Below are 60,948 nucleotides of genomic sequence, written 5' to 3'. Positions count from 1 at the left end.
GAGTTGTTCTTCAAGTTCTGGTAACCCATAGTTGGGTTATTCTTTGGCCTTGTGATCTACTGACAGCCGGTAGGTAAACACTGTTCCTCCACTACAGAAACGCCTTTGTGCTCATGAGGGAAGGAAGAACGCACAGCTAGGAGTGTTACAGAAATCACTGATTTCATGAGCAGGGCATCTCCTCCCTCTTAACAAACAAGGGCCTTTCCTTGCCACCTTTGGGGGCGGGGGGTGAGGGCAAACGTCCAATATCCTCACCTTGCCTACCTGACAGCACATAACTCCACTATGTGTCATTTCATTATTTGCGAGCAAATTACTAGAGGAGGTTGTGTAGAAAGAAGTGACAGAGCAATGGTCAGCTTTTCAGTCATTTTTCCAACTACGACACCATCTCCCCAGACAATAACCTGGGTCCACCTGCTTCGGCTCAAGCAAAAACTAGTGAAGTCATGGGCCCCTTGGAATATATCTAAAATAGACCTACCAGCTTTTCCCAAAATGAAGACCCCCCAAATCTTCATCTGCTCTATTCTTGCCTTTAGGCTCATGATTAGTCAACAATTTGTTCTGCTTTATATCTTAATGCTTTTCAGCCACTAGGTTCCAGATGCTACCATGATGCCAACCTGACTTCCCTGGGCAGATGACCCCACCAAGGTGTCCTGGAGCTCTGATTGCCCAGAGTCCTGCTCCACTAGGGAAAGAGAGAGACAGGCTGGGGGTGTGGATCGACCTGTTCAGTGAGGAAGCAATTACAGAAGCCAGACCTTCCACCGTCTGCACCCCACAATGATCCTGCGTCTATACTCCCAGAGGGATAAATAGGAAAGCTTACAAGGGAGGGGATTGGATATGGAGTTCTGGTGGTGAAAATTGTGTGGAAATGTACCCCTCTTATCCTATAGTCTTGTCAATATCTCCATGTCACACGTGTACCAACTACTGTATTTAACTGTCAGATATAAACATTAATTTCCCCAATAAAAAACAAAACTGAGTGCTATATACTTGACCATTATATAATATTAGAAATCAATATTTCTCCATTAAAAATTTGGTGGCTAGGGAGACAGTACAGTGGTAGTACACAGGACATGCACACACAAGAAATCCTCAGTACCCCAAAGCCAGAGCTGAGTGGTACCCTGATTAAAGGGAAAAAAATTTTTTTTCTTTAAATGTAGTGTCAAAATAATTGGAATGAGGGAAATAAACATAAAAGGAAGAATTATTAGAGCTAAAGGTTTATTGTTTACTAGGTAGGTAGGTAGAAAGATTAAAAAAAAAAAAAGAAATTACAGGAAGTCAGGTTGTAGCACAGCAGGGTAACTGCAGGTGGTGCAAAGCACAAGGACCAGTGTAAGGATCCTGATTCAAGCCCCCACTCCTGACCTTCAGGGGAGTCGCTTCACAGGAGATGAAGCAGGTCTGCAGGTGTCTATCTTTCTCTCCCCCTCTCTGTCCCCTCCTCTCTCCATTTCTCTCTGTCCTAACAACGACAACATCAATAACAACAATAAAACAACAAGGGGGAGCCGGGTGGTGCACCTGGTTGAATGCACATGTTACAATGCACAAGGACCCAGGTTCAAGCCCCCAGCCCCCACCTGGAGGGGGAAAGTTTCACAAGTGGTGAAGCAGGGCTGCAGGTGTCTGTCTCTCATCCTTTCCAGCCCTCCCTTCCCTCTCAATTTCGGACTGTCTCTATCCAATAAAGATAATAAAAATAAATTTAAAAAATAAATAAAACAACAAGGGCAACAAAGGGGAATAAATAAATAAAAATTAAAAAAGAAATTACAGTTATATTAGAACTAAAAGCAACTCTCAAAATTCACTGGAATTCAACATACTAGTAGGTGGTCTGGATGATTGTAAGACATCAACTAATATGTCTTCACAAATAGGTCTGATCTAGTAAAGAATTACACTTAAGGGGTTAGGCAGTGGTGCACCTGGTTAAGCGCACACATCACAGTGTGCAAGGACCCAGGTTCAAGTCCCTGGTCCCCACCTGCAGAGGTGAAGCAGGGCTGCAGGTGTCTGTCTCTCTCCCTATCTCCCCCTCCTCTCCTAATTTCTGTCTCTATCCAGTAATAAATACATAAATATTCTTTTAAAAAATAATTACACTTAATCCCCAAAGTCAAACATTTGTGACAAGCTATTATGGTATTATGAAAAAAACTCCATGAAAATATCTTGTTTACCTTTAATAAATGCTTAAAAAAATATTTCACTCATCTTACAGATGTGTTGCTTATGTACTTCCAGTATAGACAATCCCAGCTGGAATCTTTGTATTATAAACATGTATTTCTTTTTTTTTTATCTTTCTTTCTTTTCTTTTCCTTTTTTTTATTTTTTAAATTTATTTCTTTATTGGGGAATTAATGTTTTACATTCAACAGTAAATACAATAGTTTGTACATGCATAACATTCCCCAGATTCCCATTTAACAATACAACCCCCACTAGGTAATTTATCATGGACCTGTACTCTCCCCACCCACCTACCCACCCCAGAGTCTTTTGCTTTGGTGTAATACTCCAATTCCATTTCAGGTTCGACTTGTGTTTTCGTTTCTCTGATCTTGTTTTTCAACTTCTGCCTGAGAGTGAGATCATCCCATATTCATCCTTCTGTTTCTGACTTATTTCACTCAACATGAATTTTTCAAGGTCCATCCAAGATTGGCTGAAAACGGTGAAGGCACCATTTTTTATAGCTGGGTAGTATTCCACTGTGTATATAGACCATAACTTGCTCAGCCACTCATCTGTTGTTGGACACCTGGGTTGCTTCCAGGTTTTGGCTATTACAAATTGTGCTGCCAAGAACATATGTGTCACAGATCTTTTTGGATGGGTGTGTTGTGTTCCTTAGGATATATCCCCAGGAGAGGAATTGCAGGGTCATAGGGCAGGTCCATTTCTAGCCTTCTGAGAGTTCTCCAGACTGCTCTCCACAGAGGTTGGACCCATTGACATTCCCACCAGCAGTGCAGGAGGGTTCCTTTGACCCCACACCCTCTCCAGCATTTGCTGCTGTTACCTTTTCTGATGTATGACATTCTCACAGGAGTGAAGTGGTATCTCACTGTTGTCTTGATTTGCATTTCTCTGACAATCAGAGACTTGGAGAATTTTTTCATGTGTTTCTCAGCCTTTTGGATCTCTTCTGTGGTGAATATTCTGTCCAAGTCCTCCCCCCATTTTTGGATGGGGTTATTTGTTGTCTTGTTGTTGAGTCTGGCAAGCTCTTTATATATGTTGGTTATTAAACTCTTGTCTGATGTATGGCATGTAAGGATCTTCTCCCATTCTGTGAGGGGTCTCTTGGTTTGGGTAGTGGTTTCTTTTGCTGTGAAGAAGCTTTTTAATTTGATGTAGTCCCATAAGTTTATACTTGCTTTAGTCTTCTTTGTTATTGGATTCGTTTCATTGAAAATGTCTTTAAAATGTATGCGGAAAAGAGTTCTGCCAATATTTTCCTCTAAGTATTTGATAGTTTGTGGTCTAACATCCAAGTCCTTGATCCACTTGGAATTTACTTTTGTATTTGGTGAAATACAGTGACTCAGTTTATTTCTTTTCTTAATATTTAATTTCTTTGTTTGTTTCGCCTCCAGGGTTAATACTGGGGCTCCAAGCCTGCACTAGGAATCCACTGCTCCTGAATGCCTTTTTTTTTTTCTTTTAATTGGGTAGGACAGAGAGAAATTGAGAGAGGAGGAGAAGATAGAGAGGGAAGGAAAAAGACACCTGCTTCAATGTTGGTGAGGCAACTTCCCCCCCCACCCCACCCCCACCACAGGTGGGAAGCAGGGGGCCTCAAACCGGGATACTTTTGTCGATTCTCACACTTTGTACTGTGTGAGCTTAACTCAGTGTGCTACTGCCTGAGCACCCCCCACCCTTTAAAAAAAAATTGTTATTGGATAGAGACAGATTGAGAGCAAGAGAGACAGAAAGACACCTGGAGCCCTGCTTCACCACCATGATGTTACCCCCCTGCAGGTGGGGGGACCAGGGCTTGAACCCAAGGCCCTTGCCAACTGTAGTGTATGTGCTTAACAGGTGCGACCCCTTATCTACTTACTTACTTATTGAATACAGAGAGAAATCAAGGGGGAAGGAGGATATAGAAAAACACCTGCAGTACTACTTCACCGCTCTTGAAGCTTTCCCCATGCAGGTGGGGAGTGGGAACTTGAACCTGGAGCCTTGTGCACTCTACAGGGCACACCACTGCCCGGCTCCTGAAACCCAAATCCTGCCACATACTAACCACAACACTGGGCAAATAGCTTAGCATTCCTCTCCCTTAGTTTGTAAACTCTGTAAAATTAACACAACAGTCACCCTTAGCTTGTAGAACTGTAACAAAGATGCTATTAAACATAAGTCAAAGGAAATAATACCTAGGGACATAGGAAGTATATATAAGTTTTGGTTATTGTGATTTTTATTAAGAATATAAAAAATAAGGGAGACGGGCGGAAGTGCAGCGGGTTAAGTGCAGGTGGCACAAAGCACAAGGACTGGCTTAAGGATCCTGGTTCGAACCCCTGGCTCCCCACCTTCACAGGCGGTCTGCAGGTGTCTGTCTTTCTCTCCCCCTCTCTGTCTTCCCCTCCTTTCTCCATTTCTCTCTGTCCTATCCAACGACATCAATAATAACAACAACAATAAGACAAGGATAACAAAAGGGAACAAATCAATCAATAATTTTTTAAAAAAAAAACAATATATATATATTTTAAATATATATATATAGGTTTTTATTCCCATTTTATCTGTTCACATTTGTCTTTGAGTAAGATCTTCCCAGGCTTCCTTAGGTTCCTGTCTCTGAATAAGGAAACTTCATGATCTCAAAGATTATGCCTGGTTTCTAAACTATAAATATAAATATATATATATATATATATATAGTTACATACATATGTATCTATTTGTTCTACATGTAATGTGTTACATCCTTTTTTTTTTCCCTCCAGCGTTATTGCTGAGGCTCAGTGCCTGCACCATGAATCCACTGCTCCTGGAGGCCTCTTTTTCCCCTTTTTGTTGTCCTTGTTGTTGTAGCCTTGTTGTGGTTATTATTGTTGTTGTTGATGTCATTTGTTGTTGGATAGGACAAAGAGAAACCGAGAGAGGAAGGGAAGCCAGAGAGGGGGAGAGAAAGACAGACACCTGCAGACCTGCTTCACCACCTGTGAAGTGACTCCCCTGCAGGTGGGGGGGACCTCAAGCGCTTCGCTCCACGTGTGCTTAACGGGCTGCGCTACCACCCGACCCCCGTGTTACATCCTTACTTGCAGGCCAGACAATAACAACTTTAAGAACAAAAGAATACTTCTTTCTTCTCTGATCACTTCTTCTAGCGTTTGCCCTTCTTCCATAGCCAGTCAACAGCGTCAGGTTGAGCCTGATGTAAAGTTTCGAGACCTCCTTTGAATCTGGAGAGGTGGCAGTCGTTGACTATGTGGGTCATAGTCTGTCTGTAGCCGCAGGGGCAGTTCGGGTGGTCTCTGGCTCCCCAGCGATGGAACATAGCGGCGCACCGGCCATGGCCTGTTCCATAGCGATTGAGGAGGGCCCAGTCATAACGTGCCAGGTCAAAGCCAGGTTGACGCTCGCAGGGGTCTGTGATGAGGTGTTTGTTCTTGACCTCAGCTGACTGCCAACTCTGTTTCCAAGAGTCTGGAACAGAGAAGTTCAGTGTAGGCGTAGGGGACCAGATTGGGTGATGAGACATCAAGCGTTGGACAGGGTGGGCGAAGATATCCGCGTATATTGGCAGGTCCGGTCGAGTGTAGACGTGGGAAATGAACTTAGATGATGCCGCATCCCGACGAATATCTGGCGGGGCGATGTTGCTAAGAACTGGCAGCCATGGAACCGGGGTGGAACGGATGGTTCCAGAAATTATCCTCATGGAGGAATATAATTTGGAATCAACCAAGTGGACATGGGGGCTATGGAACCATCCTGGGGCACAGTATTCTGCAGTGGAATAGCATAATGCCAGAGAGGATGATCGTAGTATGGAAGCGCTCACACCACATTAGGAGCTGGACAGTCTTGCAATGATGTTATTCCTCGCGCCCACCTTTGCTGCAGTTTTTATGAGATGTTTGTGAAATGACAGAGTGCGATCGAGAGTAACGCCAAGATAGACTGGCTGGGCTTCATGCCGGATTCTTGTATCGCCAAGCTGCACATTAGGCTCACGTGAGGCCGAGGCATGGTGTAGATGGAAAACAGATGATACCGTTTTTGCAGTGCTAGGGATTAGTTGCCATTTTTTACAGTAATCAGATATCAGAGACATGTCTTTCTGAGTGTTTCCTCTAGGATGTTGAACTTGGATGCCTGAGTTGCACAGCAGATGTCATCGGCGTAGATGAACTTCCTTGAAGAAGTTTCTGGGAGGTCACTGATATAAATATTAAATAGCGTAGGAGCCAGAACAGAGCCCTGTTCTCTGAACACGATACTGATTTTCATTCCACTCTAATGCATGTATTGACTAGCTGCCAAGCACTCTTGTAGTTAGGAATTGTGGATCAAAACAAGCAAGAACTCTGGGGAGGAAGCACAGGGAAGGAAGGGGCTGCAGAGGCTTTGGTTCCCGGGGTATGGCGGGAAAGGGCCTCGGCTGGGGGTGAGAGTGGTCTACAGACATCTAATTCGAGGAGATGAGAAATTGTACCCATGTGTCAACAACTGAACTGCAAACCAGTAACTCATCAATTGGGAGCTTCTGCCTTCACCATTACAGGTTTATTTGAGCAATAGTTAACATGCATCTAAATAATATACCTCTGACTCTGTCCCTATCTGTAAATCTGAAGCTTTCCATTTTTTGATATCTAGTTAGTTGTAAATATGTTTATATGTATTAGTAAGGCTAAACCAGCTTCTCTCTTAAGCTCACATCCTCCTTGTACAGCCTCCCTGCTTTTTTTTTTTAAGATTTTATTTATTGATTGATCAGAAAGATATGAGAGAGGGAAAGAACCAGACAGCACTCTGGTGCTGCCGGGGATCAAACTCAAGACCTCATGCTTGAAAGTCCAATGCTTTATCCATTGTGCCACCTCCCGGGCCACCCTGCTCCTCTTTTCATTCAAACATTCAACAGAGTAATTATTATTTATTTGCTATTTTAACTTCCTCATCTCCCATACCCTTCAGCTCACTGAAATCTGGACTCTGTCCTCACCTTCTGCCAAAAATGTGCTTCATATGCTGCTTATAACCTCCTAACTATCATGCCCAATTAAGAAATTTCAGTCAGTATCTTGTCTGAATCAACTTCCTTAATACTTAGTTCCTTTAAGATATCTTGAAATTTCTTTTTTAAAAAATGGATTTTATTTATTAATGAGAAAGCTAGGAGGAGAGAGAAAGAACCAGACATCACTCTGGCACATGTGCTGCTGGGGATCAAACTCGGGACCTCATGCTTGACAATCCAAAGTTTTATCACTGTGCCACCTCCCGGACCACTTGAAATTTCTTTATTCAGTCTTTTGTAAGCTTTTCAATCTACTTCCAAAATCAATTTGAGAATTCAGATTTGTCACATTCAAAACAAATAACCACATTTATTCACTTAGTAGTTATAATTGTAGTCAAACAAAAATCCCTGTTTTCATGGAGTTTACTTTTGTGGTCAGGGTGTGGAACTGTTCATTCCTCTGAATTCACAAAGCAGGGGTTCTTTGTACCTCATTACACATAGCCAGGGTTACAGAAAAATAAAATTCTAAGATTTTAAGGTAGTATTAATTTAAACACACCTGGAACCACCAGCCTCAGGCATTAAAGTCTTCTGATAATCATTATGCTGTGTCTACATTCTTGATACTGGAATTCCTCAAGAGTTGCCCCTCCCTCTATAACTTACCAGAGCACTGATCAGCTCTGCCTTATCATGACGATATCAAGACCTGGAACGTCAGAGCCTTGTCTCCTTAATCCCTTTCCACACATTTTTCTTTAATTGGTTTTATTCAGACTCACGGGCCTAAATACTACACATTAGTTTGACAAAAACTATTTTTTTTCCAGTCTAGACATTTCACTTGAGTTTTATGTGGCACATCCGTATTTGGACATAAGCGTAGGGGCCCTGAAAGAGATACATGCAAGTCGGAATATTTTCCTCTAAGTAGATCCTTCCTTGCTCAAGTGAGCAGGATTCAGACACTTCAACCAAATTAAACCTTCTATTTTCCCCTCTCCTTAGCCTCCCATATCACATACCTTATGAGATTATTTGGAGGAGTGGGTGCTAGGATGAGTTCTTGATACATGTTAACTACTATTACAACAGGCTCTCCTGCCATTTCTGCCTTGCTTCGTGCCTCTTCGTTCCTGCAATAGATGTTTAGCCACGGATTTATTTAAAAAGTTATCTTTTTTTTTTTTTATGAACTGACATTATTTCCTACCCATGGTATTGTGACCAATTAACACTTATTTCACACTAGGGTTGACGTCACACGTAGAAAGCTTCATGTTTTCTCTCTGTTTGATGATTCTAAGTGCAATTCTGCTGATCTGTTGTTGCTCACCAGAAATGCAGGTTTTGCACCATCTTGTTTAAAGGAAAAAGAAGAGTACGGATAACTCCCTAGTTTCTAGCTTGTATGACTAGAGAAGTCAAGCAATACTATAGGACATTTACATCTTTTTAAACAAACACAATCGCAGGGGCTGGGTGGTGGCGCACCTGGTTGAGCACACGTTTTAATGCATAAGGACCCGGGTTCGAGCCCCTGGTTCCCACCCCCACGCAGGGGAAAAGCTTTGCTAGTGGTGAAGCGGTGCTGCAGGTGTCTCTCTGTCTCTCTCCCTCTTTATCTCCCTCTCTCCTCTGGCTTTCTGGCTGTCCCTCTATCCAATAAATAGATAATTTAAAAACACAATCTTAAATGTTGTATTTTCTCTCAAATTTCTTGTAGCCTCTCACTCTTCTAGTCTGAGCCTGCAATCAAATTCACTTCACCTGATACCGCAATAAAGTCACTTGACTCAAGCTTGCTGTTGCCTCCTAATTGTTGCTTTCCGCCTTAGCTCCACATCAGTGCCCCATCCCAGCCTTTCCCCTAAAAGGGTCAATCGGAAGTGGCCCGCTGACTCCCTCCTCCGAGTTTCCCGTCACCAAGGCAACGGGGAGGAAGGGGCGGGGCTTCCCCCTTTTTTTTTTTCATCCGGCCCGTGAGCGTGCGCTGCCTCCGCCGGTGTCAGCGTAACAACGGCCTCTGTGCTACGCTGTGTCTCTCAGCTCCGGGGTTGGCTCCGGAGCCGGACCTGGGTGCGGATTCCGGGCGGATGTCCACGTCAACCTAACCCGACACCGCCTTCCCTCTGCAGCCGTCCCCCGCGGTTTGGGCGGCGAGTGCTTCCTGGCCCCCATGCTTTCCCACAATGCCCCGCGACAGGCCCCGCCCCGGCTCGCCCGGGCGCGCGCTCCTGCCTCCTAGCGCGGCGCGCGCTCCTGCCTCCTAGCGCGGCGCGCGCTCCTGCCTCCTAGCGCGGGCGCGCGCTCCTGCCTCCTAGCGCGGGCGCGCGCTCGCGGGTCCCGAGCGGGGCGGCCCGGCAGCCAGAGCGCGCGCTCGTGCTCCATCTCGCACGCGCAGCTTCCACCCGGGCCGGGCGGGCTCTGCTACCGGGATCCGAGTATGGGGGTGTAGCTACAGCCGCCGGAGGCAACCCCGAGACGCCGAGGTGGGCACGGGCCGGAGCACTGGGGTCGGGGCTCTGCCGCAACCCGGCAGCGAGCGATCTGGGGCCTCCGGGAAGAAAGGAGGCGAGACAGACTTGTGCATCCGAAAACGTCCCTCCTCTCGACTCCTGCGGTGGGTGTTGAGCTCTTCGCCCAGTTCTCCCTCCTAGTTGCCTCCTCTGCCCCCCGATTCTTGCTCCGGCTTCTGACTTTGAACCTCAGTTACCCAGGCACTTTTGATCCACCACCCTCCCTTCCCCGATTCTCGACCTCATGGCTTTGGAAGCCAGCAGCCAGCAGCCTTGTTCACTTCCCCACCCTGTTGGCATCCTCCCCGGGGCCCCAGGGCGCATCCCCTTCTGGAAGGAAGGATGCGGCGGGGCGGCAGCGGCCGGGGCTTTACCTGCGGCTCCCACCTGGCGGGCAGCTGAGCCCCGAGCGCGGCCGGGCACACCCACCTGCACTGGAGACTTCCCGTAGGGGAGAAACTCCACTCGGTCTGAACCGGGTTGGAGAATATATTCTTGAAAAAGACGATCCTTCTGTCTCCCGGTCATTGTTTTCTACTGTGGGTATTTGTTTATCTCCATTAGAGAGAGAGAAAGAGAGAGGGAGAGAGATGAAAAAGGGAATAGCAGTGAGCCAAAGGTCATCTACAGGTCAGGAGGAAGAGCTTTAAAGATGAAATGAAAAAAAGGAGAAATTGAAGATGCTAGGAAGGTTAGTTTGGTTTTGTTTTTAACTCCCCCCCCCCAAGCATTAAATTTTTCAAAGCTTTACTAAATCGCTTTTTACAGTAGTCAGATGACTGGAGATTATTTTTGCCCTCCACAGGTGAGCATGGCTTAATCACCGGTTCCCTTTTTCGATTCTTTTTTTCCCCTATATTTATATCAAAAATAAACTTTGCAAAACATCTACAGTTAACTTGCAGTCACTGCTCTGCTATTTCTATAAAATAGGCTCCACTGAGATGTAATACAAGCACCTGCTGTGAAAACGAAGGTGGGGTGGAGAGACATGACCTACTATGTAAAAGTTGTCTAACATATCCATTGCCACTTTTGAAAGAGTTCTATGAAAAATACAGATCACTTGGAAAGGTCTTGTGCTTCCACCTGTAGTAATTCTCCCAAAGGATATTTCTTGCGAATGAAGTCTGGCTGGCTATAATGAAAATTAGATAAATTAGTAACAAACTATAGAAATGATCCCTGAAAGTATAGTCTTTAGATAAAGGGAGGGTTGAAGAAGTAGTCAGAAAGGAAGGAGTGTTACAAAAAGGCAATACTTAAGCTGAGTAGACAAAGAAAGGAAAAGTCTGGTTAGGAACAATCGAGTGTGCTCTTTTTCCTTTTAGCTGCTCTCTTGAGTGATTTCACAAACAAACAGAAAGAAAGAATGGAGCTTGGAGCACTCGGATAAGCCATTGAATGGAACTTGTCCTGCTGATCACGTAATTTGATAATGTTATTGCTGGGTTTTGTCGAACATTTTTATCACCTGATTTCCTCTCTTTAGGTAAACATTTTGGGAGACCTGTTTCTTGATGTTTGATTTTCCACTGGAGTAATGCCAACAGAAGTCTCAGACTTTCATATTATATCAACTGGAACCTGCAGCATATCTGAGTGTTCATGTAAATCAGAACTTTTATAAAGAAAAAGAAAAGAATGGGAGTCTGGCTAAATAAAGATGACAATGTCAGAGACTTGAAAAGGATCATTCTTTGCTTCCTAATAGTGTTTATGACTGTTTTAGTGGGCACAGATCAGGATTTTTACAGCTTACTTGGCGTTTCCAAAACTGCAAGCAGTAGAGAAATAAGACAAGCTTTCAAAAAATTGGCATTGAAATTACATCCTGATAAAAATCCGGTAGGTGGACATTTCTTTGTAACTTAATATTTGATTATGTCTCCAGTAATGTGGCATTTCTCAAAGCTAAATTAACTCATGTTTTTATTATTTTAAGATTAATTTTTAATTTGGAGTTGGGGGAGAGAACCAGTGTCATTGTGGCATTATATGGTGCTGGGAATTGAACTCAGGACCACATACTTTAAAAAAAGTCCAATGCTTTATCCACTATGCCTCCTCCCAGGCATCAGAAAGATGTGACTATGGCACTTTTTTAGATAAAATATTTTAAATAAGTTTATTGTGAGTGCAGAGAGGTGAGCAACCTAATCCACTCTGGAGAGACAGCTTACCCGGAAAGAATGTACACTTTATGCAGCAGGCTCTCAGTTCAAGCCCTGGCACCACATCGGAGCACCAGGGCCGGGGGATCTAGGTATCTCTTAAAAAAAAAAACAAACAAACACTCAGTGGTCTTGCACATGCCAAGGCCTGAGTTCATTTTCAGACACTGCATTAAAAAAATACATGTGAAATTACAGTATTTTAATAAGATGACATGTATTTAAATCAGTTAAAATAAATGTCCAAATAGGATAATAATAGATTATAATTAGAGATTGTATCTAGCTAAAAATATTAGTAATGGCTAATAATAGCATCCTTCAACTTTATTTTCACACACAAATTCAAGACCAAGATTATGTCTTTTTTTTTTAACAGTAACAGGGTAGATCTATTATTTTTTTAAAGATTATTTATGAATGAGAAAGATAGGAAGAGAGAGAAAAACCCAGACATCACTCTGGTACATATGCTGTCAGGGATTGAACTTGAGAGTCCAGTGCCTTATCTACTGCACCATCTCCCAGACCACTAAACCACATCTTGAGAGCAACCCAATCCAGTTAATTCCAACATAAATATTTGATTATGTCTCCAGTAATGTAATCTTTCAAATATAAATCAGTTTAAGTTCCTATTTTTATAATTTATTTTTTTCCTAGTAAAGTTTGAAAAAGAAAGATAAGTTATATTTTTTCTTTTTAAAAATATTTTTATTTATTATTGAGTAGAGACATAGAAATTGAGAAGGGAGGGGGGCTTCAGAGGGAGGGAGACAGACAGACATCTGCAGCCCAGCTTCACTACTCTGTGAAGCTTTCCCCTTGCAGGTGGGGACCAGGGCTTGAACCTGGATCCTCATCACTGTACTGTGTGCTCTCCAGGTGTGCCACCACTGGCCCCTATGCTTATACTTTCTAGATAAAACTTTATCTTTTTATATTTATTTATTTTCCCATTTGTTGCCCTTGTAGTTATTATTGTTGTTATGGATGTCGTCGTTGGATAGGACAGAGAGAAATGGAGAGAGGAGGGAAGACAGAGAGGAGAGAGAAAGATGGACACCTGCAGACCTGCTTCACCGCGACTCCCGTGCAGTTGGGGAGCTGGGGGCCGGAACCGGGATCCTTAAAGCCGGTCCTTGCGCTTTGCGCCTCTGGTGCTTAACCTGCTGCGCCACCGCCCGATTCGATTCCCAAGATAAAACTTTTTAAAGTAGAGTTATTTTGAGTGCAAAAAACTGAGCAATAAAATCATTTCTCTAAACCCTTGTTAGTTGACAATCTCCTGAAATACACATTCTGCTGTATTTAGGGTTTCTACTTTTTCGATTTCTCTATTTCAAATAGTTTTGTTTTGTTTTTGCCTCTGGCTCGGTGCATTGCCTGCACTACACATCCACTGCTCCTAGAGGCCATTTTTTTCCTTTTTGTTGCCCTTGTTGTTTATCGTTGTAGTTATTGTTGTTATTGCTGTCGTTGGATAGGACAGAGAGAAATGGAGAGAGGAGGGGAAGATGGAGAGGAGGAGAGAAAGATAGACACCTGCAGACCTGCTTCACCGCTCATGAAGCGACACTCCCCCACCCCCCCCACCACCCCCACCACCCCCACCACCACCACCCCCCCACCCCTGCAGTGGGGAGCTTGGGGCTCGAACCGGAATTCTTAAGCAGGTCCCTGTGCTTTCTGCCATGTGCGTTTAACCCGCTGCGCTACCGCCGGGCCTCCCAAAGTAATAGTTTTTTTTTTTTTTAAGTTTCCAATGAGATTTGGTAGACCTTTACATTGAAGTATTTAGATGAAAGCTTTCTTAGAAAACCAATTCTCTGAAACAACAAGTGAGAAGTTTTAAAGCCAGTTTTGAGTTATCTGTTTTATGGACTGAGTTGCATGAGTCTTTTAAACTAATGTGATGGGGTTGTCTTTAATAACAAATTAAAAAAACTATAGTTTCATTTTAGAGGTTAAAATAATATTTACTAAATTGAGGATTTGGGGCTAGCAAAATAAATCACTCGCATCTTGTGCTGTTTTGCTGTGTTTCAACCCACATTTTGCCCTGGCCTCCACCACCTGGAATTCAGTGTCAGTGCTGTGGACTCTCTCTTTCTCTCCTCTCTGATTCTATCCAAACAAAATAAATAACAGTAACAATAATAACATTAAAAAATTAGCCAAAATAAAGGGTTTCTATGACCTAACTTTTTCAGAAGATATAACATTTGATTACATCTGCCAGCCTTTTGAAAAGGCCTTAATACCTATTTTCATTGTCTGATATCTTTGAGGGTGTGGTGTGTTTTTTTTTTCTTTCAAATACTTTATTTCAACCTATTTGTATCGTACTGCTTCCTTATTTTGATGTCTGTTCTAGAAATCTCAAGGATTAAATAAATCCACATAGAGGTTCCAAAGAGACTTGATTGTATAGCTGAACCAATCACTCTAATATTTTTTAATAGAATAACCCAAATGCACATAGTGAATTTTTGAAAATAAATAGAGCCTATGAAGTACTCAAAGATGAAGACCTACGTAAAAAGTATGATAAATATGGAGAAAAAGGACTCGCAGAAAATCAAGGAGGAAGCCAGTATGAAAGCTGGAACTACTATCGCTATGATTTTGGTAAGAATGTGATACACCCTATGTAATCCTTGTTTCTGTTTGAGTAGCTTTAGAAAATTCATTTTGCCACTTTATTGCTTTAGTTGATATGTCACCCTGACTGTTTTAGAACAACACAGGAGTCTAATTCAAAAGCAAAGTCAAGTGCTTAGGTACTTAGCTATATTAAGATGTTTGAATCATAATCTTGTTAAATATTTTTTAAATAAGGTTTGCTATTTTATCTAACACATTTGCATTAAACATTAAATTCTGAAGTCTGTTATCTTTAGAACATCATATTTCCCAGGAAAGGCTAAATTTTAAGTTGAATACTGCTCACTCAAGTGATGGACTCTTCCTTGTATGGGGAATCCTCATTAATAATGGTTCAAGGTGCTGACAGGATAAGGTGTTAAAATTCAAGGGAGCTGGAAAGGAAACACAGTTATCAAGGCAAGAGAGAGCATTCTGTCACTAATTAGCCTCCAGGACAGGCAAGATTTGAAGTGGGCATTTGTATTAAACTAAATAAAATATTTTAAATTCATGTCAAAGATATTTGTTTCTTAAGACTAATTTTGTTTTCAAATGATATTTGTGAGTGTATTCATGATAGCTCTGTTTTTTTATTTCTTTATTGGGGAATTAAATGATAGCTTTTTAATCAGTTATCTGCCTTCTGTATTTCTCAAGCTTGGTATGGTCTGCCCCAATGCTGTTTTATTGCAATACACAGGTCTGTTTACTTACGTAGTGTCTGTATTCTTCCACACTTCAGGATGTAATAGTTATGACAAGCCATGTGTCCCACAAAGCCTAAAATGTTTAATTTTTTAAAAAATATTTACTTATTAATGAAGGGGCTAGAAGAGGGAGAGAGAACCAGACATCACTCTGGGCGGCCGGGGATGGAACTCAGGACCTCATGCTTGAGAGTCCAGTGCTTAATCCACTTGGCCACCTCCTGGGCGACTTTTTTTTTTAAAAAACAAAACAGAGCACTGATCAGCTCTGGCTGACGATGGTACAAGAGATTGAACTTGGGACTTTGGAATGAGAATCTATTTGCATAGCCATTATGCTAAGTCCACCCCTATTGTTCCAATTATATAGTAATGAGGATGTTTCTTATATTGGTTTTAATTTCTCTAGTAAATACTAAGTGAGCTGCTCACTATTATTTAGCAGTAATATAATATTAACTTGATATCTTGTACTAGTTCTGGCATTTGACTAAAGTTGCATAGAATGTCACCACTTGAAATTGAGTGGAGGGCATATGGGAGCCTGTACATTTTTTTTTTTAAAGAATTTTATTTATTTATTTATGAGAAAGAAAGGAGGAGAGAAAGAACCAGCCATCATGCTGGTACATGTGCTTCCGGGGATCAAACTCGGGACCTCATGCTTAAGAGTCTAGTGCCTTAGCCACTGCACCACCTCCCGGACCACGAGCCTGTACATTTTTAAAATCTCCTGTAAGCCTGTAATTATTCTATAATTAAAAATATGTATGCAATTGAAATTTCCCATAGAAATAAAATCGTGTGACTGTTAGGAACCACCATACATAAGATATAGTTCATATGAAGAAACTAATATTCATTTTATCGCTTCTTAAATGTGCATATGGTTCCAGGCTTTTCTTGCCATGTCTTGCATATTCTTAAACATTCAGATTTAGAGTAGCAGCCTTATTGTTGATGATTCAAACAGTAGTGTAGGTAATTTCTGTAGTAATTTGTCTTTAATTACATAATTTTATGTGATTTTTTAAAATTAGGTATTTATGATGATGATCCTGAAATCATAACATTGGATAGAAGAGAATTTGGTAAGTGGGGGGGGGGGCACATGATTTTCTAATCCTAATAAGTCCCACATTCTTACTTAAACTTCTTGGGGATGAATGTATTTAAAATTGTTCCAGAGGTTTTAGTAGGATAATCTGTTATGTACTGCATATTAAACATTGATCTTAACAGATTTTAGAACAGTTGACTATTAAAAAATCGTATTTCTTTAGCAAAATATAGAAAGAAGTAAAAAAAAAAAAAAAAAAAAGCCATTAGCTTAGGGCTTAGATGCAGGAGAACTTGTTGCAAACTCTACAATACCTTATGGTGTCAGAGCCTTGAAGTTTCAGAGTTGTAGGTAAGTATATGGTCATTTCAGAAACAGATTTCATTTGACCTGTGACCTATGTGGAAACAAATCATATTATCATTAATTCTCCAGCATTTTGAATACATTTTAGAAAACTGAAAGTGTCGAGTCGGCCTCTTCCCAACTTTGTATACACCAAAGGAGGCCTGTTACTCCTTTTCTGTTTCAAACAAGTAGATTTACCTGATAGAAATTTTTTTATCATTTTTATGTGGTGGAGGGGGAGAATACTACTTTACAATGCAGCTGTTGACGCTTGGGTACAATCTAATCTCTCCATGAAAGTTTTCTTCGGGGCACACTACACAGAGCCTAGGTCTTTGTACGTCATCGTGCAGTGTAGGACCTAAATATCCTCCTCTTCACCCCTTACCTCTCCCACCTTCCCAAGTTCTTTCCACTAGTACACTACACTACACCCCATCCAGTCCGAATTTTGCTTTGTGTTTTTTTTTTTAAGATTTTTAATATTTATTTATTCCCTTTTGTTGCCCTTGTTGTTTTATTGTTGTAGTTATTGTTGTTGTTGGATAGGACAGAGAGAAGTGGAGAGAGGAGGGGAAGACAGAGGGGGGAGAGAAAGACAGACACCTGCAGACCTGCTTCACCGCCTGTGAAGTGACCCCCCTGCAGGTGGGGAGCCGGGGGCTCCAACTGGGATCCAACTGGGTCATTGCGCTTTGCGCCATGTGCACTTAACCCGCTGCGCTACCTGCTTTGTGTTTTCTTTCTCTGTCCTTATTTCTTAGGTTTCACCTATAAGTGAGCTCATTCAGTTTTGTTCCCTATTTTGTGCCTTATCGCACTTAGTATGATGCTTCAAGTTCTAAGATGAGGCAAAGGAGATAACCTCGTCTTTTTTAACATCTGAGTAGTATTCCATTATGAAGATCGATTACAAATCTGAAATAAGATTTTACTTTGCTTTATTACAATCTCATTTACTTAGAAAAATATAAAATAGCACACTAGCTGAAAAAAAATTGCAGAGAAGCATTTTGTTATTCATGAGCATGATAAAAGTAGTATATTCGCTTCATTGAATTTTACTTGGACAAGTAAAGTGGACAAGAATATACTTTCCCTACAAAGAAAATGGAATAAAGCTTGAATCATTTGGATTGTTAGCAGATAGGGCTCATGCCCATTTCACAAACAGGCAGAATTCAAACTTTACTGCATATTTATATGAAATCATAACTTCTTCCCTGCACGGTTATGACTCTCTTATCAACTAGTCTGTCACTGAGTGTGTTGTACAAGGGCCAGTGGGACAGAGAACTTCAGAGTTAGAGATGTAATTGGAGAAACGGAACAAAACCTACTAGCTTACTAATCCATAGGTTCACCCAGAGTCGCTTTATTGGTAACACGTGGTTTAAAACTTTAGGTGTGGGAGTCAGCGGTAGCGCTGCGGGTTAAGCACAGGTGGCGCAAAGTGTAAGGACCTGCGTAAGGATTCCTGTTCAAGTCCCCAGCTCCCCGTCTGCAGGGAGTCGCTTCACAGCTGGTGAAGCAGGTTTGCTGGTGTCTGTCTTTCTCTCCCCCTCTCTGTCTTCCCCTCCTCTCTCCATTTCTCTCTGTCCTATCTAACAATGACATAAAAATAACAATAATAATAAACACAACAATGATAAAACAAGGGCAACAAAAGGGAACAAATATTTTTTAAAAAATTTAGGTGTGTTACTATGCAGAAAAAAACATTTAATAAAAGACTAGTAGCCTATATAAAATTTGAAATAATGGTTAGAAGTAAATTATAGTCACAAGAGACTTTTTTCATAAATAATTAATGAATAGGTTCAGTGTGTAATTGCCAACATACCCAGTAAACTCAAGGACCGGTCCTCATTACTAAGCTAAGATGAACTGATCCTGAAGTTTTTGTGGGGAAAAAAAAATTAGGGACGGTGACTCACATAGTTAGTAGTATCATTCCAGGTGTATTTAAACACTGTACTTACTGGGTTGTGGGTCTCTACTACCAACTGATCCTGTTGGTTTGGCTTACTGTATAACTCATCTCTCAGTAGCTTCATCCAGGGATTACAAGATTCGAAAGCTGACTTTTGAAAGACTCACCATAGTTTCTTTTCATAGAAAAAGTGACCCAAAAAAGACAGTCTGAGAAATATACAGCCATTTTCTCTGATATCATTTTAAAACTTTTAAGCTACACTATGCATAATTATTTCATTTTTATATACTTTTAGATGCTGCTGTTAATTCTGGAGAACTGTGGTTTGTGAACTTTTATTCTCCAGGATGTTCACACTGCCATGATTTAGCTCCCACGGTATGTATTTTTACATCCTGGTTACTTGTGTTATTTATAATCTGGTATTGGAGGGTGTTTTTCTTTTAATTCTATGGGATTTTTCTATTAGTAGCAATGAAGCCAGCAGAAATAAATACCACATGCTTTTAGAGATGTGGTTTTAAAAAAGGTCTTTATTTGATTTTTTAAAAAAATGTCTCCATAAAGAAAATATATCTTGAAGACAACAAGGAAAGAACTGTTATCATGTAAGAGTAAGTCTACTTACATTTTCTTATATTTCTTCCAGTGGAGAGACTTTGCTAAAGAAGTGGATGGATTACTTCGTATCGGAGCTGTTAACTGTGGAGATGATAGGATGCTTTGCCGGATGAAAGGAGTCAACAGTTACCCCAGCCTCTTCATGTTTAGGTCTGGAATGGTAAGGATGAGAATCCGTTTTTGCTTGTTGTTGTTTTGTTTGTTTTAATTTTGTGGAACTTCATAATAAGGGAAATTTTTAGGGAAAACACAATGTGATTTTACAGGATTTTTTTTTTAAATTCCTATTTTAGATGCCATCCAACTGGGCTCTAATCATAATACACATTTTGATATTTATTATAAGCAATTTTAGTTGTCACTAGTTTGTCTTTGCCCTATTTCACAATTAAATGTTTACGAATTTCAGTCTGTCATAAAAAGTACATAACTCAGTATATGCATATATTGCTATATGGTTTGTAAAGTCCATAACTCAGTATATGCATATATTGCTATATGGTTTGTAAAGTCCATAACTCACTATATGCATATATTGCTATATGGTTTGTAAAGTCCATAACTCACTATGTGCATATATTGCTATATGGTTTATAAAGTACATAACTCACTATGTGCATATATATATTGCTATATGGTTTGTAAAGTACATAGCTCACTATATGCCTATATTGCTATATGGTTTATAAACTCCATAACTCACTATATGTATATATTGCTATATGGTTTGTAAAGTCCATAACTCACTATATGCATATATTGCTATATGGTTTATAAAGTACCTAACTCACTATATGCATATATTGCTATATGGTTTGTAAAGTCCATAACTCACTATATGCATATATTGCTATATGGTTTATAAAGTCCATAACTCACTATGTACATATATTGCTATATGGTTTATAAAGTCCATAACTCACTATATGCATATATTGCTATATGGTTTATAAAGTCCATAACTCACTATATGCATATATTGCTATATGGTTTATAAAGTCCATAACTCACTATATGCATATATTGCTATATGGTTTATAAAGTCCATAACTCACTATGTGCATATATTGCTATATGGTTTGTAAAGTCCATAACTCACTATGTGCATATATTGCTATATGGTTTATAAAGTCCATAACTCACTATGTGCATATATTGCTATATGGTTTATAAAGTCTTTTACAGGTATTGACCCATTGCATAAAATTCTGATCTCCCTTTTCCAGTTTTAAGTGATAACAAAAACTCAGACTTATAAGCCAGAGCTGAGCAGTGCTGTGGTCAAAAAAAAAAAAAAAAAAAAAAAATCATGGTGGTCCGGGAGGTGGCACAGTGATAAAGCTTTGGACTCTCACATGAGGTCCCGAGTTCAATCCCTGACAGCACATGTGCCAGAGTGATGTCTGGTTCTTTCTCTTTCCTCCTATCTTTCTCATAAATAAATAAAATCTTTAAAAAAAAAATGAGGGTCAGGTGGTAGTGCAGTGGGTTAAGCGCACATGGTGCGAAGCACAAGGACCGGCATAAGGATCCGGGTTCTAGTCCCCGGCTCCCCACCTGCAGGGGAGTCGCTTCACAGGCGGTGAAGCAGGTCTGCAGGTGTCTGTCTTTGTCTCCCCCTCTCTGTCTTGCCCTCCTTTCTCCATTTCTCTCTGTCCTATCCAACGACAACGATATCAATAACAACAATAATAACCACAACAGTGATTTTTTTAAAAAGGGCAATAAAGGGGAAAAAAATAGCCTCCAGGAGCAGTGGATTCGTGGTGCAGGCACCGAGTCCCAGCAATAACCCTGGAAGAAAAAAAAATCCTATCTTCCAGGTGCCAGGTGATAGAGCACACACATTATAGTGCACAAGGACCTAGGTTCAAACCCTGTGTTCCCACCTGTAGGAAAGAAACTTCATGAGCAGTGAATCAGTGCTACAGGTGTCTTTCTCTCACCCACCTCCTGCCTCCCCTTTCCCTCTCCATTTCTATCTCTAGCCAAAGTAAATAAATATATCTCTCACACACACACACACACACACACACACACTTTCCATGGAATCTGTACAATCAAGATTCTCAGCATATTAGGAAATACACTGTACTATTAAACAGATATTACAATAAAGTTAAGTGCACAAATGGTACAGAATTAAAAGTATTGGCATTATTCATGAGTTTTGAAAAGTAAGACATTTCTCTTTTTTCAAAATAGGCTGCAGTTAAATATCATGGTGACAGATCCAAGGAAAGTCTAGTGAGCTTTGCCATGCAACATGTTAGAAGCACAGTGACAGAATTATGGACAGGTAATCTTAATTCTTTTTATTGGCTCAGTTTTCAAGGATACTTTGAAATCGATGGCCATTAGTGGCACTGTTAATATTTTGTTCATAATGTTGAAATTTTGATGTATTCTGTGCTTCTTAGAAGGAAATTGTATCAGTTGTTTTTACATACACTAAAATGTAAATGTACAAATGAATTGTATTTGCTTAAAAAGTTAAATAATTGAGTTAACTGACATGGATATGAGATGTGGGGTTTGGTGAAAGGCAGCTCTCATGGCCAGGGAAGTGTAGAGCAGTGACACATACCAGCTTCACACACTAAGCTCCAAACCCCATAGCTAAACAATGCTGTGATCTTTAAACTTTAAAAAACTTAAAAAAAAAAAAAACTTAAAAAAAGTACAACTAAATGTTTAGTAAACAAGTATTTTATTGCTTTCATAAATAAATATACTTCTGATATTCTTACTGATGCCTAGTTAGTTTAAGGTTCATTTGCCTTGTTTTTGTGTCACTGGGGCTATCATTTTCAAGGAACAAGTAATCATAAATTTGCTTTGCTTTCTCTCTCTTTTTTTTTTTTTAAAGGAAATTTTGTTAACTCCATAGAAACTGCCTTTGCTGCTGGGATTGGCTGGCTGATCACTTTTTGTTTCAGTGGAGAAGGTAATTTTATGTTTTTGTTGTGATGATGACATGGAATTTTTAGGTGACAGTCAACTTGAGGTAGAGTTGACATGTAACAGCATATGATGACTTGATGATTTAATACCTATGTGTTGCAAAATGATTACCACTAGACCAATAGCTGTCACCATCTTCTCACATAAATTACCTTTTATTACCAAATAATAAATTTTTTGAATTATGGACTTTGAAAAAAAATTTAGTGGTTTAATATTGATTTACAAAATTATAAGATAACGAGTACAATTCTACACCTTTCCTCCCACCTCCATTGGAAACTGCATTATTTCTCCCAAGATCACAGATATGGGTTGACTCATATCTATAATTAAATATCTATTGATATATATTTGTGTGGACTTTGCTTTATAATTTTTAAAATTTTTTTATTATCTTTATTTATTTATTGGATAGAGATAGTCAGAAATGGAGAGAAAGATAGAGAGATACCTGCAGTCCTGCTTCACCACTCGTGAAGCTTTCCCCATGCAGGTGGGGACCAGGGGCTCAAACCAGGGTCCTTGGGCACTATAACGTGCACTCAGCCAGGTGCGCCACCACCCAGCCCCAAAGAATAGACACCTGCAGACCTGCTTCACCGCCTGTGAAGCGACTCCCCTGCAGGTGGGGAGCCAGGGGCTCGAACCGAGATCCTTATGCCGGCCCTTGCGCTTTGCGCCACATGCGCTTAACCTGCTGCACTACCACCCAGCTCCCTGCTTTATAATTTTACATTACAAAAATGTATACGTTTACTTCATGGAATATATATGGGAAGAGGACAGATGAAAATGTCCATTTCCTTTTTATTCTTTTTTTTTTCCTGTTTGTTTAGAGAGAGAGAGAGAGAGAGAACTAGAGCATCACTGACACGTGATGCCAGGAGTTGAATTTGGAATTCATGCTCTTGGGTCCAGTGCTCTGACCACTGCACTACCTCCAGGGCCATGAGAATATCTACATCCAGGGATTTTCTCTCAGCAAATTAAATTGAAAGTTCAACATACTATATGCCAAACCACACACTGTACTATATAAATCCTATTCAGACAATGGTTAGTTAAAAATTACTACGTTACCCTAATTCCTTCATAAATTTCCATATATTTAATCCCGAGTAAATTTTTCCCCCCTCTAGTACTTCTCAGTATTTATACTACTTCCTTGAAACATTAGCAGAAATCATCCTTAAACTCAGTTTGTTTTCAAGGGATTTTGATTCATTTTGGCCTGATACACAGATTTTATCTATTGTATATTGAAAAAAAATTTTTAAACTGGCATTAGTATGTACCTAGTAACTAAAGGTCAGTCTCAATATTTATAATTGAGTCTAATTACTTACAATACTTTTTAAGTCTAATTACTTACAGTGCTTTACAATCAGCAGGGTAGTTAGGGAGGGCTGGACAGTGGTATACCAGGTTAAGGACAGTTTCCTAAAAGTACAAGGAACCACACAAGGGTCCCAGTTTGAGCCCCTGGCTCCCCACCTGCAGGGGTGTCACTTCACAAGCGGTGAAGCAGATCTGCAGGTGTCTCTTATCTCCCCCTCCCCACTCAGTTTGTCTCTGTCCTATCCAATAGAGAGAGAGAAAGAAAGAAAGAAAGAAAGAAAGAAAGAAAGAAAGAAAGAAAGAAAGGAAGGAAGGAAGGAAGGAAGGAAGGAAGAAAGAAAGAGGCAGGGAGGTAGGAAAGAAGGAAGGAGAGAGAGAGAAAAATATATATATATATATATCCTTATAAAGTTCCAGTCGCCTAGTAAGGATTTTTTTGTTTGCTTTTTCCCTTCCTAGACTGTTTGACTTCACAGACACGTCTCAGGCTGAGTGGCATGTTGGTAAGCATCAATTATTTTATAAATGTGTTGCCATTTGGAAGTTTTTTCCAACTATTCTTGGGTCATTTCTTGACCACTTATTTATAGCCTGTCTTGTTCTGTGATAGGTATATTACTAGTTTGTTTCTAATTAGAACGTTAACCATGTGCCGCACTATGCCACCTCTAAGGATGCTGTAATTATGAACTCCACTTGCACCAGTGAGTTGTATTGATGTGTTTTTGTCATTTCCAACCCTTATGTTTTGCTATTTATTTCGCCATCAGTATGGAGAATCTAACCTATTTGTTGTTAATACTTCAGCACTACTGAAGCTCCTTTTGCGACTTGGGAGTTAATATTGTGAAGTTTGGGGGCCAAGTGGTGGCTCACTTCATGGAGTACACACACCACTATGTGCAAGGACTCGGGTTCAAGCCCTCAGTCCCCACCAGCAGGGGAGACAAGCTTCACTAGTATTGGAGCAGTGCTACGGGTGTCACTCCCTTTCTGTTTCTCTCCTTTCTTGCTCCCTCTCTATCTCTTTTGTCTCTCACCCTCTATAAAATGAAGAGAGGAAAGAATTGACTATCCTATGACTGCCAAAAATGTTTTGTATAAATCTTAGATAGAATGTTTATATTAGATCATATTTATCCTGTTATTCAGCTATGCATCACTTATTTCTTAGTCCTTTTTAAGTTTCAGATTTATAATAGATTATTTTTGCTAAGTAAAGCTAAATCTCTTTGTTCGTTAACATGATTTTTTTTTTCCATTTTAGGATGGGCTAGTTAATGTAGGATGGATGGACTGTACTATCCAGGACAGCCTTTGTAAAAATCTGGATGTTACAAAAAGTATTACTGCCTATTTCCCTCCTGGTGCCACTTTAAATAACAAAGAGAAAAACGATATTTTGGTATGAATTATTTTCATTTCTTCACCAAATATCCTTTTGTGAAAAGGGAGAAGAAAATTGGTTTTTATCAGCTGACTTTTTATTTAGCTAGAATAAATATTTAGTGTATTATATTCTGTGAATAATACACTTCAGTTTGTAAAATCTGCTATAAGTATTTTTGGAGATAAACCCTTACATTTTCATCTCTGAAGTATGAAATGCATTCTTAGGTCAAATTCATTTATGAGTTTCATGCGTGGGTATTAACTAGAGCATTGCTCAGCTCTGGCTTTTGGTGGTCTTAGAGATTGAATCTTAGACCTAAGAGCCTCAGATAAGAGAATCTCTCGGGGGTCAGGCAGTAGCAGGTGGCACCCCTGGCTCCCCACCTGCAGGGGAGTCACTTTACAAGCGGTGAAGCAGGTCTGCAGGTGTCTTTCTCTCCCCTTCTCTGTCTTCCTCTCTTCTCTCTGTTTCTCTCTGTCCTATCCAACAGTGACAACATCAATAACAACAACAGTAATAACTACAACAAAACAATAAACAACAAGGGCAACAAAAGGGGGGGGAAGCAGATTTTTTAAAAAGTGAGAGAGAATCTCTCACACATACCCCTTTTCTGTGGCCCAAGCCTGTATATTTTCTAATGTTCAGATATACATCTTATAGGTTTAGCTGGAGCCTGGTATCTCTGATTTTGAGGCACCCTGTCAAATTCTGACACAAACTCAGTTTAGAGACCTAATGGTGTGTTTCACTTCCCAAACTTTATGAATGAGATGACCCAAGATTCAAGCCATTGTCAAGAATGTGCAATAAATAATATGGGTAAATCCCAGGGGGCCTTGAAAGGAATTATAAGAACCTTATAAAAAACAAACTTCCTTTGGCTTCCTAAAAGCATCACTGCAGACATAATTTAGCCAGCCTCTTGATGTTTGTTTTCTTCTTTTTCATGATTATGAGCAGCGTTGCAATAAGCAATCCTGTTTTCATTTATTTATTTTTATGCAAAACGATAAATTGCAGATGATGTAACATTTGAATTTTTTTAATGTTTATTTGTTCTCTTTTGTTACCCTTGTTTTATTGTTGTTGGATAGGACAGAGAAATGGAGAGAGGAGGGCAAGACAGAGGGGGAGAGAAAGAGAGACACCTGCAGACCTGCTTCACCACTTGTGAAGCGATTCCCCTGCAGGTGGGCAGCCAGGGGGCTCGAACCGCTCCTTGCACTTTGTGCTATCTGCACTTAACCCACTGCGCTACCGCCGAACTTCCAACACTTGAATTTTATATCTTTTGTCGGGGGAGGCTGGGGGCTAACTGTAAGTTGTTGGCACATGGGTACAATTTCATACCTCAGCATGATAAGTGTCTGCAAATCACAAGCTAGGACCTCATCACGTACTGAGTTCTGAATACCACTACTCCCGGCCCCTCTCCCTGTCCTCTTCCCCAGAGTCCTTTGCTTTGGTGCAGTACGCCAAACCAGTCTGTTTTACTTTGCCTGTAACTTTTCTGTTCTTGTTTCTTAAGTTCTGCCCATGAGTGAGACCATCCAATATTCTTCATCTTTCTCTTTCTGGCTTATCTCATATAACATGATTCCTTCAAGCTCCATCCAGGAGGAGGTGAAGAAAGTTACTTCATTATTTTTAATACACCATGTACACACACCACAACTTTCCTCGCCACTCTTGTTGTTAGACACCTAAGCTGTTCTGTGTTCTGTGTATTTATTTATTTTTATTTTATTTATTATTTATTTATTAATTTGTAATTAGCCAAAACTTGGAAGTAACCTAGATGTCCAAAAACAAATGAGGGGCTATAGCACATTTTTAATAATTGCTGAAATATGACATTTTTGGAAGACAACATTTAGAAAAAAGAATTTTTAAAAAAAAAAGTTTAGTGTTTATGATGTTTTTTTCCGTCCTTAAAAAGACAACACAATAAATGGATGTGGATTTAAATGACTGCAATATGATTCTCTTGTTTTAGTTTCTTAATTCATTGGATGCTAAAGAAATATATTTGGAAGTAATGCACAGTGTTCCAGATTTTGAACTACTTTCAGCAAATACACTAGAGGTAATATTTTGATCGATAACAGTTTTGACATTTGAAACTCACTGTTTGTCTTATTCATCATCCAGAGATGATACCAGTTTCAAAGGAGTATGGATCAACTTAGATTAAGCTCTAGTAGCTGGAGTTGTCTGTGGTTTTGGAAAATGAACTGGTCCTGAAGATGGACTCGCTTGAGAGAACCGTCAAGAGACAGTTTGGTCACAAAGTGACTTTGGATCTCATTCAGAGCTTTACCTTCTTATAAAATTACTTACATTGTTCACTGAGAACCAGCTTGGGAGATACTCAGTTGATAGTACAATTTTTTTTTTATATCAGCATTCTACATCTATATCTCTTCCAAACTTCTTTTTTTAACTAGAAGCTTACTTTTCCATTATCATATATTTTAGCTGTGATTAAAAACATTTTTCTACTTGATTTTTAATTTATGATTTAACTCATCTTTATAGAATATAAACTTGATGTACATAGCATTGTTGTAAATGAATAAAATAGTATTAATGGGTCTGGATAGTACTTTGAAGTACTGAATAGGGTGATTAACATTAATTTTAGGCTAGCAGAATGAAGAGTTAGAATTCACCATATTTAACATTTACTCTTCCCTTTTTCAAATTCCTTTTCAGGATCGCTTGGCCCATCATCGGTGGCTCTTATTTTTTTATTTTGGAAAAAGTGAAAGTTCAAATGATCCTGAGCTAAAGAAACTAAAAAATCTACTTAAAAATGAACATATCCAGGTAAGTAAAAACATAATCTGCTTACCTCCTGCCAGAATGCTTCCTTAATAGCAGACATGAAATTGTACTTACTTAATAGATTAGGAAGCCCATAAGTTCTATTGTACATTTTTTTTGCCAAAAAAAAAAAAAAAAATATATATATATATATATATATATATATATATATATATATATATATATATTAAGTCTCACTGAAAATATTTTTTCCCATGGATTGTTTAAAGGTTCAAGTGTGCGTTCTTATAAATCTATATCTGCATGTAATACTTTAGGTTCACTGCTAAACATGTAGTCAGTTCTGCTCCTTAATATTTACTTGGTTATTTTTACCCCCGTGAATTACCTATCACCCTTCTTCCTTCTCTCTTGATCAACTCTGACTAAGTCTTAGAGTTTAAAAATATGTCTTCGTGTTATTTTTTTCGTGCATTGGTTTTCTCTGCACAGGACATGTAAGTTAAATAATTAGATGCCTTTCTCCATCTGCCTTACTCCAGTACTCTAGCCTTACTCGTGCTGTTGCGAAAGGAAGCTTTTTTTACCACTCTTATTGCTGAGTAGTCTTCCCTGATAGTTACTACACTGCCATCAACATTTCCCTCTAGACTGTTAATATTTATATGATTTGGTGCTCCTGTATTGTGTGCATAGATTCAAACTGCTTTATATATGCAAACATATTGTTACTGGTCATTCATCATAAATATGCCATCTTTGTCTCTTACCATTTTCTGTGTAATATTTATTTTACCTTACATAGTTGTGTAGTTCCTGCCCTTTTTAAATTTTCCATTGTCAAAAAATATTTTTTTCCATTGTCGTGAAGTATCATTTTCTTTTTTAAGTATTATTTTTTATGATTTTTATTTATTTATTGGATAGAGACAGCCAGAAACAGAGAGGGAAATGGGGTGATAGAGAGAGGAGAGAGACACCTGCAGCCCTGCTTCACCACTCACAAAGCTTTCCCCCTGCAGGTGGGCACTGGGGGCTTGAACCTGGGTCCTTGCATATTGCAGCATGTGCCCTCAGCCAGGTGCACCACCACCTGGCCCCTTGAAGTATCATTTTCTATTTCTTCACTTTGTCTTTCTGTCTTAATCCATTTAGCTGCCTATCCCTTTTGATCTTTATGTTTCTTCCCGTCGTATCTAGAATGATATATTGATAGATAAGATGCATAAAGCTCATTTGTCTTTGTCTTCTGATTCTGTATATCTATCCCTTTGGTTTTTGTTTTGTTGTTGTTTGGTAGAGAGGAAGAGAAAGAGACTATAGCATCAAATCTTCAGTACCGTGGGGGGCCAGGCTGGAAATTGGGTCATGCCCATGGCATTACTCTGTGAGCAGTTTCCAAGAATTTTTTTTTTTTTAAGATAGAAGAGCTCCTTTCAGTATTTTTGGTTAAGAAACTTCATGGTAGCAAACTCCTTTAGACTGTGTTTGTGTGGGAATTATCTTCCTCACATCTTAAGGAGAATTGGTGAGTTTTAGTCCTCCTTGGCAGGCGGTGCTTAATTTTTTAAGTGTTTTGAATATGTGATTTTCATTCTCTCCTTACCTGTGCAAGTTTCTGCTGAGAAGTTTGATGTAAACCCTCCAGCCTCCTCTTAATATCCTGTCTTATCTGAATGAAAAAGTGGCCCGAGAGTGGTAAAGCCTGAGGACTTGGCTCCACCCCTCTCAATTTCTCTCATTCTCTATCCAAAAACAAAAGTGGCCTCTGGGCATATGGATTTGTTGTGCTGGCACCGACCCCCAGTGATAACCCTGGTAGCTAGAGAATGGGAAAGCTACCATGGGAGGGGGTGGGTTATGGGGATTGGGTGGTGGGAATTGTGTGGAGTTGTACCCCTCCTACCTTATGCTTTTGTTCACTAATCCTTTCTTAAATAAAAAATTAAAAAAAAAAAAAAGAAAACACGATTTAAAATGAATAGCTGACATGCAGTTTGCAGCACATCAAGCCTCTCTCCTTTTACTTTAGGTTGGCAAATTCGACTGTGCTTCAGCACCACACATCTGTAGTGATCTCTACATTTTCCAGCCATGTCTAGCGGTATTTAAAGGCCAAGGAACCAAACAATATGAAATCCATCATGGTAAGAAGGGGAAAAATAATTGTTTTGCCTTCAGATAGTGATGTTTAGAGTCCACTAGCTAACCTTGTTCTGAATAGGTAAGCTTGATGTCAACACCTGCTCTCATTATCAGTAGATGATTTCTTGTAGATAAAGATTTTGGATTATATATGCCTATTTTGTTCACTTTTCTCCTCAGTATTTTGGTCAGTGTTCCATCCAGCAGGTACCTGTTGACAGGTCAGACGAGGGAGGAATTTAAAGGTCTTGCTTATTGGCAAAAGTAAGCAATACATTGCAGCTCCTGTAGGCAGTTTCCAGACACTTTATAGATCTTTCTGCACTGAATTCCCTGATTCTACTGTAGGCAGTTTCCAGACATTTTCTAGATCCTTCTGCACTGAATTCCCTGATTCTACTGTAGGCAGTTTCCAGACACTTTATAGATCTTTCTGCACTGAATTCTCTGATTTTGCAGTAACTACTTTGCTTTTTTCTCTCTCTGCCTTGCAGCTTCTTTGGAACTTGCATAGTATATAAGTCAAGAGGTGATATATGAATTGGTTGACATTTTTAGTGTTCACATGTTTCAAAGCAAATACAGAAGAGCAAGAAGTGAGATTCACATGGGGCTGGGTGGTGGTGCACGTGGTTGAGTGCACATGCTACAATGTGCAATGACCCAGGTTCAAGTCCCCGGCCCCCGCCTACAGGGAAAAAGCTTCACGAGTAGTAAAGCAGTGCTGCAGGTGTCTCTCTGTCTCTCTGCCTTTCTAGCTCCCCTTTCCTTCTCACTTTCTGGCTGTCTCTATCCAATAAATCAATATAGGAAAAAGTAAATTAAAAGATAAAAGAAAGTCAGATTCTCTAGGTTGAGGAAATTTGGGGGGAGATTTAGCAAGATAAACCTAACAGTCACTAGTGTTCAGTGCTTTTCTAAAAATAAGGTATTTTTCTAAAGGCTTTGCATCCTTTCACATTAGATTTCAGTCTTCGTAACAATGAACAACGGTGAGAAATGAGAGAAAGATTCGGTAACTTGCCCGTGCCGTGACTAGTAATTGTTCAAAGTAGGTTTGTTTATCCAGAGATGTCTGGCTCTCAGGCCTTGCCCTCAGTTACATTAAAGTATGCCGCCTCTCTCTGGAAGTGCTAAAATGACAAAGGTTTCATCACGGAATTCTACTCCATCTAACCTCATTAACATTTCCTGGTGGTCCTCTGCCTCCTCCTTTCTTCTTAGGTGTGTCATCTCCTTCATCTGCTATGATACATTCTTCTAGCATAACTGCTCATCTCCTACTTTTCTCCTCTTCATAATTGGTTACCTTGTAAGCAAGGAAAGTAACTAAACCAATTTGGGATTATTTTATGTGAAGTGCTTCTTATATTTATATTCTTACATTTCATAAATAAATATTTCTACTGGACAGCTGGTAATGAGAAGTCTGTGTTGATAGACACACTTAGGAGTAAGGGCATAAGATTACAAGTAAGACAGAGAACTGTAAGGGAAGGATTATTCTACCAGTGAGGGTGAAGGAACATTTTTAAAAGGTTTTGATATTTTAACTGGTCCTCAAAGAGTCAGAAGAGTAAAGGAAAGATATTCCTGGTAAGGAGATAAATGTATGTACAGTATACAGGACATTATAAACTGCACCAAATCAATTTATACTTAATATTATCTTCCCTTATTACTTTAAGTATAAAAACTTTCAAGTGTCTCTGTGGGTAATAAGGCAGAATTTTGACTTTAATTCTTTTAATTTGAAGGAAAGAAGATCCTATATGACATACTTGCTTTTGCCAAAGAAAGTGTTAATTCTCATGTCACCACACTCGGACCTCAGAATTTTCCTGCCAATGAAAAGGAACCATGGCTTGTTGATTTTTTTGCTCCTGTAAGTTATTTTTATATCTGTCAGATTTTCTCTCATCAGAGTAAAAAGACATATTCTAGATAAGTTTAAATACTAGGCACTAAAATTGTGTTGCTTGGGTTTAACCATTATCACACTGCTGTTTCTAAGATAATGCTGATGCCTTTGCATCCTCTAAAAATTAAGGATAGTACGTATACAATAAGATTTGCAGCTCTGTCAGCCAATCTTGGATGGACCTTGAAAAATTCATGTTAAGTGAAATAAGTCAGAAACAGAAGGATGAATATGGGATGATCTCACTCTCAGGCAAAAGTTGAAAAACAAGATCAGAAAAGAAAACACAAGTAGAACCTGAACTGGAATTGGCGTATTGCACCAAAGTAAAACACTCTGGGGTGGGTGGGTGGGTGGGTGGGGAGAATACAGATCCAAGAAGGATGACAGAGGACCTAGTGGGGGTTGTATTGTTATATGGAAAACTGGAAAATGTTAAGCATGTACAAACTATTGTATTTACTGTTGAATGTAAAACATTAATTCCCCAATAAAGAAAAGAAAAAAAAAAAGATCTGCAGCCTTGGGTGAGCCGGGTGGTAGCGCAGTGGGTTAAGCACACATGGCACAAATCGCACAGACTGGCATAAGGATCCCGGTTCGAGCTCTCGGCTCCCCACCTGCAAGGGGGTTGCTTCACAAGCATTGAAGCAGGTCTGCAGGTGTCTCTCTTTCTCTCCTCCTCTCTGTCTTCCCCTCCTCTCTCAATTTCTCTGTCCGATCCAATAACAACAACGACAATAAACAACAAGGGCAACAAAAGGGAAAAAATGGCCTCCAGGAGCAGTGGATTTGTAATGCAGGCACCCAGCCCCAACGATAACCCTGGAGGCAAAAAAAAAAAAAAATCACAGCTCTCTGGTTTATCTTAACATACTGCTTGTTGCAGAAGTGATGCCTGTTTTGCTCCATCTGACTCCATGTTGATGAGTGTTTTCTTCTGTAGTGGTGCCCACCATGTCGAGCTTTATTGCCAGAGTTACGAAAAGCATCCAGACATCTTTACGGGCAACTCAAGTTTGGCACACTAGATTGTACAATCCACGAGGGACTCTGTAACATGGTAAGGCAGAAGTTTTGTTTTTTTTTCCTACCCTCACCTTTATTTCGAAGTTTTTTTTTTTTCTAATTTGATATTTTTATAAAATAGAGGCCTTTGGGGGCCAGGATGATAGTTCAGTGACATTAGTGAATACAGTTGCCCCTCAAACCGCATGGACTTGAACTCTGTGGATCTACGTATAAGCACACATTTTTCTATGGGATTTAACATTTATAGATTCAAGCAACCACGAATATCATTGGGCTGAATCTACAGATACAGAACTCACTTGTACAGAAAGCCAACCATGAATCTTAATAATATTTTCAGTTGTATAAACAAATATTCACATTATACAATGTAATATTTTTAGAAGACAGGTTGCAGAAGAATATGTAGGAAGAAAGTTTAGATGGTCTAATATGACAATGTACTACTTAAGGATGCATCCTACTTTTGCATATAGCAAAGCTATAAAACCCAGAGCCTAGGAAGTATCACAGTGGATAAAGTGTTAGACTCTTGTGGTCCGGGAGGCGGCACAGTGATAAAACTTTGGACTCTCAAACATGAGCATGAGGTCCCAAGTTCAGACCCAGTCCCCGGCAGCACACATGCCAGAGTGATATCTGGTTCTTTCTCTCTACTCCTGTCTTTTTCATAAATAAATAAAAACTTTAAAAAAAAAAAGCATTGGACTCTGAAGCACTCAATCCAGATTGAACCCCTAGCATAGCGTACTCGTATGTCATCCCTGGTTTTCTTCTTCCTCATCCATTAGTAATAAGTAGGCAAATAGGGCTGGGGAGATAGCATGATAGTTATGCAAAAAGACTTTGATGCCAAGGGGGCCGGGCAGTGCCCACCAGGTTAAGCACACATAGTACAAAGCACAAGGATCCCAGTTCGAGCCCCTGGCTCCCCACCTGCAGGAGGGAAAACTTCACAAGTCTGCAGGTGTCTGTCTTTGTGTCTCCCTCTCCATCTTCCCCTCCCCTCTCAATTTCTCTCTGTCCTATCCAAAAAAAAAAAAAATTGAAAAAATGGCCACAGGAGCAGTGGATTCGTAGTGCAGGCACCCAGCCTCAGCAATAACCCCAAAGGCAAAAAAAAAAAAAAAAACTTTCATGCCTGAGGTCCCAGGTTCAATCCCCAGCACCACCATAACCCAGAGCTGAGCACAGCCCTGGTTAAAAAATAAATAAAATAAAAGCAAATAACTAAATAAAGCTTGATTAAAAATATAAAATCAATGAATAGGACAGAATTATTTTAGGATAGAGGCTGTTTTTGTTTTGTTTTCATATTTCACCAGAGTCATCACTTGGGGCTCCCTAGCTACATTAATTTCTCTGTTCCTGGAAGACCCACCCACCACCCCCTTTTTTTTCCTTTCCTGTTTTTTTTTTTTGTTTCCTTTTTTAGATAGAGGATGACAGAGAGTGAGACAGAGAAAAGGGAGAGGTGCCACATCACCCATGCAAGTCCTCCCATGTGGTGGCTTGGGGCTGGAACTCAGGTCCAGGAACATGGTCAAGTGTACACACTCCACAAAGCCCTGGCAGAGGCGGTTTCTGTTGGAGAGGTCAAAGTAAACTACGAACCCAGTGCCACTGGCAACGAAGTCCATTTTTCTTAAATGCAGAGAGAGGGATATCTGAATATTGATTAAATTCTGGTTATAAAATTGAAACAGGTCAAAATACATACACATCTTTGTTTAATTTGTGTCCTTTCTCCTCACAGTATAACATCCAGGCTTACCCCACGACAGTGGTGTTCAACCAGTCCGACGTCCATGAATATGAAGGGCATCACTCTGCTGAACAGATCTTGGAATTCATTGAGGTATTTGAAGTCAGAGCTCAGCACTCCTCACAGCATTCATTTCCCTGCAAACATTTGCTGTGGCTAGAATACACACACACACACACACACACACACACACACACACACCTTTTCCATCACTTTATTATGTATTCACTGTAAACTCAGAATGAATCTGTGCTTTACTTAATGGGCAACTACTATTGACTGTGTGAAATCACTTTTATATACAGCCTGATCATATTCTTTCCTTGGTTTCTCCGATAGAATGACCATAGATTATTTCTTTTAAAACCCGGAGAGATGAGTTAGGAATGAGCCTTTGCTAGTCAGGAAATGTACGGGTCGGGCTAAGGATCGTCCGTACGCCCCACCCCTACAGTAAAGGGTTTCAGCAAGCCTTGGCAGCTTGGCTACTGGCTTGGCTGCGCCCTCCATCTGCAGCACCCCCTCTGTTCTCACATTTAGTCTTGATTGACCAAAACAGTTGCAGGCACCTACTAAGAATGAACACTTGTTCAGTGTACTTCTCCCGCCCTCTGCGTAACCACTTTCGGTTTGGTGCTCTTTTGAGTTATTGTCCCACTGAGGTTAAGATCTGTGTTAGCACTCCTCATCATTACTGACTGAAACTTGGTAAGACAGCATCTGCAACAGTTGACTTCTAGAGGGACCATTCAGTATCTCCAATCTAAATATCTGAAAAATAAGTGGTAGGCTTTACTTTAGTAATTAAAAGATTCTAAGCCAATCATCCTAGGTCCCCGAACAGAACTACATGGCCTGTGTCTACATACTTGGGCCAGTTTCAGAATTTTTGCTATAATCTTAAATTACCACTTTTCCCTGCATAAGGTGATCTGAGTGATACGTAGACATGAAATAGAAGACTGGTAGGCAAAATTTAAACCTAAAAATAAATGTATTATTTTACAAAAAGCAAAAAATACCTTCTGATAATATAAAAACAGGAACTTTTTAAAAGAACATATCTCTCAATTTGCCAAGGATATATGAACAATTTTTAAAAATATATCTGTTATAAAGAAAACTGTCTTCTCTTTAGGATCTTATGAATCCTTCAGTGATCACCCTGACACCCAGCACTTTCGATGAACTGGTCAGACAACGGAAAGACGACGAAGTCTGGATGGTGGACTTCTATTCCCCGTGGTGCCATCCTTGTCAGATTCTGATGCCAGAATGGAAAAGAATGGCCCGGGTATTGTCAAAATGTTAATAGTTACTAAGAATTTTTGTTGAACAGAATTATGTAAAAGCTGAGAAGAGTGACTCCATGACTTGGTATCAGTTCTGATCATACTGCTGAGATTTTAAGACTGTTTCTGTCCGGCACGTAGAGAATACAGAATGCTCTGCCCTTCTGCCTAGTGTCCCTTGCTGCATTTTGACTAAGTTTACACCAAAAATCTCTTTTCTTTTTTTTAATATTGTTATCTTTATTTATTTATTGGATAGAGACCGTCAGAAATTGAGAGGAAAGGGGGAGGTAGAGGGAGAGAGACCCCTGTAGCCCTGCTTCATCACTTGTGAAGCTTCCCCCCTGCAGGTGGGGACTAGGGGCTTGAACCTGGGTCCTTGTGCGCTGTACTGTGTGCACTTAACCAGGTCACATGCCCCCCTTTATTTTCTATTAAAATATTTTCTGCAACTATACTGTGGGCATTAAAAAAAAAACAGTTTCAGGACTGACAAAACAGCTCACCTGGATAGTGTGACGGCTTTGCCATGCCTGAAACCAAGGTGTAAGCCCGGCACCCTCACATCAGAGGAAGCTTTGTAACCGTGGTGTCTTCCACGCACCTCCTTTCTGTCTGAAAAACATCAGCCCACAGCAGTGAAACCCCGTCGGTGATGAAAGGACAGAGGGATGGGAGGAAGGCAGGCAAGTAGTGAGTTAGTTTCTGGGGGCCCAGGAGATAGCACAGCCCATAGAGCAGATACTTTACCATGCCTGAGGACCCAGGTTGGAGTCCCCAGCAGTAACATGGAAGCATCATACAAGGGGCACATCACATGGTGGAGTGATGCTATAGGGTCCCTTCCCCCATCTCTAAAGTCTATCGAGAACAATGAAATCACACAGGTGTAGCTCCAGGAAAACCTTGGTAGGGGAAATAGTAATAATAATAGCTCAAGCTACTGTGAAACTAAGAGGATAAAGTCTCAAAGTGATTTATAATATCTTCATATTTAAGAGAAAGGGTTTTTGTTTTTTGTGCTCTTCAGTACAATTTTTGTTCTTGATTGATTGATTGTATCATCCCTGGAACTTCATTGCTGCAGGCTGACTTTTTCAGGTAGATATAGAGAAAGAGAGATCACAGCATTGAAACCTGCTCTGTTGCAGTGGGGGCCAGTCTCAAACTGGCTTACGTGCAGAGAGATGTACTATCTTGGTGAACTGTTTTTATCAATATTCCAATAAATTTTTTAAATCTGTTGTGAATCTGTGAAATCCAACTTTGCATTTAAAAGACTCTCAATTTCAGAAATACATAATTTCTCCCATATGGTAGATTTGTTGTTAGATCTACAATAACTGTATTCAGTTCTTGACTATAAAATTTAACTTCTAGTTTGTTACTATAGATGTCCATTGTTATTGTTATTGCTGTTTTAAACCCTTGTCTGTTTTATGTGGTGAAAAACACTAGTGATAATATAATAACCTCATAATAACAGTTTCTCTATCATAAGTATATAAAATAAAGGTGATTTTATTTTAGTTGCTTTGACCTATTTATGTTCTTTTTTTTCTTTTTTAGACATTAACTGGACTGATCAATGTAGGCAGTATAGACTGCCAACAGTATCATTCTTTTTGTTCCCAAGAAAATGTTCGGAAATACCCTGAGATTCGGTTTTATCCCCAAAAATCAAATAATGCTTATCAATATCAGTAAGTATACGTTCATATTTGAAGATATCTCTAATAATTTGTCCATACACTTTTTATCATAACAACTTTCAACCTTACAAATATTGAGGAGGGAAGTACCAAGCTGAAGCACCAGTAACAGTGCTAGTCAAAACCACAGAAGATGGAAAGAATTGAACATTGTTCAGAGAGCCTACTACTTAGTTTATGAAGTTATAGTTTGATTTCAAGTATTATACTGGACACTTTGCTCATCTTGTCTCCAAGAGTCCTCACACAATACCCCAAGAAATAAGAATTACTACTCTCCCACTGTTACAAATAGTAATTTGATCAACAGATCTTAAACATTTTACCCAAGTCATATAATTCTGCAAGTTTGAAGCTGGGACTTAAAACTCAAGATGTGTCTGAGAATCCATGCTGATCCACAGGACCACATGTTATTCCAGGTTCAAAATTCAAATAGAGGACAGAATTTAATATATGTTATTTTGACAGTTAAAAATAAACCAGGGACTCTATAAAAGAAAAGCATGAGAGGCTAGATTTATGAAGTGGCATTTGATGTCTTAAAGAAAAGTGGATAGAAATTTGACAGACACTGATAATTTGAATAAAGGTTCAAAAATTAAAGTACAGGGCCTTAAGGTACTAGTGCACATTGGTGACACGTGGTGACATGTACCGTGTTCAGTCCCCTGGTCCCCACTTGCAGGAGGCAAGCTTCACAAATGGTGAAGCAGGCAGGGCTGCAGGTGTCTTTCTCCCCTCTGTCTTCCGCTTTCCTCTCAGTTTCTTTTTTGTGTCTGTCCAAAGTGAATAAATATTAGTAGGTAAATAGATAAAGCTCTGGATATGAGTCAGTAGGAGGTGTCCAGTGGGCATCTAGACGTTAACATTTTTCCAGCACAGGCATCAAGAATAGAGGGAAATGCAGAGACCTGTGACAGGAAGATGAGAAATTGTACCATGTGCAAACAGCTATACCATAAACCATTAATTCCCCTCCCCAACTAAAAAGATCTTTAATGAATTAATTTTAAAAATGATTTAAGAAAAAGAAGAGAAGGGAAAATATACTTATTAAAAGTATATTTGGGAATTCATGTAAGCAGTATATTTATCTATGTATACCTAAACGGAGAAATGTTAGAAAAAATGTGACTTCATTCACTTTTTAAATTACTATAATGGGTGTGTGTGTGTGTGTGTGTGTGTGTGTGTGTGTGTATTTGACTTACCAAATTAGAAAATACTAATTACAGCTTCTTTTTTTTTTTCCTTCAGTAGTTACAATGGTTGGAATAGGGATGCTTACTCCCTAAGAATCTGGGGTCTAGGGTGAGTAATTAAAATATGTGTAAAAAAAAAAAAACTAGAAGCAGTGCTTTTTATCTTCCTCTTCATAGTTAAATTTACTGTAAATTGTTCAAAACTCAAGCATTTCTTTAAGTATATACTTAAAGGGTCGCTGTTCCTTATTCCGATTATAACCAATCAGAGTCCATCATGACCAGCGTTTGTATTCACACTTGTAGAATCTGTGAGCCCTCAGCCATAGATGATACTTGAATCCAACTATCCTTTCCTCCTGTTGTCTTGATTAACTTTACCTTTATTTATTTTTTTAATTTAGAAAGTCTTACAATATTACATTTTAGATGCTTTACTTGATTTTGTATAATAAAGCATAGTTTTGTTCCCTTGCCACAGATTTTTACCTCAAGCATCCATAGATCTAACACCCCAGACATTCAGTGAAAAAGTTTTACAAGGGAGAAATCACTGGGTGGTCGATTTCTACGCTCCTTGGTGTGGACCTTGCCAAAATTTTGCCCCAGAGTTTGAGGTGTTGGCTAGGGTGAGTCTTATCTGTCTACTTAAATAAGTTTTGGTCATGTTTATGTTGCAATAGTTGGGTAAAAATTTAATCTTTTTCTTAAAAAGTCTCCCCTTTGAATTTTCAAACAATATCTGGAATGTCTTGTGTTTGACTACAATCTTTTCAGTAAATTTCCTCTTCTGTGTTAATATCTTCTCCGTCTTGGTTGATACTATCTTTGAGACTAGGAACCTTATTTCTCCTACTTATTCTTTATTTCTTTCCCCCACAAGCATAGTTCTGCTGTGCTCCACTCACTAAATAGATCCTATCAGCTCTGTCACAAAAATGCCCTTTATGCCTGTCATCTGTCCATCTCCACTGTCCTCTTTGTTCAAACTTTGACCATCCCCTGTCTAGACTTCGTGTGCTTTTTGCGAGGCGGGGCCCTGCTGGTGCCTGGGATCATATCGAAGATCTCTCACATGAGAGACACAAACTCTGCCACCAGACTAACCTGCAGCCCCATAGTAGCTGCTGGACTACCCTCATTATGCCGGTCGACCCTCTTCAGCTCTGCTCTGACCACCTGTCTAAACTACTACATACTTTAGCTTCCTGTGAACCAAGTTGTCTGACAGGCACTGTCCCATTTCAGGTTCCCAGTCTGGCCATTCCTGCCTTGTCAGTCATTGTCTCTGTCTCTGTCTCTGTCCCAGTCCCACCACCACCCCACTGAATTCCAGGCACAACAAAGGCTGTCTGAATAAGTAGTTCTAGGTGCATGCTCTAAAATGTTCCCACCTTGCTTTGGTCATCTGGATTTTCTTCTTTGATTCTACAAAACCCAGCCTCCATGATACTTCCATGTTCTTAGACCTTCTAAGTTCCTAAGTGTCGCTTTGACATGTTGTAGTCCACCAGACACGTCATCTGTTCAGATATCTTGTCTAGAATATACGCTCCTTGAGGACAAAGTACATGTTGTAGCTCTCTTATATCCTCACTAGCTGACTCGCCAAATGCTTACAGAACTAAACTGACCAAATGCAATGAACACAGTTTAAGTTTGGGTTATTTCTGTGCTGTTAATAATCTAGACTCTTCATCCACTCATGTTTATACTCAAGGAACTTGACTACTATTTACAAAATAATCACCAGAATGAGAAAAGTCAGCACCTGTTCTGCCTGAGAACAAAAATTGTGCATCCTGGGGGTCAGGTGGTAGCGCAGCGGGTTAAACTTGGTGCAAATTGCAAGGACCGGCATAAGGATCCCGGTTCAAGCCCCCAGCTCCCCACTTGCAGGGGAGTCACTTCACAGGCGGTGAAGCAGGTCTGCAGGTGTCTTTCTCTCCCCCTCTCTCTGTCTTCCCCTCCTCTCCCCATTTCTCTCTATCCTATCCAACAATGATATCAGTACCAACAACAACAACAATAATAACTACAACAATAATAAAACAAGGGCAACAAAAGGGGGGAAAAAAGCAAATTTAAAAAAAATTTTTTTTTTTAAATTCTGCATCCTGAGCCATAGGGATTTTTTACAGTGGGATTTTAGTCCACTTTGTGTATCTTTCCCTCTTAGATTTTTTTTTCCTCTAATGATATTTAAATATTTTGCTCCATCATCCCTTATATACAGAAAAACTTAGTTGTATATTTATAATGCAGTAATATTTTGAATATAGCAGAAAATTCAGAAAATTACTAGGCATGATAGAACAGGACCTTGTGCTTGGTAAAGTACATGCTCTACTGAGTGAACTGCCTCTGTTCCTGGAATTCTTTTTTTTTTTTTTTTTGATTTATTTAATTTCCCTGTTGTTGCCCTTGTTGTTTTTTATTGTTGTTGTAGTTATTATTGTTATTGTTGTTGTCGTTGTTGGATAGGACAGAGAGATATGGAGAGAGGAGGGGAAGACAGAGAAGGGGAGAGAAAGACAGACACCTGCAGACCTGCTTCACCACCTGTGAAGCGACTCCTGCTGGTGGGGAGCCGGGGGCTCCAACCGGGATCCTTCTGCCGGTCCTTGCGCTTCACGCCACCTGCGCTTAACCTGCTGGGCTACGGCCCAACTCCTGGAATTAGTTTTTTTTTTTTTATCAGTGGAGACATACTGAAGAGAGGACAAGAAGACAAATATCTGACAGGAAGTGTAGTGATCACTCTTTCTCAAGCAGACTGCTGCCTCATCACATGATTCCAGAAAAAAGAAGAGTAGTGGCCAAATCGGAGATTCTTGTAGTGTAAGGGTAGTAAGAAGCCGAAGTAGTTCAGAATAAACCTCAGTTTTCTTGGTAAGACAAAGTATAGTTTATGGGCTGCTGGGGAAAGTGGGAGCTTGAGAATGAGGAGTCTAGAAACTTATTTGAATGTTGAAAGTTTCTTAAATAGCCAGTCCTTAGATTTGCAAAGCTTTGAAGATTTCAGTATCTTGTTTTGCCAAGACTGTTGATGCCAAAGAGGATTCAAACCACACTTTTCTCTTTTCAGATGATCAAAGGAAAAGTGAAAGCTGGGAAAGTAGACTGCCAGGCTTACGCTCAGACGTGCCAGCAAGCTGGTATCAGAGCGTACCCAACCGTCAGATTTTATCCTTACGAACGTTCTAAGGTAGGTCCAGGCTGTCCTGTCTTCCTTTCCTTTAGCAGGCCAACCTAAAGAGATAATTTTCGGCTGAGTAATGTTTGATTCTAGTTTTTTCTCCCTGTCATTGGTCATTTCATTGCTTTCTACTGAGATAAGCTTATTCTTACATATATGCCATATATGTAAGAATATGAGATAAGCTTATTCTTACATATATGCCATATATGTAAGAATGTGAGATAAGCTTATTCTTATAAATATGCCATATATGTAAGAATGTGAGATAAGCTTATTCTTACATATATAAGTGCTTTTAAGAAGAATTCAACTGTCTCACAGTTAATATCATCTAAGTCACTTTAAAATATTTGTAATTGAGGGCTGGGCAGTAGCGCAGCGGGTTAGGTGCACATGGCGCAAAGCGAAAAAGGACCGGCATTAATGATCCGGTTCAAGCCCCCGGCTCCCCACCTGCAGGGGGTTGCTTCACAAGTGGTGAAGCAGGTCTGCAGGTGTCTGTCTTTCTCTCCTCCTCTATGTCTTCCCCTCCTCTCCATTTCTTTTTTTTTAATATTTTATTTATTTATTTTCCTTTTTTGTTGCCCTTGTTGTTTTTATCATTGTTGTGGTTATTATTATTGTTGTTATTGATGTTGTTGTTGCCAGATAGGACAGAGAGAAATGGAGAAAGGAGGGGAAGACAGAGAGGGGGAGAGAAAGACAGACACCTGCAGACCTGCTTCACTGCTTGTGAAGTGACCCCCCCCCTGCAAGGGTGGGGAGCCAGGGGCTGGAACTGGGATCCTTACGCCAGTCCTCGAATTTTGTGCCTTGTGCACTTAAACTGCTGCGCTACAGCCTGACCCCCTCCTCTCTCCATTTCTCTCTGTCCTATCCAACAGCAATAACAACAACAGTAATAACAACAAGGGCAACAAAAAGAGAAAAAAATAGTTTCCAGGAGCAGTGGATTTGTAGGGCTAGCAACAAGCCCCAGCAATAACTCTGGATACAATATATATAATATATATTTGCAGTTACTAGTAGGAAACTACTAGACAGCCATATTAGTAGCAATAGTCAGTTCTCTGTGGGTAGGAGGTTGCAAGTAACGATCTCCTGCTTTCAGAAAATCAGTGTATTTACCATTTGTAATTTTTTTTCCGGGAAAAGGACAAAGTGAAAATATTATTATACATCCTTAGTAAATACCTGGGTATTTATCTTAAAGAACACTGGTGGTTAAAATTCCACAATTAGGGACCAAGGCAGTCGCAACACAGCACAGACAACATATTACTATGTGCAAAGATCCAGGTTCAGACCCCTGGCCCCCAGCTGTTGGAGGGAGACTTCACAAGACTGCAGTTGTGTCTTCCTCCCTTCCTCTCTGCTAGTGTCTCTGACTATCAGAAAAAATAGAAAAGAAAGAAAAAAGAAAAGACAAGACACCAGCAAAGAACGATCACTGGGAACTGCGAAGTTGTCATGCCAGGACACCCTGGTGGAAAACAACCGAAACCACTACCCACTGGAAGTTAGAGTTCCTGACTCGTGTCAGGATTCCTCTTGGGGGGACGGGCGTGGGGGGGACAGGACTGACAAGCTCAAGGAACCTCTGTGGTCACCGATGCAAAGTATATGTCTTTCAGCAGTGTGACTGCCACATGAAGGTTCTCAATTGTATTCAGTTAAAGCCACTGGAAGTCATCTGAGGTCCCATTTTATAGTTTATGTGTGGAGTTAGCGGGGCATTTCTCCCAAGAAATTATTTTATATGTGCCCATTATTAGTGTTCCCAGTATTTATTTCAGGTAAATCATGGCTTCGGCACCACTACTTCCTTGAAATAGGAGCTTCAGATGCTTAAAACTTGAAGGCAAGATTTCATCAAGTTTCTAGATGGCAATGTTCATAATATCTCCATAATATTTACAAAAGAGTCTTTTTCGTTATAGAGAAATACTTGGGGAGAGCAAATAGATACCAGAGACGCCAAAGAGATTGCTACCTTCATATACAAAAAACTGGACAATCTCCGAAATCATGACAAGAGAAGTAAGGTGAGGACTAAGTCTAGAGCTGACTGGGCAGATATTACCTAAATTGCTCTTTTTCGTTTCATTTCTTTGGTGAATAGGTCAGTCACAAATGTTTTAAGTACTGAAGTACTTGAAATTTCAACATGTAAAGTATTTAATCAAAACTTGTCACGATATCTGCCCTTAAATTTCTTAAATTTTGTTCAAATAGAAAAGAAGCATTGCTTCACTGGGAATTTACTCAAGCCTCGTGACTTGTTTGCAATAACAAATTTTTCTTTTACTCATGGCATACTTAAGACGTATTAAAGCCTGCATTTATCTTACTTAAGTTTTTTTTTTATTATTTATTTACTTATTCCCTTTTGTTGCCCTTGTTTTATTGTTGTAGTCATTGTTGTCGTTGTTATTGATGTATTCTTTGTTGGATAGGACAGAGAGAAATGGAGAGAGGAGGGGAAGACAGAGAAGGGGAGAGAAAGAGACACCTGCAGACTTGCTTCACCGCCTGTGAAGTGACTCCCCTGCAGGAGGGGAGCCAGGATCCTTACGCCGGTCCTTGTGCTTTGCGCCATGTGCACTTAACCTGCTGCACTACCGCCCGACTCCCTTACTTAAGTTTTTTAATCTTAAAAACTTAAAAACTGTAAAATCAATGTGGCCTTCTTGCTATTCCTTAGGAGGGCTTTTTTTTTTAAGTCAGTTGTCAGTCAAGGGCATATTTACAAATATTTTATAAATACTTGAATTCTTTCTCAATGGAATATAATACAGTCATACCAGATTTCTTGGATTTTGTTTACTTATTTATTTTATTCTCTAAAGTGAAAGAAAACAGCACAGCCTATGGAGAGGGCTAGAGACTTGAATTTATAGAGTCATGGTCCAATTACAGACCCCATACAAATGGAAAGATAATTACGGATTTTCATTCTCTTTATTTCAGTAAAGAAAACCAAAAAAAAAAAAAAAAGTTTTTCTAATGGATGGCTATGTTTTCCCAGGATGTTTTATTTTCAAAATAATAACTTCTATCTCAGGTTAAAGATTTGAAATAGCAAAGTAGCAGCTGGTCATCAAAGTGTGACTTGTAAAGCATGCAGAACTTTCATTGGAAGTGTCTGCCATTGGCTCATAAGAATACGAGACATTCTTGGGAGCTGGGCAGTGCTGCACCTGGTTTAAGCACACAGGAGTACAAAGCGCAGGGACCCAGGTTTGAGCCCCTGGCTCCCCACAGACAGGGGGCACACTTCACAAGCTGTGAAGCAAGTCTGCAGGTGTCTCTCTCTATCTCCCCTCCTCTCTCAATCTCTCTGTCCTATCCAATAAAAGGGAAAAAATGTCCTTCAAGAGCAGTGGATTCCAGGGGCCAGGCAGTAGTGCTCCTGGTTAAACACACACTACAGTGTGCAAGGACCCAGGTTCCTAGTGCTAGCACCAAGTCCCAGCGATAACCTTGGAGGCAAAAGGAATGTGAGACATTCTTTTTCATTGCCATTCTTAAACAAGGTAAATTTTGCATAGTAATCTAGTGAATAAGAGTATGAACTCTATTTGAAAAGAGGGTTCACATTATTTTACCTTGGTTTTAGCACTGTAAAAAACCTTCAATCCAATTGCCTTTTTATAGGATGAACTTTAATGATGTTGAAGACAGAAAACTTGAAAAGAACTTCTGACAAATGGCATCAGAAGACACGACTTCAGAATGTTACTGCACTCTTGATGAGAATAAGTGAACACTGATTGCACTGTCTGGTCTCAGTACAACATTGGTAGAATTGAAGGGTCACAAACTCCTCTGTCTACAGGGAAAGAAAGGTCATAAGTATTTTAGTCTTTGTAAGACATAAAATGATTCATTGTCACATATTCAAAATTTGTTTTTGTTTTCAATTCTTTTAAAAGAAAAAGAAAAAAGATAAAAAAAAAAAAAAAAAAAAAAAAAACCCGTCCTTAACTCAGGGCCATCTACAAATAGGCCACAAGCCAAATCCAAATGAGTCGTGAATTGCTGAACCCTAGAAATGATCTTTGGGCAGTGAGCCTGCTCTGCTATTTGTTACACATATAAATGGATTTTTATCAGTTAAATCTTGTGACTGCCCTGAAAAGTGGTCACTTGGTTTTCAGTCATCTGGTTCCCCTTCAAATTCTCTGATTCATTAACCATCTCTTTCATTTTAAGAATATACAGTGTGACAAACAGATACCTATTTTCACATTGTAGTGTAGATACTCATCTTTTTTACTCTTTCTAAATGCTTAAAATCGCCTTTAGACATTGTACAATTAAGGAAAATATTTTGCAACAGTAAACGAACTCTGTACAGTTCTGCAGCATTTGTAGACACCTGAAGAAGAAAAATATTTGAGGGCAGGATTAGATAACATACTGGTTACGCAAAGAGACTCTCATGCCCAAGGCGCCTAAGTCCCAGGTTCAGTTTCCCACACCACTATCAGCCAGAGCTGAGCAGTGCTCTGGTAAAAAAGAAAAAAAAAAAAAAAGTGTTCATAACAGTGATTTGGGCATAAAATATTAAGAGGTCTACAATGAAAGATATGTCTCCGTTTCTATTCTGAATTGCTTTCGTGAAATTTTTTCAGGTGTTAGTAATGGATTTTTGAAGCATATTTATAATATTCATGGTTTTGCCTTCTGGACTTTGTTTTGATGTTGATTGTCTGATTTGTGTTTACCACTATTTGTTCATTGTTGTGGTTTTTCACTCTGGCTTAATCTCGTCATTATTCACATAAGAAAAAAAAGCTCTGCAGGTGTGTTTCACTGTAACTCGAGTGATTCTGCAATTACTTCAATTGCTAGTTTACTTCAGAAAATGCTTTTTTCAGATAAATAGTGACATAATAATGAAAGTTATTTTTGTAATTAAATCCAGTTTCTTCAGTTAAATCAAATTGAGTTTCTTTATAGTTTAGACTCAATAATTCATTTTTCCCCTGATGTTTAAACAAAACATAGTAATGTGTTTGTTCCAATTGACTAAAAAACACAAATGTTTTTTTTTAATGTCTGTGTGAAAATTCTTCTAAATATTAAAAATCAACCTACTCTATGATTAGCAGTTCCTCTCGAAGTAATCTATTCAAAGAATATAGAATCACTTAGCTGAAAAGATATATGTGCTCCTGTTTTTCACAATATTATGCACAATAGTCAGGATTTGGCAACAGCCCCACGGTAGGGCAGTGGGTAAGAAAGACTGATATATGTACACAGTGGGGTATTAGCTGCTGGGGTGGGGGGTGTCTTGCTACAGCAGGATGGAACTAGTGAACATCGTGCTAAAGCGAAATAAGCCAGAAGGAGAAAAAAAAAAAAGAGAGATGCTCTCACTCACATGTGGAATTTAACAAACAAGAGCAGAAGGAAAGAAGGTGAAGCAGGAAGCCGTTGGTCCATGTTAGCAGATGAGAAGGCACTAATGGTGCAGCAGGGTAGTTGAAAGGGAGAGTGGAGGAAGATGTGTGCACATATTGAGGAACCGTAGAGGTGGCACACATTGGGCAGCTGTGCCCGAGACAGATATTTTGTAAAACAGAAGACAAGTTCCCCCAAAAAAACTAATCAAGATCACGTTTTATTATATTAGTTTTTTTTTTAATATTCTGCCTTCCTTGATTATTTCCTTTTAAAGTTTTCTTTATAGTTGCTATTTATACAGAAGCAGACTCTTTCATATCCATTCTCACCCTGCTCATATACTCACTGTGATTGTTTCTGGTGTACCATTCAGCCCTTCTCTTGGATTCTTTTTTTTTTTTTTTAATTTATTTTAATTTTATTTTATTTATTTATTTCCTTTTGTTGCCCTAGTTTTTTTTTAATTATTATTATTGTTGTCATCGCTGTTGGATAGGACAGAGAGAAATGGAGAGAGGAGGGGAAGACAGAGAGGAGGAGAGAAAGACAGACACCTGCAGACCTGCTTCACCACCTGTGAAGCGACTCCCCTGCAGGTGGGGAGCCGGGGTTCGAACTGGGATCCTTATGCCGGTCCTTGTGCTTTGCGCCACCTGCGCTTAACCCGCTGCGCTACAGCCCGACTCCCTTGGATTCTTTTTTTAACAAATAGAGACCTGTGAGGAACAAGAGCCACTTCTAGCTGCCTTTGGCGACAAACAGTGTCAGCGTTCATTTTGAATAAAGATGAGTACGAGAGTGACTTCCACTTGTTAGATTTTCAAAATTGGTTGGTTTCTACAGGAATTCCAAAGTGGAATGCTTATAAAAGTTGGGTAAATACTAGTTTGAAGTATGTGAGTACAGTACAGTACCACTGTCCTGGACACTGAGGAACATACAAAAGGCACCTTACAGCTTCCAGAAATGGTGCTGGGGAAACCGAGCAACACGTGCAGAAGAAAGAAACTAGACCATCCTCTACACTGTACACAAACATTGGTTCAAAATTGATTCAAATACCTGCACACTGGGCCAGGTGATGGTGCACCTGGTGGAGGGCACATGTTGCCATGCACAGGGATCACAGTTCAAGCCCCCTGTCCCCACCTGTAGAGAGAAAGCTTCAGTCGTGGCGAAGCAGTCCCTCCCCTGCCTCCTCTGTCTCTCTCTCTGACTCCAGGGTTATCACCAGGGCTCTGCCTGCACTGCCAAACCCACTTTGTGGCCACTTTCCATTGTATTGGATAGGACAGAGAAATTGAGAGGAGGGAGAGAGAAAACGCCCCTACAAGCCAGCTTCAACACTGGTGAAGCATCTCCCCTGCAGGTGGGAAGTCGGGGCTTGAACCAGGTCCTTGCGCAGGTCTTTGTGCTTAGTACTACGTGTGCTTAACCAGGTGCACTGCCGCTCCAGCCCCCCTCCCTCTCTATCTACTCCCCTCCCTATTTCTGGCTGTCTCTATAAGTAGATAAAGATATTTTAAAAAACCCTGCATATTAAGGCCTTAAGTCATAAAATACATTAGTTGATATGCTTTTTAATAATGACCTTACAGATGTATTGGGGGATAACCCCCCCATGAAAGTGAGATAAAGCAGAAATAAATAAATGGAATAGTATCAAACTAAAGACTTGCACAGCAAATAAAAACCATGCTTGGAACAAAAAAGCATCCTATTGAATGCAAAAAGATAGTTGGTCAGATGTATCCAAATATATGAGGAACTCATAAAAGTCAATGGCGGGAGTCGGGTGGTAGCGCAGAGGGTTAAGCGCATGTGACACGAAGCACAAGAACAGACATAAGGATCCGGGTTCGAGCCCCTGGCTCCCCACCTGCAGGGGAGTCGCTTCATAGGTGGTGAAGCAGGTCTGCAGGTGTCTATTTTCTCTCCTCTCTGTCTTCCCCTCCTCTCTCCATTTCTCTCTGTCCTATCCAACAATAACGACATTAATTACAACAACAATAAAAAAAACAAGGGCAACAAAAGGGAAAATAATTTTTTTTTAAAAGTCAGTGGCACAAAAACTACCCATTAGAAAATGGGCAGAGGATCTGAATAGACGTTTCCCCAAGGCAACACAGATGGTTGGTAGGCACACGAAAAGATGTTCATCATCTACTGTTAAACCTACACTGAGCGTGTCAGACTGAGAAAGTTATTACCTCAAAGTCAAGAGACAAGTATGGGAAAGATGTGGAGGGAAGGAAGGTCATATATACTGTTGGAATATAAATTGGTGCTGCCACTAAAAAGAAGTCGGTATACAGATCCCTCAAACATAATACAAATTCTACATGATTCAGTTATCCCACATCTGAGTATTCAAAACATACAAAAAGATACATGTAGCCCACATTCACTGTAGTATCGATTATACTAGCCCAGGGGGTCAGGTGTGACGCACCTGGTTAAGTGCGCATGTTACAATGCACTAGGACTCAGATCTGAAGCCCCCGTCGGTCCCCACCTGCAGGGAAAAGCTTTGCGAGTGGTGAAGCAGTGCTGCAGGTGATCCCTTCCTCTCTACCTCCCCCTATCCTCTCCATTTCTGCCTGTCTATCCAATAAATAAAGATAATTTTTAAAAATAATTATAATAGCTCAGAGTTATAAACAGCGTTAGTGTCCATTGCCAGATGATTAGATAAAGGAACACCATCATAAACCCTCTCCTGAGCCACTCCAAGAACTTGTCCTTCGAAGGGAGGCTGGGTCACCCTACCCTGCCACTTAAGGGAGACGGGTCCTAAAATGGGTGCAGCCTAGAATGTTCCCAGTTGTGACCATGAACCACAAGCCCAGACCAACAGGGACTCAGAGGTTACACAGGCTTCTGTGCTAAATATGAATATTCAGGGAGATGGGTGATAGCGCAACGGGTTAAACGCACATGGCGCAAAGCATAAGGACCGGCGTAAGTATATGGTTGGAGCCCCCGGCTCCCCACCTGCAGGGGAGTCGCTTCTCAGGTGGTGAAGCAGGTCTGTAGGTGTCTGTCTTTCTCTCCTCCTCTCTGTCTTCCCCTCCTCTCTCCGTCCTATCCAACAACGACAACAATAATAACTACAACAAGGGCAACAAAAGGAAATAATTTAAAAAAAAAAAAAAAGCATATCTGGGAGTCGGGCCATAGCACAGCGGGTTAAGCGCAGGTGGCGCTAAGCTCGAAGGACCGGCGTCAGGATCCCAGTTCGAGCCCCCAGCTCCCCACCTGCAGGCAGATCCCTTCGCAGGTCTGCAGGTGTCTGTCTTTCTCTCCCCCTCTCTGTCTTCCCCTCCTCTCTCCATTTCTCTCTGTCCTATCCAACAACAACGACATCAATAATAACTACAACAATAAAACAACAAGGGTAACAAAAGGGAATAAATTTTTAAAAAAATTTTTAAAAGCATATCTATGGGTCCTTGGTCAGGCTGATGGGGTACACAGTAAATTTTGTTCATAGATTTTCTTCCAGTTTGGGAGCTACTCTCTGCCCTAATCAAACTTTCTAGCCCTAGTCTCAACTTTGACACCCTCTTATTTTAGTTCAGCTAGAGCTAGCTATCAAACTCAAGCAAAAGTACAGAAGTCATGGACCCTTAGGAACATCCCTAAAATAGACTTCCTAGATTCTTTCCACCCGAAGATCCCTATCATCTGCTCTGTTCCTACCTTTTGGTTCCTGTTCATTAATCATTTTGTCCTGCTTGATATTTACTGCCATTCAGCCACCAAGCTACAGATGCTATCAAGGTTCTGACTTCCCTGGGCAGACGACCTCACCTCTATGTTCTGGAAGCCCATCTCTCTGGAGCCCTTCCCCAGTAAGATAGAAAGACAGTAAGATAGAAACAGGCTGGGGATACAGTTGACCTGCCAATGACCAAGTCCATTGAAAAAGCAATTACAGAAGCCAGACCTTCCACCTTCTGCACCCCAAATAGAATTTTGGTTCATACTCTCAGGGTGGGAGAAATGATGGACGGAAGATGACCAGAGGGCTCTGAATTCCAACTCCATCAGAGCCAGGTGAGAGAAGAGAAAAAGGAAGAGCATTTGGAAGTAATTCAAGGTGCAGGTGTGACTTAGAAAGGGGGAGAAGGCAGGACCATAGTTCTGTTGATGGGAATGATACGGAATTATACCCGTTATCTTATAATTTTGTAAATCAATATTAAGCCACTAATCTAAAAAAAAAAAAAGGCACACTGTGATATATTTACAAAGAGGAATAGTACTCAACGATAAAAGGGGGGATGGATTCCTTTCATTTTTAAACATATTTTATTATTTTTTTAATGAGAGGGATAGGAGGAGAGAGACTGAATGAACCAGACTCTGGTACATGTGCTGCCAGGGATCAAACTTAGGACCTTATGCTTGAGAATCCAACACTTTATCACTGTGTCACCACCTGGACCACAATTCCTTTCATTTTCAACAATGTGGATAGACCTTAAAAGTACTAAACTTACTGAAATAAAAATAATGGAGAAAAACTGTTATTTCACTCATTATGTGGTATGCAGACAAACCATAGAAGCAGATGATTGAATAAACAAAGTAAAATGTAAAACTAAGACCTGCTGGTTGTCAGAAAGGCTTAAAAAAAAAAGTAAAGCCTACCTTTTTTTTTTTTTTAACCTCTGGCTTATGGTGGTGCAGGGGATTGAACCTGGAGCCTTAGGCATAAGAGTCTCTGCTTAACTATGCTACTACCCCCCACCCCCCAAAAATAAAATCTAAATAAAATTTCATTTATAAAGCATCATTTTTCCCTACTCTAGTCACCATAATAACTATGAATGTAAGATAAAGTCTATTAATGTCTTTCCTAGCTTTAAACAAATTATTTCTCAAGGACCGGCGTAAGGATCCCGGTTCAAGCCCCCGGCTCCCCACATGCAGGGGAGTGGCTTCACAGGCGGTGAAGCAGGTCTGCAGGTGTTTGTCTTTCTCTCCCCCCCTTCCCCATCTCTCTCCATTTCTCTCTGTCCTATCCAACAACGATGACAACAATAACTACAACAATAAAACAACAAGGGCAACAAAAGGGAATAAATATTTTTAAATTTTATTTATTTTAATAAGACAATTATAGAGAACAGAGCACACTGTATTAGGGCTTTGGAAAACTAATACAATCTGTATTAACTACAGTAAATATTTTTGCATCCAGGGTTATCGTTGGGGCTCAGTGCCTGCACTATGAATCCACTGTTCCTGGAGGCTATTTTTTCCCTTTTGTTGCCCTTGTTGTTCAGCATTGTTATTATTTTGTTGCCATTGCTGTTGTTGTTGTTGGATAGGACAGAGAAAAATCGAGAGAGGAAGGGAAGACAGAGAGGGGGAAAAGAAAGACACCTGCAGATCTGCTTCACCGCCTGTGAAACGACTCCCCTGCAGGTGGGGAGCTGGGGGCTTGAACTGGGATCCATGCGCTTTGCATCATGTGCACTAAACCTGCTGCGCCACCGCCCAGTCCCTTAACTACAGTAAATTTAAAATACAGTAAAATAGCTATTTTACTAAGGATTACATCTAAAGATTACTAAAGTTTTAGAATTCATTCTGTTGATGTTTTGCATGAATTTAGAAAAAGCCTAAAGGGCCTCTCTCAAGCACAAAATCCTGTATTGGCACCAGCATTGCATATGTCAGAATGATCCTATGGTTTCCTCTCTTCCTTTCTCTCTCTCTCTCTCTCTCCCTCTCTTTCTCTCATCAGTAAATAAATCTTTAGAAATAATTTTAAGAAAAATATAAATAACATAAAATTTCTTCTATACCCTGTTCCCAATATTTGCATCTATCTTCTCTGAGGAAAGAGGCCACTACATTCATAGTTTTTGCTCTGGTTTCATAATCTAGCACATATGTGTACAATATATCACCATATTCTAACTAGCAACCTAAGGTATTATGTTATTAAATTTGCTTAAGATTAGTTTTCATTAACTCACTTGTAGTAGGAATTGTTAGCTAGTTGCTATTAATACATGGCTTAAAAGTTGTAACCACTGGCCAGTAAGTTAAACTAACAATTTCTGTAATGTCCTGATATATTGTGGTAGGTATTATTGAACCGGGGGGAGGGGAGCTTATTGTATATTTATGTAGATGTACTTATCAATAAAACACCTATTCCTTTGAAAGGAACCTTCTCAAAGAATCATTATGACAATTTTCCTCTCTATATAATTTCTGTGATGAACTTGTCTAAAAGGTTTTAACCAAAAACACCAGTTACCAGTAGGTGGCAGTGAACAATAAGTAGAGACAGAAGATATGACAGAAGAGATGGCATTACCCTTGGAAAATGTTTTGTTTATGTCAATACTGAATGAGAATTTACACAGCCTAGGTACCTGTTTTTCACAAAGAGAGAGAGAGAGAGAGAGAGAAAGGAAGTCCTGAAAATGTCACATAGATTTGGCTATGAGAAACTGCAAAGGGGACTGGGTGGTGGCACACCTGGTTAAGTGCACACATTACAGTACAAAAGGACCCAGGTTCAAGCCCCCGGTCCCCATCTGCAGAGGGGAAAGCTTTGCTAGTGGTGAAGCAGGGCTGCAGGTGTCTGTCTCTCTCCCTCTCTATCTCCCCCTTCTCTCTCAATTTCTGGTTGTCTCTATCAAATTAATAAATAAAGATAATTAAGAAAAGAATTTGCAAACGATCTCAATTCTGTCTCCCATGTAAAAGCCTATAATCTAGTATAGCAAATAATACAAGTGAAGTGTGAATTATATGAAAAAAATAATTCAAGAAAGTCATGTAAGTACACGTGCTACTGTATATATGTAAATATATTCATATTCAGACACGATGATCCCATTTGTGGAAAAAACGATACTAGGTGGTGGTATAGTTTCCACTTTCCTAGCACCAACTGTTAAAGAGACCATCTTTTATCCCACTGAATGGTTCCTGGCCCCTTTGTCACATATTAGTAGGTGGTTATGTACGTGTGGGCTCATTTCTGGGCTTTTGACTCTGCTCCATTGACCCAGCTGTTCCTTTCTATTCCATGACCGTGCTGATGAGATTACTGCTACTTTATAGTATAAACTGCTCTAGTTCCACTCCAGGTGGTTCACTTCCTAACCAAGTCCCCAAACTTGGATATAGACCAGGTCCCATGAGACAAGGAATATATTCACATGTACCCATAAATTAGGGCAAAATATATACCTGAGAGCAAAAGTACACAATAGTCTGCAGTGAGTCAGTATAAAGTTCAGAATGAAATGGTGTCTACTTAGACTTAGATACCCTCCTCACCTACTTCCTATTATACTTCCCTCAGTCACTCCCAAGTTATCCTTATCAAAGCAAGGACTGCAAAAGCTGAATAAGGGCAAGAGACTGGCAGACTTTAATGATGACTCTTTAGTCACTATCAGGCCACCCTATCAGCTGGGGCCCTATTCGGGGAGTCCTGAGATTCCCAAACAGACATGATAGGCCTAGACCTCGAATAAATCCCTCTCTTGTTACCAGACATCTCTATCAGGAACAACAAAACAGACCCCTTTGTGGGCCACCATAGGACCTTGCCCTCAACTTGGATCAACAACAGTAGAGAATGTTCCATCCTCCGAAGGGAGGCTGGACAACATACTCTATGTTCCACCTGAGGAAGATGGGTCCTGATATTGGGGCAGCTTAGAATGTTCCTACTCTTGACCACAGAATGCGAGCTCAGATCTACAGGGATGCAGAGGTCACATAGGCTCCGAAGCTGAATATGAGCCTCAGATCACATCAGATCAATAGGGTATACAGTAAACAATATTTATACCCCTTTCCCATATTTGGGAGCTACTCTCTTCTCTGATCCAGCTTTCAAGTCCTTTTTCCAGCCATGCCATCATCTCCCCAGACAACAACTAGGATCCACCTGCATATCAGATTTCAGACTCGGGGGGGGGGGGGGGGGGAACTAGTATAGCCACAGGCCCTTTGGAATATAACTAAAATATGCCTATTAGCTATATACAAAATGGAGACCACCCCTCCCCCCCACAACTCTTCATCTGCACTACTCCAGCCTTTAGGTTCATGATTAGTCAACAACTTCTTTTTATTTATTTATTTATTTTCTCCTTTTGTTGCCCTTGTTGTTTCTCATTGTTGTTATTGATCTCCGTGTTGGATGGGACAGAGAGAAACAGAGAGAGGAGAGGAAGACAGAGAGGGGGAGAGAAACAGACACCTGCACACCTGCTTCACCACCTGTGAAGCGACTCCCCTGCAGGTGGGGAGCTGGGGGCTTGAACCAGGATCCTTAAGCTGGTCCTTGTGCTTTGCGCCACCTGCGCTTAACCCACTGCGCTACCGCCCAACTCCCTAGTCAACAACTTCTTTGGCTTTATATGTTAACTCTCTTTTCAGCCACCAGGTTCCAGATGCCAGCATGATGCCAACCAGACTTCCCTGGACAGACCCTACCAGTGTGTGCTGGAGCTCCAATTCCCCAGAGCCCTTCCCCACTAGGGAGAGAGAGGCAGGCTGGGAGTATGGATCGACCTGTCAACACCCATGTTCAGCAGGGAAGCAAGTACAGAAGCCAGACCTTCCACCTTCTGCATCCCACAATGACCCTGGGTCCATGCTCCCAGAGGGATAAATAATAGGAAAGCTATCAAGGGAGGGGGTGGGATACGGAGTTCTGGTGGTGGGCATTGTGTGGAGTTGTACCCCTCTTATCCTATGTTTTTGTCAGTGTTTCCTTTTTACAAATAAATTTTAAAAAATAGTGTAAACTGAAGTTGGGGACAGTGATACCTCCATATTTTTTCTCTTTTCTCAGAAAAAGTGCTTTTTACGATTCGTGGCCTTTTGTGGTTCCACACAAATTTTTGGACAAGTTGTTTGATTTGCTTGAAAAATGCCACTGGAGTTTTGATAGGGATTGCATTGAAATTGTAGATAGACTCTTGTTAGAATGCCATTTTAGGGAGTCGGGTGGTAGTGCAGCGGGTTAAACACACATGTCGCGAAGTGCAAGGACCGCTGTAAGAATCCTGGTTCGAGCCCCCAGCTCCCCACCTGCAGGGGAGTCACTTCACAGGCGGTGAAGCAGTTCTACAGGTGTCTTTCTTTCCCCCTCTCTGTCTTCCTCTCATCTCTCCATTTCTCTCTGTCCTATCTAACAATGACAACATCACAAACAACAATAATAACTACAACAACAAGGGCAACAAAAGAAAATAAATAAATATAATAAATAAATAAAAAGAATAGCCATTTTAATAGTACTTATTTCTCCAGTCCAGGAACAAGAAATGTTCTTTCACTTCTGTGTGTCCTTGTCTATTTCTTTCAGCAATATCTTATACTTTTCATTGGAAAGGTCCTTTGGGAGGCAGTAGGGTGGGGATACAGAGCTTTGATGGTGGATGTGGTATGGAATTATACATTGTAATCTTATAATCTTATAACATACTATTAATAACATGAAATAAAGGAAAAAAGAAAGAAAGAAAAAAAGAAGAGCTCTATTTTAATAAATGGTATTCCTGAATTCTAGTTCTGATTCAACTAACTTCATACTAACTCTAAGTTTGGACAAAAAGCTTACTTCATCTCTCTCATTTGATAAATGGGGGGGGGGGGAATCCCTCTACCACTTTCATCAGATAGTCATGTAGGTGCATGAGATAATGTGGTTATAAAAAATAAGTGTGTGGGCAGGGGCAGGGAGCTAGCTCAGTGCAGAACACAGGAGTTACTTACTTGGAGTTTCCTTTCAAATTCCAGCATCCCATGTGCACAACTGTGTAGCACTCTGGTCTCTTCTTGCTCTCTCCCTCTCTCATAAATCAATTAAAAAAATTTTTTTGTTTATTATTATCTTTGTTTATATATTGGATAGAGACAGCCAGAAATTGAGAGGAGGAGGGGAGATAGAGAGGGAGACAGACAGAGAGAAACCTGCAGCCCTGCTTCACCACTTGCAAAGCTTTCTTCCTGCAGGTGGGGGCCGGGGGCTCGAACCTGGGTCCTTGTACACTAACGTGTGCTCAACCAGGTGCGCCACCGCCCGGCCCCTTTAAAAAATAGATGTGTCAGCAAAAAAAAATCAAGTATGTGAGAAATTGTGTAGGACAAATCATATGGTTTCTTCATTTGAAAAATTGTGAGTAAAAAAGAATGAACTGCTTCTAGATTGAAGAGAAATTAAAGAGAGACTTGAATCATATCAGCCAAAGCAATGTGTAAATTCTGAGTTTTGATTCAGACTTCAAAAAAGTTGGGGAGGAATTTCGATCCCTAGCTGGATATTTTATATTAACTAAGTATTGCTGAGGGAAAGGAAACTGTTCTTAATGTGCTACCTAGTATTCATAAGATGTAGAAAGAAAGGAAAAAAATAACAAGAGGCTGAATGTTATTGTGCAGGTTTTTAAAAATTTTTTTATTATCTTTATTTATTTATTAGATAGAGACGGCCAGAAATTGAGAGGGAAGGGGATAATAGTGAGAGGGAGTGACAGAAAGTCACCTGTAGCCCTGCTTCACCACTTTCAAAGCTTTCCCCCTACAGTTGGGGACCGGGGGCTCAAACCTGGGTCCTTGTGCATTATAACATATGCATCCAGCCAGGTGCGCCACCACCCGGCCCCTGAGGTTTTTTTTTTTTCAACTTCTTTTAAAGTAAATATTTTTTAAAAGATTTATTAATTCATTAGAGAGAGTGAGGGAATGAGAAAAGCAGAGCATCACTCTGCTGGGGAGTGAACTCAGAGCTCAAGCTTGAGAGTTCAGTTTGTCACCCACTGTGTCACCTCCCGGAACACTGGATTTCATTGTTAAATGATTATGCCATCTTACTAAGTTTTAGAGATGAATAATGACTCAATAGGGGTTGACGAGACTATTCTTTAATACTGTTTCCATAATCAACACTTAACCACTAATTTTAATTTAGAAATAAAATGTCTTAGCTAAGATCTCATTAAAATCACATGCACCACCTCAAATGTTTTATTTATCTGTTTCCCAGGTAAATTACCTTACTGAATTGAGAGAAGAAACTTACAGTATAAAAATAGAATTGGTTGGAGTGGCCAGGTGGTGGCACACGTAGTTAAGTGCACACATTACAGTGTTCAAGGACCAGGGTTCAAGTCCCTGGTCTCCAGCTACAGGGGGGAAAGCTTCACAAGTGGTGAAGCAGGGCTGCAGGTGTCTCTCTGTCTCTTTCCCTCTCTATGTCCCCTCCCTTCTCAATTTCTCTCTGTCTCTGATAATAAATAAATACAAATTTTAAAAAACAGAATTGGGTGGCACAAAGTAAGTCTACTGTGAAAGCAAGTATGTGCGGCTCTTTTTCCTTTCATTTCTCCCTCCTAGCTTAGAACTTCAACTCCAGATGGGTCAAGGACATGGACATCAGACCAGTAACTACCAAATACATAGAAGAAAACATTGGCACAACACTTTATGATCTATCCTTTGGTAATGTCTTTGCAGGCTTTTGTCCAACAGCAAGGAAAACAAAAACAAAAATAAATCACTGGGACTACATCACGCTTTTGCATAGCAAAGAGAATCATCACCAAAACAGAAAGACACCTTACAGAACGGAAGGAGATATTTAAGCAACATACATCAGATAAAAGACCAGTAACCAATACTTTAAAAAACCCACTAAACTCAGCCAAGAAGAAATGATCCCTGAAAGTATAATAACCCTTTTTGTTTTCTTTAGTTTTAATTTGGTGTTTTATCACTCCAACTTTAGTTTCCCTATTGACTTTTTAGTTACATCACTTTGCATTGTTTAAATGTTTCTCTACACATTAATATGTAGCATATATAACAGTATACATGTTACCAATTTACTTTAACTAGAATGCAGGAGTCTTGAAGCTCCAGAATTATAATTATCCTTCCAATCTTCCTTTGTGTAATTATTTTTCACAGTGCTAATATACAAAAAATATATTTTAAATGTGATAAACCCCCCCAAAATGACATGTTACAATTTTTATCTAAAGTCAGATGTCTTATATGTAAAGCACTATGAAATCATTAATAATTTTTTTTAAAATCTCTTTAAGACCCTGAGTTCAGAGCTTTTGTTTATTTACATAAAGACAGAATTTTAATCATATGGTAATTCTATTTTTTTCATTTAACTGTTTAAAAGACTTTATTGGTTTATTAATGAGAAAGATAGGACAGAGAGAGAAAGAACCAGACATCACTCTGGTACCATATGCTGCCAGGGATTGAACTCAGGACCTCATGCTTGAGAGTCCAATGCTTTATCCATTGCACCACCTCCCGGACCACAGTAATTCTATTTTTTAATTGGGGGCATTACCACACTGTTTTCCACAATGTCTGCAATATTTTACATTCCTACCAACAGTTCACAAGCATTCCAATTTTTCTGCCTTCACCAACCTTTGCTATTTTCTGCTAAGTCATTCTAATGAATATGAGGTGATGGCTAATATCTTGGTTTGCACATTCAGACTTTTAAATTATTACTTTCTCCATACAAAAATATTTGGTGAGAAGTTGGCTAATTCATATTTTCATATTTTGCTCTATATTATGTATCTGCCTGGGTGCATTTCTATCCTTTACCTGTTCTGTAAATCCTAGCCCTACCCTCTTCTAACCTCTTCCGTGAAACCTTTGTTCACTCCACACTGATTTTTGAGTTTCTAAAATATATCTTGGGACTAGGCATCGGTGCACCTGTTTGAGCACACACATTACCATGCACAAGGACCCCAGTTCAAGGCCCTTATCTCCACCTGCAGGTAGGAAGGTTCAGAAGCAGTGAAGTGGTGTTGCAGGTGTCACTCTTTTAATTCTTTTTTTTTTTTCTCCAGGGTTAGGGGCTCCAAATCCACTGCTTCTGGTGGCCTTTAATTCAATAGACTGGAGAGAAATTGAGAGAGAAGGGGAGACAGAGAGGGAGACGGAGAGATAGACACCTGCAGACCTGCTTCACCACTTGTGAGGTGTCGCCCCTGCAGTTGGGGAGCCAGGGGCTTGAATCCGGATCCTCTACATGGGTCTTGTAGAGAAATTTAGATCCCTAATGGGGTAGTTTATATTAATTAAGTATTGCTGAGGGAACGGAAATTTATCTCAGTGTGCTACTAGTATTCACAAGATGGAGAAAGAAAGGGGGGAAAATGTGCAGTTAACCAGGTACACCAGCGCCTGGCCCCACTCTTGCAACTCTCTATCTCCCCTTTCACTTTGATTTCCCTGTCTTTATCCAATAAAGTAAAATAAAAAATTGGGGAGTCGGGCAGTAGCACAGTGGGTTAAGTGAAGGTGGCGCAAAGCACAAGGACTGAAGTAAGGATCCCGGTTCGAGCCCCCGGCTCCCCACCTGCAGGGGAGTCGCTTCACAGGCGGTGAAGCAGGTCTGCAGGTGTCTGTCTTTCTCTCCCCCTCTCTATCCTTCCCTCCTCTCTCCATTTCTCTCTGTC

The 60,948-nt window shown here is 40.1% G+C and overlaps 1 protein-coding gene, 1 long non-coding RNA gene and 1 pseudogene across 3 annotated transcripts; 1 reads left to right on the top strand and 2 right to left on the bottom strand.

Moving 5' to 3' along the window:
* Positions 1 to 8,283: 8,283 nt before the first annotated feature.
* LOC132534310 (uncharacterized) lies at positions 8,284 to 9,555 on the bottom strand. The gene is made up of 3 exons (XR_009546033.1): positions 8,753 to 9,555; positions 8,472 to 8,617; positions 8,284 to 8,394 (listed from the first exon to the last, which is right to left on the bottom strand). It is a non-coding gene; the product is annotated as an uncharacterized LOC132534310 (long non-coding RNA).
* Positions 9,556 to 9,609: 54 nt separating this feature from the next.
* On the top strand, positions 9,610 to 48,251 carry DNAJC10 (DnaJ heat shock protein family (Hsp40) member C10). 2 transcript variants are annotated; one of them, XM_016187695.2, is made up of 23 exons: positions 9,610 to 9,750; positions 11,270 to 11,625; positions 14,417 to 14,582; positions 16,348 to 16,398; positions 18,947 to 19,029; positions 19,301 to 19,432; positions 21,478 to 21,571; positions 22,142 to 22,219; positions 24,037 to 24,080; positions 24,845 to 24,982; positions 26,970 to 27,059; positions 27,689 to 27,802; positions 29,793 to 29,907; positions 31,663 to 31,790; positions 32,773 to 32,889; positions 34,615 to 34,716; positions 35,762 to 35,917; positions 37,485 to 37,618; positions 38,888 to 38,941; positions 39,314 to 39,461; positions 41,921 to 42,040; positions 43,975 to 44,079; positions 45,692 to 48,251. In XM_016187695.2, exons 2-23 carry the CDS (start codon positions 11,422 to 11,424, stop codon positions 45,701 to 45,703), a joined length of 2,385 nt encoding a protein of 794 aa, XP_016043181.1. In that variant the 5' UTR covers positions 9,610 to 9,750; positions 11,270 to 11,421; the 3' UTR covers positions 45,704 to 48,251. The 2 variants fall into 2 exon arrangements, with proteins under 2 accessions (XP_016043181.1, XP_016043180.1); XM_016187694.2 differs by having other exon boundaries at positions 9,610 to 9,881.
* LOC132534474 (small nucleolar RNA U3) lies at positions 10,894 to 10,978 on the bottom strand (annotated as a pseudogene).
* Positions 48,252 to 60,948: the final 12,697 nt, after the last annotated feature.

This window comes from Erinaceus europaeus, chromosome 18 (assembly GCF_950295315.1).
Source record: "Erinaceus europaeus chromosome 18, mEriEur2.1, whole genome shotgun sequence".
Taxonomy (NCBI): domain Eukaryota; kingdom Metazoa; phylum Chordata; class Mammalia; order Eulipotyphla; family Erinaceidae; genus Erinaceus; species Erinaceus europaeus.
This window is presented reverse-complemented; position numbering and strand designations above follow the sequence as displayed.

Coding starts and splice junctions, on each gene's coding strand:
- DNAJC10 (XM_016187695.2), top strand. CDS start 11,422: ATGGGAGTCTGGCTAAATAAAGATGACAATGTCAGAGACTTGAAAAGG. Junction 21,572..22,141: donor AGTGACAGAATTATGGACAG/GTAATCTTAATT, acceptor TTTTTTTTAAAG/GAAATTTTGTTAACTCCATA. Junction 34,717..35,761: donor AGATCTTGGAATTCATTGAG/GTATTTGAAGTC, acceptor TCTTCTCTTTAG/GATCTTATGAATCCTTCAGT.